At 44.4% G+C, this 60948-nt stretch overlaps 1 protein-coding gene across 1 annotated transcript; it reads left to right on the top strand.

Moving 5' to 3' along the window:
- Window positions 1–459: 459 nt before the first annotated feature.
- Window positions 460–44069, top strand: LOC311135409 (multiple C2 and transmembrane domain-containing protein 2-like). The gene is made up of 23 exons (XM_084169343.1): window positions 460–593; window positions 4264–5365; window positions 7711–7770; window positions 7868–7964; window positions 12264–12406; window positions 12640–12716; window positions 12809–12920; window positions 13027–13047; window positions 15596–15796; window positions 16510–16640; window positions 16868–17054; window positions 17231–17324; window positions 17437–17539; window positions 17639–17741; window positions 17865–17966; window positions 18125–18199; window positions 18543–18662; window positions 31880–31999; window positions 33065–33106; window positions 38029–38138; window positions 38327–38436; window positions 40904–41001; window positions 43256–44069. Exons 2-23 carry the CDS (start codon window positions 4307–4309, stop codon window positions 43313–43315), a joined length of 3225 nt encoding a protein of 1074 aa, XP_084025469.1. The 5' UTR covers window positions 460–593; window positions 4264–4306; the 3' UTR covers window positions 43316–44069.
- The last annotated feature ends 16879 nt before the right edge of the window (window positions 44070–60948 follow it).

The raw sequence follows: 60948 nt of genomic DNA, 5'->3' as shown, positions 1-60948 counted from the left end.
GGGATTGTTTGACTAATAAGATAAATATGCACATTGTTTCTTGTAATACTTATGAACAACAGCATACTTGAAAATATGACTATTCATGATAAAACAAACACAACGTAAACAAACAAACCGACAATCCAAACAAGTAAGCTTTCCCGTCTGTCAGCAGCTAGTTGGTATTTTTTGGGAGCATTATGCCAGTGACCTACTTTTTTCCTTTATTATGAAGCACCATAACTTGAGGATTTCCATGACTTTTCTAAATAATATGCTAAGAACAGGAAAGGTATACATTGTGCTATAATCCATCACTTCAACCTGCTATTGGTGGACAGAAAATATCACCATGTAATGAAACTCACCTGGTGGGACTGGTGTGGCCTGTTTCACCCTGCTGTTGCTCTCCACCCAATCATCAAGCCTGTCTAGAAGCAAGAGCATGTATTTATAAGTTCCTTTGAAAGGGACTTCCTCATTCACCATACTATTATCTGAGGGCAGTCCACTGACTAGCTCTCTGGAAGTTTCCTGAGACAACAGACTTGGAACATATTTCTCTTTCTTCTCTATAAGGTCGTGGAGCAGCGGTGTAACTGTCTAAGCAAGTATGTGGATGTTTCATCATATTTAATTATCTGAATTCCGAGGCTGTTATATTATGATCGTTTATTAACCAATCTCTATAGGATAGGCTTACAATGATCTGGGTTTTTAGTTTTCTATGTCTGATGTGGGCCCCTCATACACTACCGTTCAAAAGTTTGGGGTCACTTAGAAATGTCCTTGTTTTCGAAAGAAAAGCAATTTTTTTGTCCATTAAAATAACATAAAATTGATCAGAAAAACAGTGTAGACATTGTTAATGTTGTAAATGGCTATTGTAGCTGGAAACGGCGGTTTTATAATGGAATATCTACATAGTCGTACAGAGGCCCATTATCAGCAACCATCAGTCCTGTGTTCCAATGGCACGTTGTGTTTGCTAATCCAAGTTTATAATTTTAAAAGGCTAATTGATCATTAGAAAACCCTTTTGCAATTATGTTGTCTACACTGTATTTCTGATCAATTTGATGTTATTTTAATGGGAAAAAAAATGCTTTTCTTTCGAAAACAAGGACATTTCTAAGTGACCCCAAACTTTTGAACGGTAGTGTAGATTCTGGTGATATAGCCTAGGCCCAGGTAAAGAACATTTGTTTTTGAGAGAGTGAGAGTGGGAGAGGAGAGGGATGTGGTCAGATTATAAATGGCCTATTTGGATGTCTCTTATTGACATTGGATTTCTTTACCTTAAAGGTCCAATGCAGCTGTTTTTATCTCAATATCACATTTATGGGTAACAATTTATCTACCTTACTATGATTGTTTTCAATGAAAATGGTGAAAAAGAAACAAATAGTTTCTTAGCAAAGAGCAATTTCTCAAGCAATAAGAAACAGCTCTTACACTAAAAGGGCTTATCATAATTTTCAACATTTCACAGTATTATTCCATGTGGAAATGTATATAAAACACAGAAAAATCATGTTTTTGACTGCACTGGGCATAATATTATCTACACAAACTCATCATATAAGCTGTGTTAGCTTTCTCTCTGCCGTAACAAGATGCTACGCCTAATATTGTGGATGTATCTTTTTGGCTCTGTGGCATTCTTTACCCCATGTCATCATTAGGAGTGAGTAGTGAAACGGATACGAGTAAACGGCAGTTCCTACAGTAAATTGAATAACAAAGTTTTTGCGTACCAAAAGCAGGGCAAGTATCGTTACATCATTACAGTATCACTCAGGGCATTGTGCCAGTATAGAGTGGCACAATGCCTTGAGTGCCCTAAGTGAATGCCACTCCTATGATGAGAACCAAAACAATTGTGCAATCATGTTTGTCAGGCCTGAAGCTTTTTTTGTGTAAGAGTCCAGTAAACAGTACTACTTAACCAGATCTGACCCTTTTTTTCAATTCCCAGAATCTTTGAAATAGAAGAGAAAAGCCACAATATAATATTGCAGTTTAGGCGCAATTTAGTTTTTGGCCACTAGATGGCAGCAGTGTGTGTGCAAAGTTTCAGATTGATCCAGTGAAGCGTTGCAATACTGGACTATTTTGTATCAAGTCTGCCCAAATGTGCCGAATTGGTCAATTGATACATTTTCAAGTGCATAACTATAGAGAACATACAAAAATGATATGGTAATACAAATTGTAAGTTTACACACTCCAAGGAATGTCATACATGATGGATCATTAGCTTATACACTAACTTTCACACGTCTAGATGGACGGGCGGGGTGGGTGTGGAGCCAGAGACAGCAAGGGTTCAAACTGTAGAACCCAGTTCCTACATTTGAATATAAAAATTGATTTTATCAAACAAAATTATGCTACATTTTATCTCTGGGACCCTCAGGATGGCGAATCAGAGCAAGATTACTGAATGTAAGTACATTATTTACCTTCAGAGGTGAATGTATCAAACCAGATGCCGTGATAAGTATTTTGTTGTTGTGCACTCTCCTCAAACAACAGCATGGTATTTTTTCACTGTAGATTAACAAGAATTTAAGCTTTCTGCCCATATAAGACATGTTTATGTCCTGGAAAGTTTGCTGTTACTTACAGTGGCTTGCGAAAGTATTCACCCCCCTTGGCATTTTTCCTATTTTGTTGCCTTACAACCTGGAATTAAAATTGATTTTTTTGGGGGTTTGTATCATTTGATTTACACAACATGCCTACCACTTTGAAGATGCAAAATATCTGAAACAAACAAGAAATAAGACAAAAAAACTGAAAACTTGAGCGTGCGTAACTATCTTTATCTACCACCTTTTTCAGCAATTACAGCTGCAAGTCTCTTGGGGTATGTCTCTGTAAGCTTGGCACATCTAGCCACTGGGATTTTTGCCCATTCTTCAAGGCAAAACTGCTCCAGCTCCTTCAAGTTGGATGGGTTCCGCTTGTGTACAGCAATCTTTAAGTCATACCACAGATTCTCAATTGGATTGAGGTCTGGGCTTTGACTAGGCCATTCCAAGACATTTAAATGTTTCCCCTTAAACCACTCGAGTGTTGTATTAGCAGTATGCTTAGGGTCATTGTCCTGCTGGAAGGTGAACATCCGTCCCAGTCTCAAATCTCTGGAAGACTGAAACAGGTTTCCCTCAAGAATTTCCCCTGTATTTAGCACCATCCATCATTCCTTCAATTCTGACCAGTTTCCCAGTCCCTGCCGATGAAAAACATCCCCACAGCATGATGCTGCCACCACCATGCTTCACTGTGGAGATGGTGTTCTCGGGGTGATGAGAGGTGTTGGGTTTGCGCCAGACATAGCGTTTTCCTTGATGGCCGAAAAGCTCAATTTTAGTCTCATCTGACCAGAGTACCTTCTTCCATATGTTTGTGGAGTCTCCCACATGGCTTTTGGCGAACACCAAACGTGTTTGCTTATTTTTTTCTTTAAGCAATGGCTTTTTTCTGGCCACTCTTCCGTAAAGCCCAGCTCTGTGGAGTGTACAGCTTAAAGTGGTCCTATGGACAGATACTCCAATCTCCACTGTGGAGCTTTGCAGCCCCTTCAGGGTTATCTTTGGTCTCTTTGTTGCCTCTCTGATTAATGCCCTCCTTGCCTAGTCCGTGAGTTTTGGTGGGCAGTCCTGTCTTGGCAGGTTTGTTGTGGTGCCATATTCTTTCAATTTTTTAATAATGGATTTAATGGTGCTCCATGGGATGTTCAAAGTTTCTAATATTTTATTATAACCCAACCCTGATCTGTACTTCTCCACAACTTTGTCCCTGACCTGTTTGGAGAGCTCCTTGGTCTTCATGGTGCCGCTTGCTTAGTGGTGTTGCAGACTCTGGTGCCTTTCAGTACAGGTGTATATATACTGAGATCATGCGACACTTAGATTGCACACAGGTGGACTTTATTAATTATGTGACTTCTGAAGGTAATTGGTTGCACCAGATCTTATTTAGGGGCTTTATAGCAAAGGGGATGAATACATATGCACGCACCACTTTTCCGTTATTTATTTTTTAGAATTTTTTGAAACAAGTTATTTTTTTTCATTTCAAATCAATTTAAATTACAGGTTGTAATGCAACAAAATAGGAAAAACGCCAAGGGGGTTGAATACTTTTGCAAGGCACTGTACAACAGTCATGCTAATCACATTAGCGCACGTTAGCACAACCGTCCCGTATACGAACACCGATCCCATAGATGTTAAACAATAATGGTGATACTATTTCATCTTGTCTTTGCAGTCTCTGTGTGAAAGGGTGTGGCCTGACGCCTGCACCACTCAGCATGGACCCAAAGAAGAAGACTGTGTGGGAGAACCTGCGTGAGAAGACCAAGACCCAGTTCAACAACTTAAAGAAGAAGAAGACCCCGGGGAAACTGGACAAGAAGAAGCCCCTGCAATACAGGCGCAGTATGTCAGTGCCGGACCTGAGGTTTATTCAGGCTGAACCGTCTCCCGCAGACAGTACCTTCTCCACAGCCTCAGATGCCATCTTCTTTGGCAGCTCCTCAGGCTCCAGTGATAACGCCTCTATTAACTCAGTCCCTCTATCCACAGACAGGCTGACTGCAACTGATGCAGGCCCCTCAGGTAGAAAGACTGTGTATGATTCGGCCTTCATAGATAACATGAAGGTATCTGGATCTAGAATGAGTGCACCTGTGGAGACACAAACTCTTTATGAAGAATCAGAAGAGGAGGACATGGCGACCTTTATGGGCAGAATCCACATGCCATCAGACAAATGTAACACACCTGCAGAGAGATCTGCCTCTTCTGTTTCTTCTTCTTCAGCAGACAGAGTAAAAACAACAGTGGACAGAGGGAACCCACCTACCCAGAGATCAAATGCTCCACATATACCTATGCCCACACCAAGATTGACTTCTTCAGTGGAGAGAATTAATGTTTCTACAGAAAAATTGTTATTCTCTAAAGACAGAGTGGTCACTTTTAGGGAACGAGTGAGTGCATCTGCTGAAAGATCTGCTTCTTCTGTCTCAGACCAAACAAACCTGGTTACAGAGAGACTGGCTGCTTCCAGGGAGCGAGGGAAACAACCAGCAGAAGTGAGATGGTCTGTTCCTTCAAATCCACTGGACAGACTGAACATCCCTCCAGATAGATGGTCTCTGCCAGTGGACAGGGCAGACAGGATGGGTTCCCCGAATAGGATGGGCACCCCTGCGGACAGTGGGGACAGTTCTGTGTGTGGAACCCCGTTCGAGGAACAAGCCTACTCGTTCTGGCCCACTGACTCTGAGGACCTGGATATGAGGGAGCCCTCCCTCTCCACAAACATCAGAGACATCTTATGCAGGGAGCCCCAGGAAGACATTGAGGTCAGATACCACACTAACATTGTACTTTACAATACCCTCCACATATATACACTATCGGTCAATCTATGTAAAGGTAGGTTAAGTAATTAAATATAAACTGAAATCAAATTGCCCCATAAAAACAAAAATATAAATGCAACATGCAACAATGTCAAATATTTTACTGAGTTACAGTTGATATAATGAAATTAGTCAATTGAAATAAATTCAGTAGGCCCTAATCAATGGATTTCACATGACTGGGAATACAGTTTATGCATCTGTAGGTCACAGATACCTTTAAAAAAAAGGTAGGGGCGTGGATCAGAAAACCAGTCAGTATCTGGTCACCATTTGCCTCATGCATCGTGACACATCTCCTTCGCATAGAGTTGATCAGGCTGTTGATTGTGTCCTGTGGAATGTTGTTCTACTCCTCTTCAATGGCTGTGTGAAGTTGCTGGATATTGGCAGGAACTGGAACATGCTGTCGTACACGTCGATCCAGAGCATCCCAAACATGCTCAATGGGTGACATGTCTGGTGAGTATCCAGGCCATGGAAGAACTGGGACATTATCAGCTTCCAGGTATTGTGTACAGATCCTTGCGACATGGGGACGTGCATTATTATGCTGAAACATGAGGTGATGGCGGCGGATGAATGGCACGACAATGGGCCTCAGGATCTCGTCACAGTATCTCTGTGCATTAAAATTGCCATTGATAAAATGCAATTGTGTTTGTTGTCTGTGGCTTATACCTGCCCATACCATAACCCCACCGCCACCATGGGGCGCTCTGTTAACAACGTTGACATCAGCAAACTGCTCGCCCACATGACGCCATACACGTGGTCTGCGGTTGTGAGGCCGGTTGGATGTGCCAAATTCTATAAAACGACGTTGGAGGCGGCTTATGGTAGAGAAATTAACATTAAATTATCTGGCAACAGCTCTGGTGGACATGCCAATTGCACGCTCCCTCAAAACTTGAGACATCTGTGGCATTGTGTTGAGTGACAAAACTTCACATTTTAGTGTGGCCTTTTATTGTCCCCAGCACAAAGTGCACCTGTGTAATGATCATGCTGTTTAATCAACTTCTTGATATACCACACCTGTCAGGTGGATGGATTATCTTGGCAATGGAGATGCTCACTAACAGGGATGTAAATAAATCTGTGCACACATTTGAGAGAAATAAGCTTGGAAAGTTTATGGGATCTTTTATTTCAGCTCATGAAACATGGGACCAACACTTTACATGTTGCGTTTATATTTTTGTTCAGTGTATATTCAATCAATAAAACACATGTGCCAGTTGAGAATCATTCATCGAAACTGTAATGAGCTGTGTTACCTGCTTGCCTCTGGCGGGGTCACAGCGGCGCTTTGCAGTGGCAAAGGATGTACTGCGAGATTGTTGCTTCTTGTCCCCCTCTGAGAATGTTTCTTTGTGCATGATAAGCATATGATTTCTCGTGGATAGGGCTATGTGTTTAGGTTAATCATGTCAAATGATCTGGATTTGAACCTTTATTTTAAGCCATTTCCAGAAATAGGAATTAGACCCAAAATGAATTGTCTGATAATGGTGCTGGACCATCTGACATAAAAAGAAAATGGGACAGTTTGATGAAAAGCTTTAAATAAAGGTTAAAATCGAGGTCATGCAACATGATTAACCAAAACACAGGGCCCTACTCATGGAGCTAGTTGTGCTGTGATAGGAGAGCTTGAGCTGGCCCAACTCTCTTAACCGTTAGGCTACCTGCCACCCTGTTTTTCATTTTGACCAGAGTTAAGAAATTAATAAGACAAATAGTTTTACAGTATTATATATTTTTTAAATCTCTGGTTAAAGATCGAGTTTTGACGTCCGTTCGAGTACTCGATTAAAACACTGTATAGCATAAAAACATGGTTAGAATTATAATTTTTATATTATGGATGGTCAGTCCTTGTATCCATAGAGAGTGGTTACAAAACAGAGGCGGGTGGCCTCTTTGTTATTGTTTCAATTAAAGATTCTAGCTTTAAGACAATGCTTCAGTGGTTCTTTGTCAGAAATCTCGTTGCAGATAGCAATTCGTATACTCATATAATGTATAAGCTGAGCAGAATAAACATTATTTTAGTAGCTCTTGTGCAGACCTGAAGCCACTTCCATTGTATTAAATGTAGATCTGTCTTATTACAAGGCCAGACATTGTTGAGGCCACACACCTGCCTTACTGGTTGCCGGTACAATTATAGTACCTGAGGTCAACAGTGGTCAACAACGTGACTGAACATGATAACATCTAACTTTGTTCCATACTTTGTAGATGTCTTTTTGATAAGCTTACATTTTTTTCTCCCATAGTTACCCAATGAGCACAATGATTTCAATGCCCAGCCCTTGCAGGGTCAATCAGGCAACAATGTGAGTACTGGACTTCCAGACCTTGTCAACAATAATGGACAACACTAAGGCTGTAGACTATAAAGCATCATATTAATGTGATTCCTTTCCTTGACAGGCTATGGCAGCAGGGGGCCCACCTGGTCCTATCCAGAAGTACCTCCTCACCGTCAACCTGAAGGAGGGCAGGAACCTGGTCATCAGAGACCGCAATGGTAAGTGGATGGAAAGAACCTGCTACTTCTGGAGGTCTACATATGGATGAATGTAATGTCTGAGGCATGCTGGGTATATTGATAGATACATACTTTCAACTTGAGAAGGAGTGTCTTATGCTGTGAGTAGGATGATGACAAAGCAATTCATCATATTTACTTTGTTGATCTTTATCTTGAACATTTCATCAAGAAAGTATTTTTAGTTGAAGCACATTACAAAGGGCCCATAACTGTGTGGAATGTATCTTTGACAGTGATTCCAGTTAGACCAGACTCTGTCGCCAAAACACACCCAGGAGCCTTCCTTTAAGGAAGCAAACCCTGCCCAACTCCATATGAGCAGTTACACTACAGAAAAGCTTACATGGGGTTGGTATATCTTAGATATATTTCTGTGACTTTGAAAAATATGGATAACTCGTATAGTGCAAAAGTGTGTTTTGCCAGCCAGGCTCCACCACAGTATTCTCAGTGGTGTGCTGAATAGATTGCGATGCACTCTGGCTGTTTCTTTGTAAACAACATGTGTGGAGAAACAAATTATGTGGTGTGGTTTTCATAACCAATGCAAATTTAGAGGCTATAATTGTTTAGTCAGTTGGAGAGTTCATGCAATGTTTCACTGTTACTGTTAAATAACATTTTCCTGCCACAAATAACAAGCTGCCACCTGCTGGAGGTTTCCTAAAATACATCCTAAGAAATGTGGTATTTTCTACTGTAATTCATAGTGTTCTGAACACGTGAAAGGAAATCCCTGATCTTACATCACAATGGTTGGAAATGTTTATGTTTACTTATGTCATACTTATTATTTTGGTCTGTATAGGACAGTAGATGTTGATTTGTTGGGATGTCATATACACTGGTTATACAAAACATTAGGAACACCTGCTCTTTCCATGACATAGAGACATAGTGACCAGGTGAATCCAGGTGAAAGCTATGATCCCTTATTGATGTCACTTGTTAAATCCACTTCAATCAGTGTAGCCAACTTGAGAAGCACTGGAGTCAACATGGGCCAGCATCCCTGTGGAACGCTTTTGACACCTTGTAGAGTCCATGCCCCAACGAACTGAGGCTGTTCTGAGGGCAAAAGGGGGTGCAACTCAATATTAGGAAGGTATTTTGTACACTCAGTTTATGGCATTCCGTTATATACTGCAGATAAGATACACAGGGCTTGTGGAATACTACTGACTGTTTGGGGTCTGTATGCCCAAAATGATTGATTGTTATATTTAATATTTGCTGGATATGAATTATCTAGTCTCACCAAAATACAACTAAAATGTTTCTCAAATGCATACCTAAATTTTTCATTTCCTCAGTCATCTGCCCATTCTCATTGTGGGCTTGTAGGAATGCAATGCAATTAGTTTGGGAAGCAGTGACCTCACCTGTCCATAGACTGAATTGCTGTTTGAAAGAAACAACATGGCCTTTATGAATTTTCCTCTGCGATTGAAAACCAAACATCTCTGGAACATTTTGTTTATTTTATGAACATATCAGTTGGAGGTTTTTGGCTGAATTTCAATCAAAGATTTTTAAAACTGCAATCTTAAATTCCACCTCTTTGCCTGACTGACCGCTGCTGCCATATGTAGGCTATATTATTTTCTCTATGTAACCCTCAGCTTGTGCTAAGGTTTCTTATGTGACTGTCGCCGTGGCTTCACTAACCTTGTCGTCTCGGGCCACAGCTCCCTGCTAGTTGAGAACTTACTTTTCCTGACAGGATGTCACAATGATGATGATGCAATCCCCATACGCCCCCTGCCTCTCCACTGTTTGCCCAACAATCAACACGATGCCAGAGATCCACCAACACCATCCACTGTCATTACATATTCTGAAAGGACCCTCACCACCAGCCACCAGCCACCAGCCACCAGCCCCCACCTCTCTTTTTTGTTCTCCCCTTTTTTCGCGGTTAATTTCAATGGTCACCGTTCTGTCACACCAGAGCTTTTCTCCTCACTGGCTGCCACATTCTCCTCCTGTCAAGTTGCCTGGAGGTTTTCCTGTCAGACTGGCAGGGCGGAGCTGCTGTGGGTCCTGCCTGCTTTTGGGAGATGTTCATTTGGAGTCGGAAGCTGACAGGTCTGACAGCCCATCCCCACAGGGCCTTTGTCATGGGATTCAAGCCTCCCTGCAGGTTCTCTCAAGCACCCTTTTATTCCACCATACAAATAAAGGCATGGGACTGGCTTTCATTTTTCAGCCAATCTTCATACCATGGCTGAGACAAAGACGCCCCGTCCCCCCACGCCACCACCAGGCCGACTTTCTTAACAGGCTTGGGAGATTAACACCGGTTGCTCCTGGTTTCTGGACTTTATTTGCTGGTTGCCTCATGCTGCCGAGAGTTTCTTCTTTCACAATTAAACAGATACATCCCTCTGTTTTCTTAAATAAATGTGGGGTGTACCTCCTCCCTGCATATCTCAGTCTCTCACACAGCTCTTTGATATACAGTTGAAGTCGGAAGTTTACATACACCTTAGCCAAATACATTTAAACTCAGTTTTTCACAATTCCTGACATTTAATCCTAGTAAACATTCCCTGTCTTAAGTCAGTTAGAATCACCACTTTATTTTAAGAATGTGAAATGTCAGAATAATAGTAGAGAGAATTATTTCTTTCAGCTTTTATTTCTTTCATCACATTCCCAGTGGGTCAGAAGTTTACATACACTCAATTAGTATTTGGTAGCATTGCCTTTCAATTGTTTAACTTGGATCAAACGTTTCGGGTAGCCTTCCACAAGCTTCCCACAATAAGTTGGGTGAATGTTGGCCCATTCCTCCTGACAGGTTTGTAGGCCTCCTTGCTCAAACACGCTTTTTCAGTTCTGCCCACAAATGTTCTATAGGATTGAGGTCAGGACTTTGTGATGGCCACTCCAATACCTTGACTTTGTTGTCCTTAAGCCATTTTGCCACAACTTTGGAAGTATGCTTGGGGTCATTGTCCATTTGGAAGACACATTTGCGACCAAGCTTTAACTTCCTGACTGATGTCTTGAGATGTTGCTTCAATATATCCACATAATTTTCCTTCCTCATGATGCCATCTATTTTGTGAAGTGCACTAGTCCCTCCTGCAGCAAAGCACCCCCACAGCATGATGCTGCCACCCACGTGCTTCACGGTTGGGATGGTGTTCTTCGGCTTGCAAGCAGCCCCCTTTTTCCTCCAAACATAACGATGGTCATTATGGCCAAACAGTTCTATTTTTGTTTCATCAGACCAGAGGACATTTCTCCAAAAAGTACGATCTTTGTCCCCATGTGCAGTTGCAAACCGTAGTCTGGCATTTTTATGGCGGTTTTGGAGCAGTGGCTTCTTCCTTGCTGAGCGGCCTTTCAGGTTATGTCGATATAGGACTTGTTTTACTGTGGATATAGATACTATTGTACCTGTTTCCTCCAGCATCTTCACAAGGTCCTTTGCTGTTGTTCTGGGATTGATTTAAACTTTTCGCATCAAAGTACGCTCATCTCTAGGAGACAGAACGCGTCTCCTTCCTGAGCGGTATGACGGCTGCGTGGTCCCATGTGTTTATACTTGCGTACTATTGTTTGTACAGATGAATGTGGTACCTTCAGGCGTTTGGAAATTGCTCCCAAGGATGAACCAGACTTGTGGAGGTCTATAATAATTTTTCTGAGGTCTTTGTTAATTTGTTTGATTTTCCCATGATGTCAAGCAAAGAGGCACTGAGTTTGAAGGTAGGCCTTGAAATACATCCACAGGTACACCTCCAATTGACTCAAATTATGTCAATTAGCCTATCAGAAGCTTCTAAAGCCATGACATCATTTTCTGGAATTTTCCAAGCTGTTTAAAGGCACAGTCAATTTAGTGTATGTAAAACCACTGGAACTGTGATACAGTGAATTGTAAGTGAAATAATCTGTCTGTAAACAATTGTTGGAAAATGAACTTGTGTCATGCACAAAGTAGATGTCCTAACCGACTTGCCAAAACTATAGTTTGTTAAAAAGGAATTTGTGGAGTGGTTGAAAAACGAGTTTTAATGACTCCAACCTAAGTGTATGTAAACTTCCGACTTCAACTGTATCTAGCTGGGGAGGAAGGTGTGTGTGTCTGTGTGTTCTAAATTGTGTGGATCTGACTTGTTTCTTGTGTCATATATTTTTTTTATACAATTGTTATGACACCCATTTGCAAGTAGGATTTTGCCTAATATCATGACTGATTGTGTTGATAATCTGATAATGCTTTTATTTTCTGAACCTTCCGTTTTGTTTTTGAAACTCTAGGTAAAAGTGATCCTTATGTCAAGTTCAAACTGGAAGGGAAGACAATTTACAAAAGCAAAGTTGTGTATAAGAACCTGAATCCAAAATGGAGCGAGTCCTTCTCCTTCCCCCTGCAGGATCGAGAGCAGGTTGTTGACGTGAGGGTGAGTATCACGTTGATCTGTTTTTTTTTACTTAGGTTGTCTAAGTAACACCTACACATGAACGACAATGTACTTATATTGTCATAAAAGTGACAGATTGACACTCTGATCATGTCATAGCTATGGCCTGCATAGGATATAAAACTGGCATGCAATATTAGTTAATTGTTCCAAACCTGATTGACATACAGTAACTGTTTTTATATTGAGTATGGTGTTTATAATTGTTGCAGGTCTATGATAAGGACCTAACCACTGATGACTTCATGGGTTCCAGCACGATTGTCATCAGAAACCTTGAATTAGACAAGTGAGTAATACACATGAAGCTACTAATCACTCAGCCTGTGTATTATCTAGTAAACTGCAGTACTTCTTGTCTCTGTCTCTCTCTCTGTCCAGGACCGGTGAGATGGTGTTGAGTCTGGAGGACCCCAACAGTCTGGAGGATGACATGGGGGTCATCGTCATGGACACATGCCTCACTTTTAGAGACGCTACTATCAAAAGACGTGTAAGCCTCATTTGATTGGAGTCTCTATAGAATGTTACATCTCTAATTTTCAATGTCAATATTTTCAATATTTTAAAATGTTCCTGAATTTTTTTCTCCTTTACAGAAATGGCACCAGAAAAAGAGGGTAGGATTTTGAAATGTCTATTTTGTACTGGTCTACTTTCTACTTGCATAATTTTGTGGTGTAAATCTAATTCTAAAATGTGTTCAATGTCAGTATCTGCCAATGTCTATTGCTAGAATAGACATACAATACTAGACCTACTAACAGTATAGCCTTTACTTTAGTCAGAGAAATCCAAATATGGCTGATATTGTGCCTGATATCCAGCAGCAGGGGGCAGTAGATCACTGTATTATATATGATGATCATAACAATGAGCGAAGTATAGTCCCAGGATCTTTGTTTTTGTGCATGCATTTTCAACCTTAAATAATGTATTTCGTAAACATGGTTTCATAGTTAACTTCCTTGTCACAGTGCCAATGACAAGTTGCATTTTCTATTTGGAATTGTGTAGAGTCAAGTGTCAGACTAAACAATGCATTACAAGTGATCTAAACATGTTAACATCATATCTACATGTTGACTAAGCACAGTTTGGAGTAGAGCCCTTAATACAGCTCTCTCTTTTGAAGCATTGTGATTAAGGCTGAAATTGGATGCAGTTAGTGTTGTTGTGTTTTGGACTGGTGCTCTTCTCATTATGGTGCTTGTGGGTTTATTCTCACACCTATTCAGTCACTACATCTGCCACTGTTTAATCTCTCTCTAAATCTGAGTTTGATGTTAAATAGGTAAGAAATAAAACACAATTCACATACCCATTGTATGCTCTGCAGATGGATAAATGGACAGACAGAAAGAAAATGTGGAAATGTTCATAAAATCATGGGGCAAATTTACACTCTCATTTTGCAGAGGCAGATGACAGTGCCAATACATTTTGGTTGCCGCATGACAATGTTAATGTGATGTTTGAATTCATATTTTTGACAAATATGATTTCTCTAAAATACTGTTCCATTTGACACCTATCCTGGTGGCCGGGACTGAGCGCTAAGCTCCTAGTCATTCTTCATCTCCCAGTGCTATTCCTCACTCCTGTTCACTCTCAACACAACTACCACAGAGACAGTGAATGGCAACTGCCCCAGTAAAACTCTGTTTCTGTGCTTTGCGTGATAGTGTTTCTGTCTGGAGGAGGCCGTATGGGAGAGAGGGGGGGCTGGCTCTGCTGTTCGAGGCACATTGCCAGTGTGGGATGCCGAAGATTCGTGAGGTTGATAATTCCCAGGCATAGCGGGCAATAACCCAGATGTTAGGATGTAATATCACAGCTGTGGATGGACAGAGCCGAGGTACCAGCCAAATGGACCTAGGTTTGAGCTCATCCTGGTCGTCCCCATGCTGTCCCACCATATGGAAGCAATCGCAGACCCCTTTTAGGACCAGGAATAGACTCTCTTTAGGGGCCACTTACAGTTAAGTGGAATTGTTTTATTGGCCGCTGAGATAGAACTGTGTCCAAGATAAACACTTGGAATGACTTGGCCGGGCCCTGCTTTATGTCGCTCCTCCACTCCTCTGTGTTCCTTCCTCTGTAGCGAGGAGAGGAGGGGTATTTATTGGGCCGAGCAGCGCTGTGCCGTGGTATTCCATGTTAATGCAGGTCCCTGAGACCAATGTACAGGCTTTGATCCCCAGCGGCCTGGTCCCAGGGCTGCGGTGTGGGTGGAGACCCTGGAGAGAAGGGGAGAGGAGATGGGAGGGACGGGGTGACAGGGGAGCCGTTTGAAGCTGTGCCGGCCAGGGCAGCAGAGGGAGACAGAGTATCAAAGAGGCCAGAGCAGATTACAGCCCTGCTCTTTAATTAGTCAGCCCACACAACCTCTCTCTCTCTCTCTGCTGTTTGTTTTGAAAGAGACAGCCTATCACTGCACAGGCTCAAGGGAACTTTAACACATGGACACGTATCAAGGCCTGTTTCTCCCCCTCTGTCTCCCGCTGTGCCACGGCAGGACTGTTGGATCATTTGGGAGGGGCTGTCCTTGATGTCTCAGTGTTCTGACATCCTGGATATCTTGTTCCTTTCACACCCTAATAGCTGATTTTAGAGATTTGATTGGACAATTGAGATAAGAGATATCACTGAAGACAGTCGACATTTCGGTTTGGGATTTAGTGAAGAATAGTCCAGTGTGTATGCTGTATAAATCACTCCCAGGCTGTATGTACATCCATGCATAATTTGCTGATGAGAGGGTTGTGTGGTTGGATTGCATCATTACTCACTGCTGCCTGCTGTCTCCTGTGCAGTATGCCAAGTGTCCTGCCTCCCCCCACTCTGTCTCTGGGTCTGTGATGAGTGGGACTGTCACAGCCAGGGACATCTGGCTGCTCTGCTCTGCTCACTGACGTTCCCTCTCTTCAGGAACCTCTCCTCTCCTCGCTGGTGTGGCTCTGCTGCTGTCACTGGAGATGGGCTAATGTGCACAAACAGAGAGAGGGTCTGGAACCTAGCGGAGTCCTACAGTACTTTCATGCAGTCCATAGATGTAATGAGGTGCCAGACTTGAGGGGCAGGTGAATGGAGTGGGGTAGCCACTCAGAGAGTTTTGTCATGGAGGGTGTCCTAATGCAGCTGTGTGTCCATGTTTGAGTCTCTTAGGGAGGCCAGAACCAAAAGGGGGACCAAACCCAGCCCCAAGATAAGGCCCAGTCACAGCACTCGGCTGAGGCCACCAAGAACAGCCAGCTGTGGAGTGGAGTGTTTGGTATCACTCTGGTAGAGGGACAGGACATGCCTGAAAATGGCCAGGGGGACGTCTATGTGCGCTACAGGCTGGGAGAGCAGAGGTACAAGAGCAAGGTGAGCTTCTTTCTCTATATAGCAATTTCTCCTTGTTTTTTTTGCTTCCTCCCTTCCTTTTCTCTTCCACTACCCTTTGCACATGCTCTCCACCCTCCTTTCATCCCCCACTTTCTCTCTCTCTCTGTCTCTCCCTTTCTCCTTCTCTCCCTCCCTTTCTCCCAGCAGGTGCCTGTCAGTGGCTCACCTCCACCTTGGCTCACTGGGGCATTGCAGAGCAGCTCATTAGACTAGGTATCTCTGCCACTGTACAATCTCCCCACTACGCTCTCCTTCAGGTAGAGGGCTTCACTATGCTTCACTTGATTTGCATACCCAGCATGCCCTGCTCATCTACCTCTACTTGTTGGCCTCCCCCCTGATGATTCCGCAGTGCGCCAGTCTTGTGTTCTCATGTCATTTCTCTGTAAACCTCTCTGGTTTCGTTTCGGCTTGTTTGTTGAACAAAGCTAATTCTAATTGGATGCTGTCAGTGTTTACGATCCCAGAGAGGAGGCTGAGGTGCACTCACACAAAAAACCCTCCTCTCCTCTCCCCCGCCCCGTCCTGGTCGCACTGAATGAAGACTTAATCCACCTGTCATGTAGTCTCTGCTCACTGTGACACTGCATTAAACCTGACACTGCTCCACACCAGGCTCTGTGTGTGTTTGTGCCAGTGCCCACTCACACTACAGTACTGTATAAGCACTCTGCTCTTTCTCTCTCCCCCAGAACCTGTGCGTTCAAGCCAACCCTCAGTGGAGGGAGATGTTTGACTTCAACAAGTATGAGGACTGTCTGGAGCCACTGCAGGTGGAGGTGTTTGCTAAGAGAGGCAGGAAGAGCGAGGAATCCTGGGGAATGTGAGTATTGATTTGCTTGATTCTGATAGTTAGTGTTGTTTTTGTGGAATGACTGCTGTTCTTTCAGATAGACATCTGCATTGCTTGCTGTTCTGGGTTTTAGGCTGGGTTTCTGTATAAGCACTTTGTGACATCTGCTGATGTAAAAAGGGCTTTATAAATACATTTGATTTGATTTTGATTCTTATTAAGCAGTGATATTGAAGACTGATCCCATCTTTATCTAGGTTTGAGGTGGACCTGTCCAGGCTGCCAGTAGCCACACAGCAGCTCTACACCCACGTCCTGGATGAAGACAAGGGCAGGCTGGTGTTCCTGGCCACCCTCAACCCCTGCTGTGGGGTGTCCATCAACGAAATCAACAAACCTCCCCTGGAACAGCCAGACGAGAGGGACCAAATACTGGAGAAATATGTTAGTACTTTTAGTGACATATTACTATTTATTCATGCCACTTTTGACATTTTACATGCTAGAATTAATATAAGTGCTACTAGCAGATAAGTAAGTACATTTCAAAAGCTCTCTAGGAATACTAACTTGCATTAATACATTTAACTAAGACTGTTTGTATCATTTTACTTTTGCAGAGTTTGAGGAACTCTCACAAAAGTTTGAGGGAGGTTGGCTTCCTTCAAGTCAAGGTTGTCAGTGCCACAGATCTCACATCAACTGACCTCAATGGTGATATATCACTCCACTTTTAACCATTACCGTTTTAACTGGTTAAGATGTATGGCTAAGTTCATCTACATTTGCACACACATTTTAACACAGCTTTGTTAATTCTTTGCAGGGAAAAGTGATCCATTCTGTGTACTGGAGCTGGGGAACAGCAGGCTACAGACTCAGACCCTCTACAAAACACTCAACCCTGAGTGGAACAAAGTCTTTACATTGTAAATGTGTTTTTACTTGGTCTTATAGTGTACTTTGTATACATTGATGCAAATTAATGTATTCCTTCAAATCTGGACTAACTGGTTATCTGTTGACAGCCCAATAAAGGACATCCATGATGTTTTAGAGATGACGGTCTTTGGTGAAGACGGAGACAAAGCCCCTAACTTTCTGGGCAGAGTGGCCATTCCATTACTCACTGTAAGTTGGGGATCCTTGGATTCATAATGGGCTTATAGTTCATTCACTGACATTGACAAGTCGTAAAACATGTAATGGATCAGAGAAGGGCTATTGATTGTACTACATTTTCCAACGCTACAGGTTCAGAATGGACAGCAGGTCACCCGGGGGTTGAAGAAAGCGAACTTGGGGGGTCCGGCCAAAGGGACCATCTCACTGGTGATGGAAGTCCACTATAACCCAGTAAGAATTCACTGGCTGATTCTAGCCTAGCTAATGCTCTTTGACAGATGACCCAATCATATACCATACTCACTGTATACTGAGTTTTCCCATTGCATTGAGTTTCCTTTTGCTTTTGGATTGGATTTGTCTTTGACAATTTGTAATATCTTTCTCAGGTTAGAGCTGGCATAAGAACCTTCAAACCAAAAGAGGAAAAGTTCCTGGAGGACAACCCAAAATTTGCCAAAAAGGTTTGTTTTAGCAATGAATTTTAGGCCTATATAATCTAAAATACATAATTTATACACATAAAGCATGGTAGATACAGTTTGTTGAATGAAGGAGTGAAACGTGAATACTGGAACATGTCCCTCATATAACAGAAACAAAGCTGCCACAGGCAAGCAGCATCAAAGCTTTGATTGGTCATAGTCTAACTAATTGGCTTTATTGGCTCCAGACATCAAACTAATAAAGCCACACAGTAGCAAATAAGGCCTTGAGTAAACCTGAATAAACCTGCGTATGAATCATACACATAAAGCTTTTATCAAATCATGCTAACTGCCATTTGCCATCTGATTTTCCCATTAGGTCCTTGCCCAGAATATCTACAGAGTTCGGAAAATCACCATGGCAGTGCTGCATACGTTACAGTACATTAAAAGCTGTTTTCAGTGGGAGAGCAAGCGACAGAGTATAATAGCCTTCCTGGTAAGTCATTGCCCCATGTTAATGAACTAGCGCTAAGCCTTGGGCTGTGCAAGTGGTATCTCTGTCCTATTTCACTGCAGAACATTTTAACTCTTTCGTTTGTCTATGTGAAATAGATGATGGACATTATGGTTAGTCAGGTATACGTATCTAGATTCTTGTTACTGTTTCTCAGTCACATGCTTCCAAAGAATCGAAGCTCCTGTCTTCATCTCCATTTTGCATTTGAAAGTAAAGTAGAAGATGTGCTCTATCCTTTAATTCAAACCCCACTTGTCTTCCTTCAGTGTTCTTCTGGCACTATGGCTTTATGTGAAGGGCTTCGGTTTGGTCATCTGACTTCCTGGTAAAGCCCTCCCCCTGGGGACGGTGTTCGGAGGATCACAGACTCTGCTCTTCTGTGTGGAGGAGGATTGACAGTCGGCCTGGGAGATTTGAACCTTGTATAAATGTCTCTGTTTAGCAGTTTTAATGAGGCGTTGTGATCTATTGCACTAAGCTGAAATAATCTTTATTTCACCCCATGAATTCCCCTTAAAGCACATGTAATGTCATGATTAAGAGCATCCTCTTGCCATAAACCCCTGGCAGCGTCAAGTCAGGGTGAGGAAGCGGTCACAGACAGATCCCTGTCTTCACAGCCTTCATTCCTCTCTATGTTCTGTCTCGGGGCGACGTGCATTTCATACCTGGTGTATTCTATAAACCCTGCTCACTGATCCTCAGGTGGATATCCCCTCAGGCAATGGCCAGGCTCACCATATCAGAGCCTATGGTACAGGTATGGACACAGACAGACAGACAGGCAGGCAGGCAGGCAGGCAGGCAGGCAGGCAGGCAGGCAGGCAGACAGACAGACAGACAGACAGACAGACAGACAGACAGACAGACAGACAGACAGACAGACAGAGTATATTGTATGCAGGCGCATAGACAGATAGGCAGAGACTGGGAGGGAGAAAGGCAGGTAGTCAGCCATGCGGGCGGCCAGGCAGTCAGGAAAGCAGGAGGGAAGGCGAGCTGACAGGTGACAGGTCAGCGGGATAGGGCCGTCTCCTGGCCCCCACCTATAATTAGATGCTGTGCAGGCCACCAGAGTGTGGTGGTCTTTCATTTTCACTTATACTACACCTGCTGTTCAAGACCAGCCCACAAATAGGAGATCAGGGGAGGGAAAAACAGGGATTACTCTCTGGCATACCTCTGCCAGAAATGTGTACATTACTGTAGTATAAATAGATCTAAATATATATACTGTAAGTAGATAAATGTTTTGTTGATTTTGTATATAAGCACAGTGCTCCTGTTGAAAGTAAGGACATGTTTTCTGTGTGTTGTCTTATCTTCATTGTGAGGAAGATGGACAGTTTGGTACCCAGGCAGTTCTATTTAGAGACAGACACACTGCAATAGAGCAGTCTGGCTATCTGCAGTCCACTGAGCCCTATGGCTTCCTCTGGAATGAGGTGTGCTTCCCAAAGCGCTTGTGTCAAAGGTGTCTGCTGAGACTTGCCTGAGGAGAGAGTGAATCAGCCTGCTGATAAATAAGTAGTGTTTATCACCCACTCACCAGCAGATAGAGTTAGACCGGAGAAAAGTTCTGATTTCTAATCAGGCATCGCATCCGCAACACCTCACTGCATGATGAGCAGCAACAATTGTAGCCTGAATATGGCCTTCGGATCGACAGTCAAAGAGAACTCCTGGGCGTGAGTAAAAACACAGACAGACAAAATCCTTGCCATGTGAGACGAGAGGGCAGCTGAGGGGCCTTGACAGCCATTACAAGCCCAGTGGCGTACCACTACACATGCTTGTGCCCTGGCCCTCAGCGGGGTCAGCCACAGCACAGCCACACTAGGGCCACTCCTCCTCACAACAAGTCCTCATTTGCAATTAAGTTTGTGTTTGGAGCTGTCTGAAGCAGCATGCCACCGTGTGCCTTAATGAAAGCAGCTCCCTCTCCTATATTTATATCTTTAGGCGCTGGTAATAAGGTAACTGATTCAGACACTGACAGATGGCCTCTGCTTGCCTCTCAGATGTGCATAATTAGAAGACGGTCTGCTCTTTTCTACAGCAGCACTCTGCCTCTGCTTCTCCTGCTTCTCAGAGTATGCCGCTAGGAACGGCTGCAGTGTGGGCTCAGCCTTTAATATACATTACAATACATTATTTATCAGCCAGCTAGACCATTCCTGCTGTTTTACTCCATATGCATCCTGTAATGCATTACCGCTGATGTGGTTTCATCCCAGGACTGTGGGATCATTCGCTAGTGCCTTACCAGGAAGCCTTAGCCACCAAGCTGCTGTAAGTCCCATAGGCTAATACTCTGACCTGCTCACAACATGCAGTATACATTGCTGCTCAGATGAAGCAGTCAGTTCAGGGAATGTGGATCTTCGTGTGTGCATTATAAAATACCTTTTGGTATGTGTGAAGTATTTTTAGTTTGTATGAGAGATTTGTCTGACAAGAAGTACACTGCAATCTAATCTCCCATGAGCTGCATTGGCAATGTTTTGCCCCTTTGGGCAGCATCAGGTCTGGTCTATGTTAACAGAGGTATATAAACTATATATTAGATATATAAACTTCTCAGGCACATAACTTTTCCCTGTGGCAATCAGAAAAGTATGTGTTCTGAGTAGACTATTTAAATTGGGTATATAATGTACACTGTTTTGAAATCAAGATTGATGGCTCATCAGGCATTCTGCTGCCATAGAGTATTATAATGTGAAGAGGAAGCCTCGAATAAATGCAAACTTCTGCAGCACTGTAATGTTTTGCAAGGCTAGAGGTTACTGATTCTGATTGCGTAATCTCCTTCATAAGTGGAGTCTATACTGTTTGAAGTTATACCTTGGATTTTCCACTTGTAGGTTTGTTTTAAAATGGGTACTTTCTAATTAGGTCATGTTAAAATAATCTTTCTCACGCATTAATTTTTTTTCTCCTGCAAAGCCTCATAAACGTCCTCATCAGTGAAGGGAAATGCAAACAATAAATTTATATTTTTTTCAGTGCTTGTTTATGCTACAGTAATGAGCCTAGGAAGTGCCTTTTTCTAAAGTTTGACAATGACATGTTCCCTTCTTCTGAGAGAGAGAGCGTGACAGCTACAATCTTCATAAAATAACTCCCTTTTAAATGTGCTTCTCCCCAAGACTGAGCTAGATGAATGTGCCATACATCAGCAGCAACGGAGGAGAGAGGGGTCACCCAGAGTTCTTTCCTGCAGACATTTTCAGTGCCTGTAGATGGCGCTATAGCACTACTGAACTATGTAGTGTAGAGCCTGATGGGAGATCACTTACTGCTCCCAACTAGAATCCTTCATGGGAAAAAACTGTGAAAGTGAAATCCTCCATTCTGTTGATCCACTGGACCAACAGAACAGAAGTTTCTCAAACATGCTAAATGAGCATGTATTAGCCGGCCATATTAATCTGTTTCAGAAGTTTAAAGTTTAGAACAATTTTGATTTAGAAGAAATGAATGTAAGTATGAAAAAGAAAAGGGGGTCATTAACACTTGAAAGCTGATTTTGAGCTTTGCTGTCATTAGAGCGCTTGAAGTATTTCAGTATAATTAATATTTTAACATATGAGCTAGTCTTGTCTGTCAGGAGTTCTGACTAGAAAGAAGCCTGTGTACCTTATGTGAGTATTTGAACCGTTTTCTTTTTGACACTGCCAGGTAGCAACCGTTTTAGACATCATTTGACAGCCTGTGAAATGCTGATTGCCTCACATCACAGACTGTAAAGATGGCATTTGATGAATGTTTTATGCAGTGCAGCTGTAAACACAGTTGGCAGCTGCCAAGGCTGCTTTTTTGGGCTGATAGAATCCTTGTCTCCCAGATGAGAGCAGGACAGGGTCAGATCTGGATCCAGTGGTCCCGGGGGACCACCTGTGAGGTGCTGCTGCACCCGCCCCCCTACACGCCGGCCGGGGCCATTACCCAGAATACCAGGACGGCCAGGATCAAAGGCATAATCAGCGCTGTTATAATTATTCTAGTTAACACCGTCCCCCAAAATGACATGTTTGGTGAGCACTGATCTGCTCCATTTTGGTTTACTGCAATGCAGTAATGCAGTATGTATGACCAGAAGAGTGTGAGAGGAGTGTAAAGTCAAACTGCGTAAATGCCTGAGAAACTTCCTCTTGTTCCTTTCTCTGCATCTGTTTTCTTTCTGTTGAAAAAGTTGGAGGACTGTGTGTGGCTCGGCTGGCTGGCCTTAAAGGAGTGGGTTCTTGCAGTCTCAGGGGGGTTACACTCTTAAACTCTATGGCTGTGGGAGTTCTCACAGAGTTTGCAGTGGGAATGTGGCAGGGAGGGAGAGTGAGACAGCCCTTGATGGTGATGTGTGTGTGTGTGTGTGTGTGTGTGTGTGTGTGTGCATGATTTAGAAAATAGTCTGAGACATATTAATTTTTAAAGAATAGGATATTAGTATCTGCAAACATTGAGCGATGCCTTCCATTTTTAAATAATCAGTATTGTTGTTTGAGTCGCCACAGTGGATGGCAGTGTGTCAGTTGACAGCTCTTGGGGCTAGCTGGTAACCGTAACCTTGAGACGCTTCCTCTTATTATACAGAGAGCCTTTCTCTGGCGGACAGTTGTCCTCTCTCAATTAGAGAGCTAAAATAACACATTTCCTGCAAAATAATAAACGTTATATTCAAGTTTATTTTGATAATTCATTGGCTTGTATTGTAAAATATATTCATTTTCATTCACTTTTTGAAATATTATAAAGTGGCATGAAATTATAATTTCAGAGGATAAACAAGCCAGATGATGTTGCTATGATTAACACTGCAGCCCTCTGTGTTGGTGCATCTGCTGTGGTGCTTTGTCTGTAGCGGTTTTACAGTCAGGTCCAAAATTATTGGCATCCTTAGCAAAAAAGACTGTATAAAATAAATAATACAAAAACTGAGCTATATTGTATGCTCAAGAAAATTTGAACATTTTCTTATTTTATACTAATACAATTGCTCAGAGAGATTTTTTCTCTCAAAAAGATAGGGGTCAAAATTATTGCCACCCCTGTTTCAATACCTCACCTTGCAAGGATAACTGCACTGAGCCTTTTTCTAAAATGTTTTATGAGAACACATTGGGAGGGATCTTAGACCGTTCCTCCATATAAAATCTTTCCAGATCCTTGATATCCTTCGTCTTCGCTTATGGACTGCCCTCTTCAATTCAAACCACAGATTTTCAAAGGGGTTGAAGTCCGGAGACTCAAATCAAATCAAATTGTATTTGTCTCATGCGCAGAATACAACAGGTGTAGACCTTACCGTGAAATGCTTACTTACAAGCTCTTAACCAACAATGCAGTTTTAAGATGAATAAGTGCTCCTGAGATGGCCATTGCAAAATGTTTTGTGATCAATTAACATTTTGGGAGGGATTTTGATGTGTGCTTGGGGTTATTGTCTCCCTGGAAGATCTACTTGCGGCCAAGTTTCAGCCTCCTGGCAGAGGCAACCATATTTTTGTCAAAAATGTCCTGGTACTGGGTAAAGGTCATGATGCCGTTGACCTTAAAAAGGGCCCCAGGACCAGTGGAAGCAAACATCAAAGCTCCACCACCATATTTTACAGTAGATATGGGTTCTGCATATGCAACTTTATTTAGACGCAAAACCCACCATTGGTGTTCGTGGCCAAAGAGCTCTATTTTCATGTCATCCTACCACAGCACCAGCTGCAATCCAAGTGCCAATGCCATTTAGCAAACTCCAGGCGTTTACATTTGTTTGCCGACGACACAACAGTGGTAGGCCTGATCACCGACAATGATGAGACAGCCTATAGGGAGGAGGTCAGAGACCTGGCGGTGTGGTGCCAGGATAACAACCTCTCCCTCAACGTGATCAAGACAAAGGAGATGATTGTGGACTACAGGAAAAAAAAGAGGAGCACGCCCCCATTCTCATTGACGGGGCTATAGTGGAACAGGTTGAGAGCTTCAAGTTCATTGGTGTCCACATCACCAACAAACTATCATGGTCCAAACTCACCAAGACAGTCGTGAAGAGGGCACGACAAAGCCTATTCCCCCTCAGGAGACTGAAAATATTTGGCATGGGTCCTCAGAATGTTCTACAGCTGCACCATCGAGAGCATCCTGATTGGTTGCATCACCGCCTGGTATGGCAACTGCTCGGCCTCTGACCGCAAGGCACTACAGAGGGTAGTGCGTATGGCCCAGTACATCACTGGGGCCAAGCTTCCTGCCATCCAGGACCTCTATACCAGGCGGTGTCAGAGGAAGGCCCTAAAATTGTAAAAGACTCCAGCCACCCTAGTCATAGACTGTTCTCTCTGCTACCGCACGGCAAGCGGTACCGGAGCGACCAAGTCTAGGTCCAAAATGCTTCTCAACAGCTTCTACCCCCAAGCCATAAGACTCCTGAACAGCTAATCATGGCTACCCGGACTATTTGCACTGCCCCCCCACCCCACCCAATCCCCCTCTTTTACGCTGCGGCTACTCTATTTGTTTTTATGCATAGTCACTTTAACTCTACCCACATGTACATATTACCTCAATTACCTCAACTAGCCAGTGCCCCCGCACATTGACTCTGTACCGGTACCCCCCTGTATATAGCCTCCCTACTGTTATTTTATTTGACTGCTGCTCTTTAGTTATTTGCTTTTATTTCTTTACTTAACACTTTTTTTATTTTACTTTTTCTTTTAAAAAACTGCATTGTTGATTAAGGGCTTGTAAGTAAGCATTTCACTGTAATGTCTACACCTGTTGTATTCGGCGCATGTGGCAAATAAAATTTGATTTGATTTGTTAAATGACATGGAAATAGAGCTCTTTGGCCCTGTGGTGTGTGCTGTATCATAATGACTGCCTCTAACATGCTCACCACCTTCCCAGTCACAGAGGACACACCTCCCCAGGCGGCCACTGCAGAGCCTGCGACCTGACCGCCCCTGTGTGTGGCTGTGACTGGGCAGGACTCGGCCCCGGCGTGCTAATGTGTCTGTGAGTCGAGCTGACAGGGAGGGAAGGAAAAGAGAGTCCACGCCACTCCCTCCCTCCCTCCCCACCTCCTCTGGGGGAAAGGCTCGCATGGCGGATCTGTCACCCAGGAGGTCGCTCAGTGTTAACGCTCCCGACACGGATTAAACACTCGTGGCCAGTGCTGGAGCTTGGGGTCGGAGTGGCCACCACTGACAGGCACCACAGGGCCCCTGCTGACCACCCTGGTCCAACCCTGGTCCAGCCCCACTCCACCCTGCCTCCAGATATGCTCCAGCCTTGGCATGTGTCAGACAGACAGGGAGACAATGGCCAACACCGGGCCTGCAAGCTAATGCTAATACCCTGCCACCCTTCTCTTGTCTTCCCTTCCCTTTGATAAAGAGCACACTATCACTACTGTACTGTAGTACTGGCATCCTAACTAGCCGCAGAATTTTCTTAGCTAACATTAATTGAGTTGCGAATCTTCAATTTCCTTGTTTATTCATCATTATTTAATTACACTAAATTAGATTAATAAATATTACATTCATTTCCAGATTAGTTGTTGGAATTTGATTACAATTTATGGAGTTTAGATTGCAATTTATTGTTATATTTACTATTGTTCCATGGCATACTTAAAAGCCATTGTAGTAAGTAAAACTACTAAAAAAAAATTGATATGGCCATGGATTATCAGAAACTCTTCTATGTATACCAATGGTTTATTTGTGTGAACTGTGTATACATTCTTTTGTGGAGTCTGAGCTGCTACAGCTGATATGGTCATGCTCAAGAGGGAGGTGAGATTTCCCCTTTATCGCTCTCAGTAGAATGCAGCATCTCTCTTTCTCTCCCTCTTTTTCTCTCTCGCTCTCCCTAGTCGATAAGACTTGAGCTGAGCGTATTTGAAATATTTATTCAGCGTTAGCTCCGAGCACCATTGCTGCCCACACACTCTACCTGCCCTGCAGAGAAATCTTATCTGTGCTTCCTCTCTGCCTCCGACACCCCCTGAATGCCTGTCCCCGTATTGGCCCGAGCTCACCACAAATTACATGTCTCATTGCTCTGGGTTTACAGATGCTTTAAAGCCTGCCGCCGACTAGCGTCCCCAACATTAGCCCTCAGCCAGACTCTCTGTTCCAGCCTGGCTGAAAAAAATGCCTGCGTGAGCCGAGCTGCCAGTGGGGCCTTTGATTAATTATAAATAGGTTTTTTTGTATTTTAATTGAGGATGCAATGCAGATTACTCCCACTGCCCTTGATTTCACCCAGAAAAAGTACTAGAGTGACGATTATGCAAGGTTTTTACCCCCTTTACATTTTGGTTTTTTGTTCTGTCCCATGCGCAAGTACGCACACACACAACACACACACACACACACACACACACACTCACTCACACACTCACTCTCACACAGATACCCCTGGAGCCTGTAGTCAGCCTTGTTAAACTTATTCAGCTACGTTCATGTAATCTGGCATCCATCCACATCCCCACTGACTGACCCCCATAATGCTAGTTGGCTCTCTTCTCTCCTCTCTCTCTGCTCTGTTTTTCTCGTAGCTAGAGTAGCTTTCCAAGCACTACCACCGATAAATATGAGATAAACACAGAAGAGATAAAACATTTCCCATTAGAGCTGTTTACAGTCGTATTGTATTTGTAATTACTGTGTCCTCTTTAATGCATGCTTAATGTCCAGTTAATGAGTGATACACTATTGGTAATAATTGCTATAATTGTAGGATTAAATATAATTCTCTATATCACATTTCATTTGTTGGCACATGCAGTATATACTGTAGTATATGTTTACATGGAGCTGTGTAGACATGCAGGGTCTGGCAGACCTCCTGTCAGTCAGTAGTTTGGGGTGGTAGACTGGGCCTCTCTCCCATTAATCAATTTGCAGGATGGTAGAAACTCTTGGAGAGGGCGTCTTTGTCCTTTTGTTCCTGCTGCGGTCCCCTCTTCCCCTCCTGGGAGAGTGTGGGTGGTGTGAGCTGCCATGCTTGCTCAGCTTTAAGAGTTATTTTATTCACACTTTTAATCGCTGAGTGCTTTATTATTAGGTGCTGGATTCTGCTGGCCAGGGAATCTGCATGAGACGGCGCAGAATGCATTTACTGGAATCATATTAATGGCACTATAAAACAAATCTGTCAGCCTGTTGTTAACCCTGCTGGCAGAGTGGCGCTGCCCAGGGTCGGTCCTTCTCCAGGCGCTTACAGGTGGCTAAGGAGAGTACATCTCCATCACCTACTCCACCGCGCGCTAATAGTTTAATTAATTAATTATTTTCCCCCTAGACACCCCATGCATTATCATGCAGGCATTTTTCAGCTAAATGGTGTTTGTCAAGGGAGGTTTCCTACATGAAAGACACTCCTCTCAGACATACTAACACTTTCAATTACAAGTCGTTCATTATCCAATTCTGCTGTGTGTAAACGTACCGTTCAGATAGATCATTAATTATTAGCTCCCCTGCTTTCTGTTTGTTGCTTTGTGTACTTTTGGTGAAATAAATGACTGCTTTACCGCCCATGTAACATATTAGTGTTGTAGTGTTTTGGACTTTAAGGTTCCTGTTGTCATGTGTAATTTGTAGCAGGATAAAAATACGGTAGGACGGCTCTCAAGACTGAAATGAAATAGAGCCCAACTTTGAGGCCAATTAAAAGGTGGATTATTTTCAATATAAATTTACACTTAAGCCTGACAGGTTGCACTTTGTCCACACCGTCCTTTAATCACTCACGCTTGGCGCTAATAAAACATAAACCACTTAGCAGGGAATTAGTTCCGTCTCCATTTCACAGAAGCAGCAGAGAATGTGAGGAGACAGGAGAAAAGTATACCTCTGCTCATTAATGAGGGATATCTGACGTCTAAGAGGCAGCTCTGTGCGCCTGAGCGATGGAATCCGAGAGGCTTTCCCAGATGTTCATAGCTACATTTGTATTAGTGTTTAAAAACCGAGAGGGAGGAATTGAGGAGATATTTCTGACAGTTTTGGTTTATACCCTCATTTAGGCGCTGAGTTTATACAAAAGGCATTTTATTTCTCTATGCTTTTATCTTGTCCACCAAGCCAGAGCGCGATGAGAAGAAATTTGCATTAGTGGGCGATTATGAATACCTGTGACAGATTCTCTCTGCCGGCTCCCTGGGAGGAAATGAATTGGTTCCCTCTGTTGACTTGCACAGGAAGACAGAGACCAGGCAATTAGACTTTAGTGGTTTATGTAGCAGTTTTTGCAGGGAGGGCAAGGGGGTTCAACATTCCTGCTGGGCTCATGTCAGTTTCCAGGCACATTTTTTCCCCTTTCTTTTTCTTTTAAAGGGAATACTCTGGATATGACAGGCTACCTGTCTGCCAGCCTGCTGAATTCCTGTGGGGTGAAAAGAGTGTCGCTTTAGAATAGCCTCATGCGAATAGAGGTGACAACATATGACGTAGGTTATTCATAACCTAAAGGAGTCACTCTGAAGCTACCTCCACACATCATGCATATTCATTTTTTACCTTTAGGTTTTCCCACCAGTGTTAGCTGTGGCTGCATAATTCAACTAATTTGTTATGGAGAAATTACAGTAACATATTGTTAATATTAGGTATTCACATCTTGGTCATCCCACCGTGTTTCTGCTTGTTCCTACACTTCACATTACTCAGATATTATTGAACGAAGCCTAGGGCTGTGAGGGCCCAGTGTTTACAGCATTACTCATGGTTCACGTTTCCCTGGTGGCAGTTTGAATCCATTGAACCTAGGCCTTGTGTGGCAGTAGGTAGACTGCCCCAGAGCCAGTAGGGCTGGAAACAGGCTGATATGACAGGACCAGTCTGCTGTTTACAGGGCTCAAATGGAGGCCTGAAGGCCCCAGCAGTTCACATCCTGTCTCAGGACTAAGTTAAACATATTGTTTCTACTGTAACAAGCCCCCAGCAGTCCACACTTAGACTGCACAGCATGCTATTGTAGTGAGCTATTGTAGTGCAGGCATCCCACCTCTCATTCCATTGGGTGTTGTAAGTTAATAGGTTTGTTTTCTTTCAGCCTTTTGGTTAAGTTCCTCCTCTCATGAAAACAAAGTTTAAGAAAGAGGATTTTTTGAACCTTTCAAAGATTAAATTGTATTTTATCCCCAGGTGGTAAGGGTAGGCAACAACACAGCTTCAAGCTCCTTGGAGTCCACATCACCAACAAACTATTATGGTCCAAACACACCAAGACAGTCGTGAAGAGGGCACGACAATGCCTATTCCCCTCAGAAGACTGCAAAGTTTTGGCATGGGTCCCCATATCCTCAAAAAGTTATACAGCTGCACCATCGAGAGCATCCTGACTGGTTGCATCACCGCCTGGTATGGCAACTGCTCGGCATCCGACCGCAAGGCACTACATAGGGTAGTGCATACAGCCCAGTACATCATTGGGGCCAAGCTTCCTGCCATCCAGGACCTCTATACCAGGCGGTGTCAGAGGAAGGCCCTAAAAATTGTCAAAGATTCCAGCCACACAAGTCATATACTGTTCTCTCTGCAACCGCACAGCAAGCGGTACCGGAGTGCCAAGTCTAGGTCCAAAAGGCTGCTTAACAGCTTCTACACCCAAGCCATAAGACTGCTGAACAGCTAATCAAATGGCTACCTGGGCTATTTGCATAGACCCCCTTTTTTTACGCTGCTGCTACTCGCTGTTTATTATCTATACATAGTCACTTTACACAAACCTACTTGTAAATATTATCTCAATTACCTCGACGAACCTGTTCCCCCACACATTGACTCGGTACTGGTAACCCCTCTATATTGCCACGTTATTGTTCTTTTATTGTGTTACTTTTTTTTACTTTAGTTTATTTAGTAAATATTTTCTTAACTCTTATTTTCTTAAAACTGCATTGTTAGTTAAAGGCTTGTAAGTAAGAATTACACGATAAGGTCTACACCTGTTGTATTCGGCGCATGTGACAAATAACATTTGATTTGATTTGATTAGAGCCTTACAGTAGAGTTATAGAATGGGTAAAATGAATGTCTACACCAAGTGTTACGCAGTAATAGATTTAAAAACTTGGAGGACTTTTTTATTTCTTCACTGTCAACTTGCTAGTGCGCTCCTCCTCACACATAGTGGATAATTTCAGCTAGAGCCAGCCTCATTAGACTGTCACTAAATGGGTTTAAATGCAGCCGTCCAATTAGTGCTCTGCTGTGAAGTGCAGTGGGTGTTGTTCGCTGTTCTTAGCGCCGCTCCTTTACAGAATTATGAGGGATTACTCATTCAGTGTGATCCATCTTATTTCAACCAGGGGTCTTGGCTTTTCTCACTATCATCGCTGTGGAGGGGTAAACGTTGCAAATGCTCCTCCAGTTGCCATATGTGCCTTGTCACAGTCAGACAGCCCAAATGCTTCCCAATCTAAGAGGGTTGGATATGCTGTATAAGAGACAGCCTACCCTTGTCAGACTTTCTGTTCTGCAGAAAGGCACACTGACAGCACATGTTATCTCTGTAAATAAATTGGATTTTGGAATATTAATAAATCCTTCCCAAAGGTCTCTTACTTCCCAGTCACTAAGAGGGGGCTCTGATGCGGTATAGCAGTGATCATCAACTAAATTCAGCCGCAGGCCAATTTCTTTCTTGAGCGGATGGTCAGGGAGCCGGAACATAATAAAAATTATTTGTAGACTGCAAATTGATCACAAGAAGCCCAAACATATAATATTTGACTAAAACATAATCATTTCAAACCTTGCATACATTTGTATACGATCACATATATCTCTCTATTATGCGTGGGAATACTTTGGAACAGATTTTCTAAATTCACTTGGAGACGATTTTCTGGTGTTTTTAGTCTTTTATGTCCAAGAATGAAAAACAAATAATGCCCAGAAAAGTTGGGCCGCCAATTGGGGTACCCTGCTGTATATTGTAGTGGCGTAGCTTTGCGGTCTGCTGTGTTGCTCATGGGGCTTGGGTGGTGGGTAATCCCATTTTGTTTTGAGTGGAGAATGCTGGGATGTGGGAGCAGGACATTGTGTCCGTGACATCTGGGCTTGGATTCTGGCCCATGTTGTATGAAGGCAGTGCCACCCACCGTGCAGTATCCGTGCTGTTCATGAGTCTCACCGTCTCCCACCCTCTGCCCCACCCTGTCCTTCCTGTCCTTCCAGATCTTCGTGGTGACGGTGTGGACCTGGGAGCTCTTCATGCTGCCTCTCTTCCTGCTGCTGCTCATTGGCTGGAACTACTTCCAGATCACCACAGAGAGGATCAGCAGCAATCAGGACCTGGTGAGTGTCTCCTTTACTGTACTGTACTCCATACAGCTCTGGTCTATACTACACATGTCACAGCAGCTCTTCATGTTCCCCCTCGCCCACTCACCGGTCAGGAGCATGCAGAGCTGTGCACCAACTCCTTGTGCTAGACTCTGTCTCTCTCAGAACCCAGGACATAGACTTGCACTCCCACTAGCTGAGTTGAACTGCCCGCAATGCCCTACAATAATCAAGAGTATGCCGTTTCCATCATTTTAGCAAAATATTTGCAAAATGCTTTTTTTTTTACCATGTTGATACATATACAGTATTCTTTCAACATACAACATTGTATTGATGTTGTGTAGATACTGTTGTAGAAGTGCATTGAGTACATTCTCAAGATGGCACAGCTATCTCCTCTGTATCAAAGCCTAGGTTATGGGAATCAAGTCTCTCCTAGCCAGGTCTGTAAAGGTTAATGCTGTTCACACTTCTCAATGCCCTCCAATTTCACTGTGTTGTAAGCCATCTCGACGGCCGGGTCCTTGGCCTGCAAACATCCCCTCCCTGCAGCAACATCCCCATCCCCATCCCCAGCCCACTGATTGTGTTTGAGGCTGCTGGCAAAGATGCAGTCCCCGGGCAATGTTAAAGCCTGGATTCACCCTCATATCCAGTGTGGCGCCTCTGTCACCTCTCTGTGACCCTGTGCCCGGCAGTAACACAACCCTGTTCCCAGGCAATGTCACAGTGTGCACCATGCAGGGGTCAGGGATGACTTGATGTAAAGGGATCTAGGCAACAGCATCCAAATTAAAAGTTGTTTTCCTCTTTCTGTTTTTCTGTTGTGTTTATGTTGTGAAGAAATTAGATTGCTTTGCTGTGACAGTACTCTTGTGAGGAAGGCCCTCTTTCACCTCTCCTTTTGTGTGAGGTCACCCCTGTGATGTAGTCTCTATGGAAACAGGCCTCTCCCAATAGGGGTATATGTACTAGAGCAGAATTTCATTACTAGGTGTTTGTTAAAAATGCTCCAGTGCCCGCGTGTGTCCCTGTCCATTTGAAAACTCACTACCTCTCTCCATTCTCTTGTAGGTGAACATGAACATGACCGATGATGAGGAGGAAGATGAGAAGGTATTTTATTTCCTTTATTTCTGACTATTGTATAATATATTATGTATGCCAGTTATACAAGTTCTAGTTGCGACTTTTGCATAGTTCCACTGGAAATCATCTCTCAGAAGCTTGTCTTTACCCAAGAAGAGAACATTTTATGCATTCAAAATTAGGACAGAATGTAGGAAACAGTAATAGCATGTGAACAAACACATCTCCTTCAGCACTTTCCTTCTATTTCATTGAGTATTCAGTATCACTACAAATGTGCTCTGCCGCATTGTCCCAGCCCTTTTAAACTCAAAATCTACGTTAAACTGCATCATTAATTGAAGTTTGTCTGCCGTTGGAGATATTAGCAGCGAGTGAAGATTTTTTCACCAGACTTTTCTAAATGGGATGGTTACTATGAGATTGACCATTTCCCTACAATAACAAATGAGGCTAAGAAAATGTACTTACTATTCTATCAAGATTATCACTCACTTAAACAATTGGATCTCTATATTCATAATGATGCCAAATGTATAATTGTTAATCTGAACGTGATAATCCCAAAACAATTATTTGAATGCCTGCCCACCAGTGGAGGCTGGTGGGAGGAGCTATAGGAGGATGGACTCATTGTAATGGCTGGAATGGTATGAGTGGAACGCTATCAAACATATGGAAACCATGTTTGACTCCGTTCAATGAATTCCATTCCAGGCATTACAATGAGCCAGTCCTCCTATAGCTCCTCCCACCAGCCTCCACACCAAAAGAAGAAGTCAAAAGTGTCATGTCCTTTACTCTTTGTTCCTCTTATCTAGACATTTCCCTTCGTTTTAGTTAGGAGAGGCAAGAGTTAATGGGATGTGTATTATTGCTTTATGGTGGAGAAGTGGGGAAGTGTGGAGCTGCTGCAAAGCCTCCAAGCAATGACCCCTCTGCAGTGCGTCTTGGCCCAGGAATCATATCCATAATGTGCTCAATATATTCTGTTGTGATGACCAGGGGCTAACTTTATGGAGAGGAACACCCTCTGCTAGAAAACAGGCCCGTCCTCCATATCTTGTCTGAAAGCACAGGCTAATTCATGGATGAAACTCTCATGATATGTGTGCATACACATAATACAGCTTACGCTTAGTTGCACTGCATTTGTAATCATGGCTTAGAAAAGACAACCCAGTCCCCAAACAAATAGTAATGATATGACAATTGTGTGTTTGTATGAATACTGAATGAGGATTTGCTGCTTTTGTGGCCTTTAATAATTATACTGCTGAATAGGATCATTAGTAGCAGGTCTTCATAATTTCACTCAACCTCAATGATTTGGCTCTTTTTAAAATGTATTCCGTTTGTTTTCTCCTTTAGATTAAAAAATAGGTACGTCTAAAAAAAAGCAGGGAGTAGATTTTTCTAAATACATGTCCATGTGTTGCAGAGCTCAGTGTAATGGCTTAAACCAAATAATTCCTGTTCCTTGAAGTCCTCTCTAAAAGGTTTAATGTGAGCCCAGTAAGCCCATTCACACTCTGTGAAATATCTGCTTTCATTTACTAATTAAGCAGTTCCTGTGTTTGTTTTAAGATGTCAGCTTTAATTTAAAGTGGCTTATTTGAAAGTCGTGTTATGGTTTTGCTGTCACTTAAATGTAATATCATGCAGACAGACCAAGCAGTGTAGCTTTACACTTCATATCAAAGTGTTCTTTTAAACTATTTGGGGTTAAAGAGTGATCAGTGTTCAATTTGATGACTTCAAAGGCACTACTTTTTCTTCTAGTCCTTTCGCTAAGAACTGAATAAAGGTTATTCCCTTTGAGAAGGTTACCATTGCCACTCAAATGTTTTTTCCCTGTTTTCCCCTGGAGGAAGGAGATATGTAAACTTCCGATAGAGCAGTAGGAATGTGAAGGCATGATGTTAAAGAGAGACGAAAGGCCCGGCTACGTTACATCAGGATAATACACAACAGATCTCTCTCTCTGTGAACAAATCTGTCCTCAGGGAAAGAGACAGCTTACAAATGATGTGTGGCCAAAGTGACTTCCCTTTGGCCTTAGGTATCAATTGTGCAGACGGACAATATTTATTAGATAACATTAAAAAAAACTAGAAAAGTAAAAGAAGCCCATAGATCTCCATCACAATGAACAGAGAAGATAAAACCGGTTTTCTATGGCCCCTGGCTGGTAAGGCTGGTCTAGGGGGAAATGGGGGGAGCGTTGCTCCTCAAGCACTGCCCAGGGGAGCAGGGGGTTGGGGAGGGTGGTTGAGGGGGTGACAGACTGAGCTGAAGGGGTGCTTTCCCTTACCCCCTCAGACCCTAGTCACCACTGGGTCACCTTCAGCACACCAGCCAGACAGACTGCTGATGTCATGGTCAGTGATGTGCATTATTGGAGGTATGTACCCTCTAACACGTACTGCCTCTGGGAGCTGCTCACTGCCCACACGTTTGTTTGTGTATCCATTTGCTTGTTAGCTCGTTTTAATATCATAAAAGAATCCATGCCAAAATCACAGGTGTTTTACATTAAGATGAACGTTTCTCTCCTTTGTGTAATAAGTCACTAGAAAATATTCAGTCAAGCTTTGAATGAATATTCAAATTTGGTTCCATTTATTCAAATTAAAGCAATGTTAAATGAGCTTTTTTCAGCATTTGATTATGCCCAACATGCCTGTGAAACCACATTTTCTGTTTACCTTTGTGCAGGAGATCAAATCTGTTCCCTTTAAAGGTATAACTTTTACAATTTTATCTGAAATGAGAATATGATTTGACACAGGTTTTTCTAATCAGTACACATTTATGATTTATGTGGTCCATCCCCACCAGTATACCCATCCCTTACACTTCAGGAGAATACCTTTCATTTATTTCTGTTTACCAGCAGCACAGAACAGTTTTGTAGGGGGTTGAAAAGGGAAATGAACGAAGATAAATAATATCATCAAATGAGTGATGTAGTAAAGGACTTCCAATGCTCATCACTAAGGAGATGGAGGACTTCAAGGGTCTTAAGGGAAATTAAAGTTGATAATCATGAGAGCTTATTGATGCATACTTTATAGAACATATCATTTGGATTTCTTTTTTCAAATGAAAGCTCAATTATTATTATTATTATTTGTATTTCTATTTTTTGCCTCTTTGGCTACATCTACCTTGTGCACACAGTCCTATCTGTTTTAAATAAGAGTTCATATCTCTTATCAGATTTGAATCCTAATTCATGTTTAGGGGGCCTTAATCAATTTTAGATAGGCTCAGATTCCCTTTCATATCTCTAACTGATGAGTCTCCATATCCAGTGAGCTCTCATTTCCCCGTGCACAGCTCTCTGTCCATCAGGAGCACACAGACATGGATCTTAATGGCTTTTAGCAGGCACAAACAGTTTCCTCTGCTGTGAATCAGAGCTCAGGAGAAAGAGCTAAATTAACACCTAATGTGAAGTAAATGATATGCATTCTGCATTCACATTAGACTGAGGTTGGAGATTTTCTTTGTCTTGCTGTAGACAGTGCCGTGTCTCTTCTATAAAACAATGATACATAGGATGATAGGCTACAGTACTATCCCTCCCTCTCTATTGTATGACACTATGGGATAGTAATCTCTTCCATATGATGATAGGGTACAGTACTATCCCTCCCCTCTATTTTATCATACTATGGGATAATAATCTCTTCATGGATCTCTGAGAGAGCATATTTGAGATATTTCCAGCGGCCTGGTGGGAATTGCTCTCTTCCTGTGGTTGTTGTGGAGGAGACTGAGGACTGACAGTGGGGAGTCTCGTTGCTCTGTGCTGCCTGGCAGACAGCGTGTTTTCCCAGGGGCTGCCTCATGAGACTCTGATAAAAACATTCTGTCTGGACACTGTCTCTGAAGCCAGGCTGGGGCTGGAACTGCCTTCTAACACAAACATATAGACATCGTCAAGCCTCCTGTTAGACTCCATCAGATACCTCCCTCTCTCTCTCCCTCGCTCTTCTCTGTCATCATTCCTGTCATTATGTCCTCCTTTTGATGTGAGTCTTCTCAGCCCTCTTTAGCTTGCATTACTGGTGTTATCATCTCCAGCCTCTCCTTCTGGAAAGCTTCCCAGCGCTGCTTCTTCTCTGCTGTTAGCAGCACTCATCTGATCATGTCTAGTTCAACTCAAGACAAGCCAGAGAAGATCTATTATTTCCCCCACACTGATATTGACAGACACCTTCCCATAACATGTCCATCTGGTCTATATAAGATGTCTGTATCATATCACAGCTTTTGCACCATATACACCATGATATTTATATATCAATACAAAATTAGCACTATAACACTATATATACACTTTGTTGGTGATGAAGGTGGACATAGCCATAGCCCATTCACATGATATGAGAGTTATATATGAGTGAGAATACATCCAATGATTACAACCCTGTGTTCTAGGGTGGCTGAGCCACTGCCCCCTCACACACACACAGAGGTGTGAGGACAGACAGACAGAATGAGTATAGAGGTAGGTGGGATAGCACTGGCAGAACAAGTCCAAACCCACCCTATGGAGACTTGTGGGATTCGACTCCCTTACAACATACATCCTCTGTCTGCTCTTCCTGTCTGGGTCATCTGGGCTGCTGCCTGATTGCTGATGGCCATTTTATGTCTGTCTCATCCTCCAGTTAATCTGTGATTTTGATGTAGAGCACTTCCATTGTTTGTGGCGGACAAAAGTGGAAATCTCACAGCCATCCTCATGACAGCTTTTCAACGTTGAATCTGCCTCATTTTCAAAAGCATAGTCTGAAGAGACATAGTTTGCTCATTATAGGCAATTCAATAGATGAATTACTCATGATAGCGCAGCAGAGATAAACTGGGCTTTGTCTGCTTCTTCAAACAATTGACATACAGTACAGTAGACCTCATCAGTGCCTGTGTATTTATAGGAATCAGGGAAAAAGGGACTGATGGACAAAATCCATATGGTCCAAGAGATCGTCATCATTGTCCAAAACATTTTGGATGAAATTGCATGCATCGGGGAAAGAGTCAAGAAGTAAGTTTTACATTTTAAGTTTTGGAAATGTTTCATAACCCATTACAGTAAACTGGAGTTCAATATTCTCTGTAACAGTGGGTGTATACGGCTTTGGCTTGCAACTACATTATTGATTGTGCAGTATCTTGTATCCTCTTAGTCATAATGATATTCTGACTTTATTTGATGTAATATTTAATCCACAGCACGTTCAACTGGTCTGTGCCCTTCCTGTCCTGGCTGGCCTGCTTGGTTCTCTTTGTGGCAACAGCAGCATTATACTACATCCCACTGCGCTACATTATCTTGATATGGGGTAAGTCAAATATACACCATTATTTGAATAATAAATACTGTTTTGGAATGGATAGCTTCCCCTTCTGCAAAACATTGTTGTAAAAAGACAATTACAGTGAATAGCACTTATATCCATTATCATTATAACATGTTCTTCATTGAAGTCATTTGAACATTCATCCATCCTCACACCAGAGCTCAGGCTGCTAGCTCCAGAGGCTCAGTGTGCTCAGAGCTCTGCTCAGTGGGGGATGTAAGCAGACCAGTCTGAGGCTAGGCTCAGGGTCTGTGAGAAAACAAAGCCGAGCGACGAGGCAGAGAGCATCATGCTGTATATAAAACAGGATGTCCTTGGGCAGTGTAGGCTCCTGGTGGAAACCCTCATTATCTGCTCCAGTCCAACAGAGGAAGGCAGTCGTCTCAGCGGTCAGAGGGAAACAGACACTCCTCCTCCAGCTGTTAGCCCACAACTAACTGTACTTCTACACTGCCTCCAACACAATCAATACCAAAATCATATCAAACAAAAGCACTGATAGACTCTCCTCACTCCCCAGTTAACCCCCATCTCTGGTTGTGATGCAAGCTTTTCATGTAGTCTGCACACATTTAGGTCCTTAGGTTCTTTGTGTACATGTCGAGGTAAGCGCTGTAACTAGCAGTGAATATATGGTCTCATTAGAACAAGACCCCAGAGGTATCTGTTTCCTTTCTAGAAATAGTGTGGAATGGGGGGAAATAACACTATTGAAAATTAGAGAAATAATAAAGTTATTTGAAAGGAAACCTAAGAAATGTTTTGGTTGTTTGAATGATATGGAAAGGTAGTTGGGGGTGGAGTGGTGATAGGGCGAGGGGAGGTTGGTAATCTCTGCTCCGGGCTTTAGTACTGTATGTGTACTCAGAGGACCTGAGTCGCCCTTGGACACGGACTGAAATGTATGTTCTGCAGTCAGCCACCAGGCTCTGTTCAAAAGCTCTCATGGATGTTTGTGTTACTGTGCACCTGCTGCCTACATTACAGCATTCTCTGTACTGTTGAGCTGCCAACATATACACTATATATACAAAAGTATGTGGACAACCTTTCAAGTTAGTTGATTTGGCTATTTCAGCCACTTCCGTTGCTGACAGCCATGCAATCTCCATAGACAAACATTGGCAGTAGAATGACCTCACTGAAGCGCTCAGTAACTTTCATCTTGGCACCGTCATAGGATGCCACCTTTCCAACAAGTCAGTTCGTCAAATTTCTGCCCTGCTAGAGCTGCCCTGCTCAACTGTAAGTGCTGTTATTGTGAAGTGGAAATGTCTAGGAGCAACAACAGCTCAGCCGCGAAGTGGTAGGCCACACAAACTCACAGAACGGGACTGCCGAGTGCTGAAGCGCGTACCGTGTAAATATCATCTGTCCTCGGTTGCAACACTCACTACCGAGTTCCAAACTGCCTCTGGAAGCAACGTCAGTGCAAGAACTGTTCATCGGGAGCTTCATGAAATGGGTTTCCATGGCCGAGCAGCCGCACACAAGCCTAAGATCACCATGCGCAATGACAAGCGTCGGCTGGAGTGGTGTAACGCTTGCCACCATTGAACTCTGGAGCAGTGGAAAAGCATTCTCTGGAGTAATGAATCACGCTTCACCATTTGGCAGTCCAACCGACAAATCTGGGTTTGGCGGATGCCAGAAGAACGCTACCTGCCCGAATGCATAGTGCCAACTGTAATGTTTGGTGGAGGAGGAATAATGGTCTGGGGCTGTTTTTTATGGTTCGGGCTTGGCCCCTTAATTCCAGTGAAGGGAAATCGTAACGCTACAGCATACAATGACATTCTAGACAATTCTGTGCTTCCAACTATGTGGCAACAGTTTGGGGAAGGCCCTTTCCTGTTTCATCATGACAATGCCCCCATGAACAAAGCGAGGTCCATACAGAAATGGTTTGTCCAGATCAGTGTGGAAGAACTTGACTGGGCTGCACAGAGCCCTGACTTCTACCCCATCTTTGGGATGAATTGGAACAGCGACTGCGTGCCAGGCCTAATGGCCCAACATCAGTACCCAACCTCACTAATGCTGTTGTAACTGAATGGAAGCAAGTCCCCGCAGCAATGTTCCAACATCTAGTGGAAAGCCTTCCCAGAAGAGTGTAGGCTGTTACAGCAGCAAAGGGGGGACCAACTCCATTTTAATGCCCATGATTTTGGAATTAGATGTTCGACGAGCAGGTCCCCACATACCTTTGGTTATGTAGTGTATATTTATGATGATACATATCAATGCACTGTCCATACAACCTCACCATCTTATTGATATACAGATTCAATTTAGTTCCTGTGGATCAATTCAAAATAGCGTCACAAGGTGCAATTTCTCATACAGCGGTGAAAGAGCTAGGGATTGGGTCGCAAGATTGTTTTCTCCTTGTAAAAATATGCAGGTCTCGATGACACCTTTATTTATTAAAGTGTCCTTGTTTTCACAGGCGTTAACAAATTTACCAAGAAGCTACGCAACCCGTATGCCATTGACAATAATGAAATACTGGATTTCCTCAAGAGGGTGCCTTCTGATGTTCAAAAGGTAAGGGTCCAATTTTCCATACAGACAGAGGGAGGGAATTCCCTGAAGATATCTGCATTATTTGCTCTAACAGAATTCCCAAGTGTTGGGGAAATATATCCTCTGGCTTTGTTTGATTATTAATGGCCTTTAAAGCATCCCTGGCCCAATTATTTCTGGCGGTAGTTTGATGCAGTCGTCCCGTTGCCTGGATGGGGTCTACTCTGATCTGTCCTCCGCCATATCGCTCCAGCCTTGTCCCTGATTAGCAGTTTTGTCTCTGTGATAAAAGCACTGTGGCGTCGGAGCCTGTGATTGGCCAGGGGCCGGCGGAGGGCCCCTGACGTCTGTGGTTGTCTGTGGCTGGTGTGCCCAGCTCTATGTCAGCTTAGACACTCTGACGTGGTCCCCATCACATCAGGGTGGGGGAGTCAATTAATGTAGTCGTGAGACCCGGCACATCCTGCTGGCTGCCATATGTGATCATATATTAGCCATGGCTGACATGTCATTTGCGGTTACATCACAGGGCTGGTAGCAGATAGCTGCCAGGGCAGGGTGCTGTACTGTACGTGATACTGGGTGTGCATCCTGTTTTCTCTCTGTTCTGTTCTGTGACAGAGAGGCTGAGCGTGGGCAGGAAACGGAGCAGCAAATAGTGTCTTCCTCTCCCAGGTACAGTACTCCACAGACAGTATTCAGCTAGGATACGTGACTGTCTGGATCTGGAAAGACACTGAACCCCAGTCTCTTTCTCCACTGCCCCCTTGATGTTGTCACTCTGAGAGTTATTGCCAAATGTTCAGTGATGTTGGAGAGAAGCCTATGTGATTTTTTGGCTGAGTAAGTTGGCAAAACAACAAGATGAATACATTTAGTTTTGCCATATTTTATGTCTCACATATTTTATGTGACACGTTATTAAAGTTTTGAAAATGACTCCATGGGGACAATACTTTTTAGTCTAGTTTACAGATTAACTATGTCATGGATGATGGCTACATAACAAAACAAAACATTCATAATGACTCATCAGTAGATAAAGTTCTGTGAATAATAATGTTGCTGAACAAGACAAACACATGAACCATAACAATAGACCACAGATTCCTGTTATTGCCTTAGAACTCCAACCCTTAGATAGGCCTAGGTATGGACACAGTCAAGCCATATTACAAAGGCTGGAAACAGGCTCCTGTCTGACAGCAAAATGACTTGGCAATTAGTGCCTGTGCAAATCTACAAAGCCCCCCCAAACCGGGACTTCTGACAGGAGCGTGTCTGTCCTGAAATAAGAAGCATCTGTCAGTTCTGAGAACAGTTTCATGTTCTGATGCAGACGGCAGTCACTTTGTTCCCTCATTCATTCCATCTCCCATTCTAATAATCAGGGTTTGGTAATTAGTATGGATTCTCTACCTTGATTCAACAGAGCCATGTTATTGTTGTAGCAACAACAAAAAATGGTTTTGAAAGCAATTTTTCTTCAAACTTAATTTTGTCGAGTTTCTAAATATTTTTCCAACTATCAATCGGTTTCACATTATGGTTCTTTTGATTCATATTTTTGGGGGCCTGTTACTTTCACTAGAGACAAAGATATTTTAGATACTTACAGTTTTTCAACCATTTGCCATAGTAAGTTCCAATTTGGAAGTTTAATTCTAGACTTTCAGCATACATTTCTGTTACAAATATGTTTGGACATGTAGGAAATTGTGTAAACTTGAGACAATCTTTGATGTTGAGCCTCATAATTCTGCAAACATAACTGAAAGGAAACTGTGGTTTAAGTTCAAATGTCAAAGTGGCAGGTCTCTTTTCTCGGATGAAATCAAAGTCAACTTTTAGTTCCCTTTGAAGCATGTAAAAGTCGACATCCCATTGATGCCAGTTGCTACTCTAGTTAAGAAACCCCTGGCTGAGGCTATTCTTGGCTTCGTACAAAGTTTTCTCAGAAAGGACACAACTTGCAATGAGCGATTATGCAGTTTTACAACTCCCTCACTGGCAGGTCTTCTCAACAGTTGATGTCTGCTTCTAATATTGCGATTGTGGCGGAGGAGGGGGGAGTGCGCTGGTACGGAACCCTTGACTTCTCAAATCCTTCCTCCCTGTGATTAATCCCCTCTGCTCCTGTGTTTAAAAAATGATTCATTACAGGCGAGCCCGCCTCGCTTTCCCCTGCACCAGCTCTCCTCGGGGGAGCCATTACCGTGTGCTCCACTGAGCTCAGATTACCTGCCTCCGACCAAACTCCTGTTTGTTTTTACAGGTGCAGTACAGCGAGCTGAGAGTGCCCAGCGTCCAGAGCCCGCCACGGAGGAGAAGGTAAGCCCCTCGGACATGCTGGATGAAAGGCCCAGGCTCCTTTTGAAAATGGCACGGCCCAGTCCGCTACGATGGCAACGCTCCAGTGCCAGCAGAACCTGCGACCCCTCACCGCCTGCTCCCCCCTCTCCTGTGCCCCCTGCTGCGGGGTGCAGTCAGCCGCTCTCCCGCTTGTGTGTCTGCCACCCCCCTGACAGGGGCTGTGCACTGCACCGGCTAGGAGGGCAGCACATGGAGCTGTCAATCACAGAGCCAGAGACACCGTCTGCCCGCCCCGGCCCAGCCTGCATCCATTCATGCATTTTAGAAAAAGAATGAGAGCTAGAGAGTTTGGTTTAACTCCGACCTCTGCTGTTTTGCTTTTATTGGTTTGAGTAGTAAAACTGAACCACTGCAATGCTTTGAATCATGTACATTTTATTTTCATATAAGGACAAATGGCTAAATGTAATACTGTATGTGTGCTAAATCCTGTTATTACTTTGTACTTACATTCCTACCAATTTAATTTGATCTCTCAAATATCGACTTTAGGTAAAGTATTACAGGAATTACAATTGTATTTTTATAGCTATCAATGACCAAAATATTTTGTATTATGAAGAATAAATTTTCTGGACAAAGGAAAGTTAGATACGTGTAACTTTGAGACTCTAGTGTGCTGTGCAACTTCTCAGGTTTCCTGTTTTGGTGTCTCTTATTTGTAAATTCTCAAATAAAAATGTGATGAATTGTAAAACCTAGAAAAATCCCATCTCAAACTGTAGTTGTTCCAAACTGATTTTCTTCCTAACTGTGCTGCACTGGGAATGGATTACACCACTTCTCTCCCTGAATACACAGTAAATACATCTGATTACACAACACACCCATTGGAACAGAGCTCATGCATCGGCCACCGCTGTGCCTTGGTTACTGAGCTCACATCAAAGCCCTGTATATCGGTCCGGCGCAGTGGCTAATGCAGTGCTTTTGTTGCCTTCTCACAATAATAGGGTCCACATGAGCGAGCGCTCATCTCTCACAGAGAGTACTCTCCATCTTCAGCACTTACTGCTTCACGTTTCCACTAAAATCACCTCCACTGCCTAATGTTGGCCACACACACACACACACACACACACACACACACACACACACACACACACACACACACACACACACACACACACACACACACACACACACACACACACACACAGGTCCATGATAGTCTTTCTCTCTGTCACGGTTCAGACAGACGACCAGAGGACCACAATTGCGTCACACCAGAAAGTTTATTAAACTTAAGGGAAAAGGGAAGTAGGGAGTGAATGAAGGCTCCAGGGGTAACAGGGATCCCGTCCAATGCGCTGGGTCTGTGCCCCCCCCAGTGGCAGCGATGCGTCCTAGGAAGCCGGTGGTGGGTGGTCCAGAAGTCCTGGGGGGGGGAGACACAGACACAACAGGGCGGAATGAAACCAGGCAGCAGTACAGTTCAAGGGAAATCCAAAATACGTAGTAGCAAGGCAGAAGGCTGGTCAGAGTTACCGGGATTGAAGAGTAGTCAGGAGTCGTAATGGCAGAAGCAGGTCTGGATCTCCTGAGGCAGAAGAGTATCCAAAAAACAGGCAGGTCCGGGGTCACAAAACCAGGGTGAGCCAGAAGCGCGAGCAAACAGGTTCCGGGTGTGAGCTTTGCAGACGATCTGACACCGGAGAGCTGAAAGACAGGGCCTTAAATACTGGGAGAGGTAGTGGGTAATGCAGCGCAGCTGGCAGAGTAATTAGAGCAGAGCAGAGCAGGGACAGGTGGAGCTAGTTAGGCTGAGTAGAGAGAGTGGTGAGCAGAGTGGAAGAAAATTAAGGTGGTAACCCGGTGGAGTGAGAGGCCCATGACAGAACCCCCCCCCCAAGGGACGGCCCCAGAAGTCCCAAGAGCAACACCACGCCGGGCGGGAGGAGGGGAGCCGGAGGAGGGCTAGAACTCCTCCGAACGGTCCGAGTGAACGTCCTCATCCTCGGAGGAAGCCGGAGGGCCGTGGTCGGGAGATGGGACAGGTCCCGAGACAGGATCAGGCACAGGACAGGAAGCCGAGCGGGCCGGACGGTTAGGGACCCCTCTGGGGCGGCCCCTACGGATTGCAGGTTGATCAGGATGCCGTTGGTGGAAAGCGGTGATGAGAGTCCTATCCACAATCCGACTAGCTGGCACCCAGGTCCTCTCCTCAGGTCCATAGCCCTCCCAGTCAATGAGGTACTGGAGACCCCTACCCCTCCGTCTGGACCGAAGCAGGCGGCGGACGGTGTAAACCAGACCACCATCGATGAGCCGTGGAGGAGGAGGACCAGGCGCAGCAGGGACCAGCGGACTCTCATGGATGGGCTTAATCTTAGACACATGGAAAGTGGGGTGCACCCTCAGGGAATTAGGCAGTTGGAGCCGGACAGCAGTTGGGCTAATCACTCTTATGATAGGGAATGGGCCAATGAACCGAGGTGCCAGCTTCTGCGACTCCACCCTGAGTGGCAGGTTCTTCGATGACAACCACACCCTTTGACCAACATGGTAGGTGGGAGCAGGAATTCTCCGACGGTTGGCCCCGGTAGTGTAGCTGGCAACGGATCTGAGGAGTGTGGCTCGGGCTTGTGACCAGGTGCGGCGACATCGACGGGCAAAAGCAAGTGCAGATGGGCAAGTAACCTCCTCTTCCTGGCTGGCAAATAGAGGAGGCTGGTATCCATAAACACATTGGAAAGGGGACATACCGATGGCAGAGCAGGTCAGAGAATTGTGTGCGTACTCCACCCATGTCAATTGCTGCGACCAGGAGTGGGGGTTGCGTGAAGTCATGCATCGCAGTGCCTTCTCGAGCTCCTGATTAGCCCGCTCTGACTGCCCATTGGATTGGGGATGGAATCCGGAAGTCAGACTGACTGTGGCTCCCAGCAGGTGACAGAACTCCTTCCAAAAAGCGGAGGAGAATTGTGGACCACGGTCAGAAACTACATCCTTTGGCAGTCCGTGGATCCGGAAGACGTGTTCCAGGACCACCTGGGCGGTCTCCTTGGCGGTTGGGAGCTTGGGGAGGGGAATGAAGTGTGCCATCTTGCTGAAACGGTCAACGATGGTGAGAATGACGGTCATGCCACTTGAAGGGGGCAGCCCCGTGACAAAGTCAAGGGCGATGTGAGACCAGGGACGTCTGGGCACAGGCAGGGGCTGCAGCAATCCGGCTGGGGGCTGGCAGGACGACTTGTGTTGGTTGCAGATGGGGCAGGCTTGGACGAATTCCCGTACATCCTTCCTCAGAGAGGGCCACCAGAACCTCTGGGCGAGCAGGTTGTAAGTGCGGGTGGAGCCAGGGTGACAAGCTAGGCGGGAGTCATGTCCCCACTGAACGACCTGGGACCTCAGGTCTTCGGGGACAAAAAGGCGGTCAGCTGGGCAAGTGCTGGGACCTGGCTGGTTACGGAGAGCCTCCAGCACCTGTTCCTCAACAGCCCAGGTCAGAGCTGCAACGATGCAGGGACTTGGCAGAATCGACACAGGGTCCTTGGAGGGGGTGTCATCCTTCTGGAATTGACGGGAGAGGGCGTCTGGCTTGGTGTTGCGTGATCCAGGCCGGTATGACAGAGTGAAATTAAACCTGGTGAAGAACAGGGCCCAGCGGGACTGCCTGGAGTTCAACCGTTTGGCCGTGCGGATGTACTCCAAGTTCTTATGATCGGTCCAAACGAGAAATGGAATGGTGGACCCCTCCAGCCAGTGACGCCACTCCTCCAAGGCAAGCTTCACAGCCAGCAGCTCACGGTTCCCTATGTCGTAATTGCACTCAGAGGGGGACAACCGACGTGAGAAAAAGGCACAGGGATGGAGCTTCCTATCCTCCGCAGCCCACTGAGAAATCACAGCACCAACTCCCACATCCGAGGCGTCCACCTCCACAATGAATTGCCGGTCCACATCAGGCATCTGGAGGATGGGAGCGGAGGTGAACCTCACCTTGAGGGTACTGAAGGCTTTGTCGGCTGCTGGGGTCCAGGTGAAGGGTTGCTTGGTGCTGGTTAGAGCAGTGAGAGGGGCAGCAACGGTACTGTAGTTCCGGATAAACTTCCTATAGAAGTTAGCAAACCCCAGAAACTGTTGCAGCTTCTTTCTGTTCTCCGGAACAGGCCATGAAGTGACTGCTGATACTTTGGCAGGATCCATTTGGATACTTCCCTCTGCCACTATGTACCCCAGGAAGGCCACTGTCTTGACGTGAAACTCACATTTCTCTGCCTTGGCGTAGAGGGAATTCTCCAGAAGACGATGAAGGACTTGCTGGACATGGCGGGTGTGTTCAGACAGGTTTCTGGAGTAGATTAAGATGTCATCCAGGTAAACGAAGACAAACTTGTTTAACATGTCCCGCAGTACATCATTCACTAGAGCCTGGAACACAGCAGGAGCATTGGTGAGGCCAAAAGGCATAACCAGATACTCGTAGTGGCCTGTTGGTGTATTGAATGCGGTTTTCCATTCATCTCCCTCCCGGATCCGCACTAGGTGGTAAGCGTTTCTGAGATCCAACTTGGTAAAAACAGTGGCTCCCTGGAGCAACTCAAAAGCAGAGGTGAGCAGAGGCAGAGGGTAACGGTTTTTCACTGTGATGTCGTTGAGTCCCCTGTAGTCGATGCAGGGGCGAAGAGATCCGTCCTTCTTCCCCACAAAGAAGAAGCCAGCACCAGCAGGAGATGAAGATGAACGGATTAATCCTGCGGACAGCGAGCCATTGATGTAGTCCTCCATGGACTTTCTTTCAGGAGCAGACAACGAATAAAGACGACCCTTTGGAGGAGCTGTTCCAGGGAGGAGGTCGATGGCACAGTCGTACGGTCGGTGAGGGGGCAGAGATGTGGCTCTTGCTTTGTTAAACACCTCTCTGAGACCATGGTAGCATTCTGGGACATTGGAGAGGTCAGGAGCGGAGTTAGTAGGTACTGGCCGAGGGGGTAGTGCGGCAGCAAGCAGGCAGGTTCGGTGGCAGTCCTCTCCCCACTCCCTGATCACCCCGGTCACCCAGTCGAGCTGAGGGTTGTGCCGGCGGAGCCATGGGTAACCCAGGATGAGGGGTTGGCCTGGAGAGGGGAGCAGGTGAAACTGGATAGTTTCTTGATGGTTTCCGGACAGACCCATCGAGACCGGGGCCGTGACATGAGTGACCGATCCGAGTAAGTGTCCGTCCAGTGCCCGGGCAGGAATAGGAGGTGTCAAACGGAGGTTCTCCAGTCCCAGTTGGCGTGCCAGCTTGATGTCCATTATGTTGGCTTCGGCGCCAGAATCCACCAGAGCAGCCAGGGTGTGAGTTGAGTCAGAGAGGCGGAGGTGAACTTGCAGCAGGGGTTTGCGGTCGGAGGACTGGATGGTCATTGAACTCAACCGGACTCCCCCTATGCCCGGTGAGCTTCGGCCCTTTAAAGGGCAGGTTACCACACGATGTCCCTCACCTCCACAATAGAGGCAGAGGTTTGAGGTGAAGCGGCGCTGGCGCTCTGCAGGAGTGAGGGAGGCTCGCCCAATCTCCATAGGCTCAGACTGATCAAGCTGACCTGGGTGAGTGGCAGTAGATGACAGGAGCCCAGTCGGATCTCTCCGAATGCCGGTAGTAGGTGGACCTTGGCGCCCCCTCTCACGACGACGGGTCTGTATCCTTCTGTCGATCCTGACAGTCAGTGCGATGGCTTCATCAAGAGTGGAAGGCAGTTCATGGGAGACCAACTCGTCCTTGATATAGTCAGCCAAACTATGGAAGAACGCGTCCACCAACGATGGTGTGTTCCAAGAACTTCGTCTAGCCAGGGTTCGGAAGTCGATGGAATGGTCTGCGACTGTACGTCTGCCTTGTCGAATACTGAACAGTTCACGAGACGCCTCTGCGGTGGGTGAATCCAGGTCAAACACCTTCAGCATCTCCTCAGCAAACAGGTCGAAGGTTGCACATGCGGGGGTTTGACGTTCGAACTCTGCTGTTCCCCAGAGTCGAGCTCGGCCCGTCAGGTGAGTGATGGCATACCCAACTTTAGCCCCCTCCGTGGCGAAGGTCCTTGGCTGCAAGGAGAACTGAAGTCGGCAGCTAGTCAGGAATGGCCGGACCTGGGTTGAATCGCCGTTGAACCGCTCGGGGTTTCCAATCTTGGGTTCCGGAGCAGCGGCTGCAATGACCGGGGCAGGTAACTCGGGGGCTGGGCTGGTGGGCAGACTGGCTGGGGTAAGGTTGGTGAGGAGTTGAATGATCATGGCGAGTTGTTGTTGCTGCTGCTGGAACTGCTGCTCATGCTCATCGGTTTCCATGTCGGGGAAAGTGTGCGCTGAGTCCATAAGGGTCAGATCGTACTGTCACGGTTCAGACAGACGACCAGAGGACCACAATTGCGTCACACCAGAAAGTTTATTAAACTTAAGGGAAAAGGGAAGTAGGGAGTGAATGAAGGCTCCAGGGGTAACAGGGATCCCGTCCAATGCGCTGGGTCTGTGCCCCCCCCAGTGGCAGCGATGCGTCCTAGGAAGCCGGTGGTGGGTGGTCCAGAAGTCCTGGGGGGGGGAGACACAGACACAACAGGGCGGAATGAAACCAGGCAGCAGTACAGTTCAAGGGAAATCCAAAATACGTAGTAGCAAGGCAGAAGGCTGGTCAGAGTTACCGGGATTGAAGAGTAGTCAGGAGTCGTAATGGCAGAAGCAGGTCTGGATCTCCTGAGGCAGAAGAGTATCCAAAAAACAGGCAGGTCCGGGGTCACAAAACCAGGGTGAGCCAGAAGCGCGAGCAAACAGGTTCCGGGTGTGAGCTTTGCAGACGATCTGACACCGGAGAGCTGAAAGACAGGGCCTTAAATACTGGGAGAGGTAGTGGGTAATGCAGCGCAGCTGGCAGAGTAATTAGAGCAGAGCAGAGCAGGGACAGGTGGAGCTAGTTAGGCTGAGTAGAGAGAGTGGTGAGCAGAGTGGAAGAAAATTAAGGTGGTAACCCGGTGGAGTGAGAGGCCCATGACACTCTCCATGATGGAGTTCCTGGAAGACTAACATATGCTTCCTACTCCATCAGACATAATCCTCAGAGGGTCTTTCACGGTTTGCTTTGAGACATCTTCAAGTTATTCACAACGATTAGCCTCAAACATTGATGTGATGTTACTTAGAGATGATTATTGGTGTGTTTAGAAGATTGTTTTAGATCTTATATGTATTAGATTTGAATGTGATGATTTTCAAACAGTTTTATCCTTGATGGGCCTACATTAACTGGCTCTTTCATTGCCTTTGACAAATTACTATCTCTTTTTAATGGGAAATCAATTCCTCATGACATTTCCAGACTAAGCACATATTGGATCAAATCCTAATGGAATACTTCTCACTTATATACCAGTGGAACTTTAATCATATAACATGTTATCAGAGTTCTTAGAGAGTGTCCTTTTTATCGTTGGATCTCCACACAGTAGGCCTTTGAAATAACTTTTTGTTAAGTTGGTGTGTTTTCTCAGTTCAGCTCCTTCAAAGAAAGAGTAAATAAACAAGTAACACTTAAAAATAGCCCTAGTTTGAGCAGAGTTTGGGCTGAGGCGAGCCCTGGACCCCAGCACTGGGAGTTTGTTCTAACTGATTGGTGTGCTGAGCATCCCAGTCGGGCGAAAGGACGGGTGCTCTCCTTCCACTGCAGTTGCACGCTGGTGAAAGAGCATCTATCTGTGCTTTGTGAAGAGTTTGATTGGCTCAGGGGGACCTAGTGGAGCCCCGGGCTATCTCTTTTGACAGGCTGATAGAGACATCACTGGGCTCTCCCAGGAGCTGCCACCAGGGGTCCATTTCAAAGTGAGGGGGAGTGGAGGTGACCCTGAGCTTCTGACGAGCTAAATCCCACACACAAGCTGAAACCCTTTTGCATTCTGGGCTCCACTGGGGGTGGGGTGGGGGTGGCATGGAGGAGGAGGGGGTGGGGTGCCCACAGACCACTGAGAAGAACCAATGAGGTGTCCACGAGAGGTGAAACCAATTAAGCATCACTCCCAGGGTACTGTTAATCATCATATTTTAACACACTCCAATACTGCTACAACAGGACATCTGTATCTCACACATACAGTGATGTGCTCTGCAATATGTTTGATCCTAGAGACTCTTTGGATTCAAAACTTCTGAAAATACAAGACAGAACTTTCCAAACAGAAATATAACTGCAGCTGGTTACTGATGATGCATTGTTTCTGAAAGAGAGGACCAAATAATTATCAAGTGACATTTTGTCTTGAAGTTACAACCACTACATGTGCCATAATGTTTGATATGAGCATCGTTGGCCAATATTGATTAATTGAGCCTGGCTCTGGGGACCCCTGGGAACTAAGAGTTTGGAGCTGTCATCAGTGGAGATACTATCAAGGCAGATGACGTCATTGGCATTAAGAGAGGTCATGGTGAATAGGCTGTCTGCTTCCCAGCTGTCAAGTCACTAGCTCTGAGCTTTTGGGCTTGGACGCCCTCTGTGTTAATGTTGAGTCATTCAGTCAATGAGTTAAAGAGAGGATATAGACAGGGTTAGGACTGCCATAGAAATTTCACTAAGCATTATGTCTCTTTCTTCTTCATAGAGAGTTAATCATATTTAAGAAATAATTTATAAATGTATTCCCTCCAGGGAAAAGCCCAAATCTCAGCAGATGAAGTCACCATGCAATCTGGTCCCTGAATGCATTAGAAACTACCAGGATGTTTTACAAGCTCGCTAATGAACATTTGAGCCACACAGCAGTTAATATTGCCTGAATCATATTTTTTTTCACTAGTTGTTGTTGTTGTTGTGCACTGCGTGGCAGTGATGTCTTCATCAGTCTGTCAAAATGGAAGTGCCTGCAGCTGTGGTGGATCCCCCCAGAGCCTGTCACACTCCTTGTTTCCATGGTAGTCCTTCAGGCAGCACCACAGGCAGGCTGTGCGCAAGGACCCCTACAACCTGTTTTTTCAGCAGTCGCTCCTGTGATGTGCAGCCCTGAAGCGGGCGTCAAACTAGCAAGCGCAAACACAGAGAACACTGATCTGATCCCTTCTCTCCTTCGCAGGTGTACCACCCTGCCTTTCAGATGATGCCAGCAAAGGCTTCATTTTATTATGCCACTACACACCACACCTCTTTTTAGTAATTGTTACATTAGTGATTTCATGATGGTTCTCTGACCTCCCATCATGGAGACACTATATTACCACAGTGCAGCATAGTGACAGAGGCACTACTCTTGGTTATACTTACAGGTGTCAAATCTCTTTGGTTCTAGTTATTTGTTCTAGTGGTACCAATTTTGAAACAGGCCAATGAGATTATCACTAGTGCCCTGAGTCTGGGCTTCCATGAATTAAAACGGTAGAGGTCAGGGTTCTAAGAGGACCTTGACACCAATAAAGTGGAAGGCTTACCTGGAATCAACTCAGTAACGACATCCAAATGACAGGCCAGGTTGTGTTGCTACAGTCCCAGATTGATCTCCCTCCATAAGCATGTACCTGAGGAGACAGCATTGGGAGCTTTTGAAAAGACGTCCAGGCCTATATTCAGGTGCCAGTTTGCTTTGTAGGAGTCGGTTTATCCTCAAAGTCAACTACAAAAAAGCCATGCAAATAGATTTTATACTGACAGTGTCGTTCTTTATTCAAGAACCAACTCTAATGACAGGAATACTAGAAAACGCAAGAACAGGGACTGATATGGTCTCCAGGATAAGGGGGGGGGGGGGGGGGGGAGGGGGGGGGGGGGGGGGGGGGGGGGGGTGACTGCTAATGGTGGCTGTTTCCAGAAGTCATGGTTTGGTAATAATTTGTACAGTGGCCCACTGTACTCTGTGGTGTAAAGACATGGCAAAAGCCATAATTATTTGTAACATATCAAAAATAGAGGGTTTAAGAGCTTAAATTAAATCATTGGCCTTTAAAAGCATCTCTCCGAGGGGCAGCCTGCATTAATAAATTCAACTGATTCTGCTTTAATATTATTCAGAGTGCATAAAAATGAAGCGAACAGCTGGGATCACGGCTGGTCTCTGGAGCATTGCCTGGGCCGTGAGTGGTGGTTGAATGCAAAGCATGTCTGAGGCAGTGCGGTGGCCCAGCACGGCCCTACGTGCTGGATGCAGGGCCACAAGGTCTCTGTGTTACAGGAGCAGGCCTGACAGGCACTGCTCTAGGATCAGGGGGTCCTGGGTACTGACATGGGCCTCAGGATAGCTACTGTACTGCCTACCTTGGAACAATGTCACATGTGAACAGAAACCAGGGCCTCACAGCCAATCAGGACAGACCAAATTGTTACTGTTGCTGAGAGAACCTTCAATGGTCAGTAATTCAAAATGTTATTTGTATTGCAAGCTAGGACATTGTCATCAAGATGCCTCTACACTGGTTTCAACTTTTTTTCTTATTCTTCAAAATAGTTTCCCAAGACTCCCTGAAAAACAGTGCCAATTGCTATTGAGTTTATCCTGGATAAACAAATACAATTGAACTAAAGCTCTATATCCTTGACAAAGAAACTTGAACATATTTGCAGGAAAAACAGAGTTCAGGTCTGACTTTAAAAAAAGAAAAGCAATAGAACTATAAAGCCTTTGTTAACTTCTTGTGTTACCTCGATGCTCTGTACTTAGTGTGAGCGTCAGGCAACAATGCACAGAATAATCTAACTGCATATTTCATTTGAATTAACACTGATATAATGCAATGTGAGTCTGAGCCTCCTGAGGAATGAGCCCAATATTTGGTTTGAGAAATCTGCTAAAGCCACTGATAGTCTCACCGTTGCAAACGCTGGGAGAATCAGGTATCACTAGAGATAAGTACAGATCACCTTTGGTTTCACTGAAAGAGAGGGAGGGAAAAAACACATTTCCATGGTGGCTGGCACATGGGTGACTGCAAAAGTGTTCAACATTAATAGCCTTTCATCAAGGACACAATTAGGACACCTCTGACACATTTTATAGCATCAGAATGAATATGTATAGTTGAAGTCGGAAGTTTACATACACTTCGGTTGAAGTCATTAAAACTTGTTTTTCAACCACTCCACAAATTTCTTGTTAACAAACTATCATTTTGGCAAGTCAGTTAGGACATCTACTTTGTGCATGACACAAGTCATTTTTCCAACAATTGTTTACAGACCGATTATTTCACTTATAATTCACTGTATCACAATTCCAGTGTGTCAGAAGTTTACACTAAGTTGACTGTGCCTTTAAACAGCTTGGAAAATTCCAGAAAACTCAGTGCCTCTTTGCTTGACATCATGGGAAAATCAAAAGAAATCAGCCAAGACCTCAGACCTGTAGACCTCCACAAGTCTCGTTCATCCTTGGGAGTAATTTCCAAACGCCTGAAGGTACCACGTTCATCTGTACAAACAATAGTACACAAGTATAAACACCATGGGACCACACAGCCGTCATACCGCTCAGGAAGGAGACACGTTCTGTCTCCTAGAGATGAACGTACGTTGGTGCGAAAAGTGCAAATCAATCCCAGAACAACAGCAAAGGACCTTGTGAAGATGCTGGAGGAAACAGGTACAAAAGTATCTATAGTAAAACAAGTCCTATATCAACATAACCTGAAAGGCCGCTCAGCAAGGAAGAAGCCACTGCTCCAAAACCGCCATAAAAAAAGCCAGACTACGGTTTGCAACTGCACATGGGGACAAAGATCGTACTTTTTGGAGAAATGTCCTCTGGTCTGATGAAACAAAAATAGAATTGTTTGGCCATAATGACCATCGTTATGTTTGGAGGAAAAAGGGGGTAGCTTGCAAGCCGAAGAACACCATCCCAGCCGTGAAGCACGGGGGTGGCAGCATCATGCTGTGGGGGTGCTTTGCTGCAGGAGGTACTGGTGCACTTCACAAAATAGATGGCATCATGAGGAAGGACAATTATGTGGATATATTGAAGCAACATCTCAAGACATCAGTCAGGAAGTTAAATCTTGGTCGCAAATGGGTCTTCCAAATGGACAATGACCACAAGCATACTTCCAAAGTTGTGGCAAAAAGGCTTAAGGACAACAAAGTCAAGGTATTGGAGTGGCCATCACAACGCCCTGACCTCAATCCTATAGAAAATGTGTGGGCAGAACTGAAAAAGCATGTGCGAGCAAGGAGGCCTACATACCTGACTCAGTTACACCAGCTCTGTCAGGAGGAATGGGCCATAATTCACCCAACTTATTGTGGGAAGCTTTTGGAAGGCTACCCGAAACATTTAACCCAAGTTAAACAATTTAAAGGCAATGCTACCAAATACTAATTGAAACTTCTGACCCACTGGGAATGTGATAAAAGAAATAAAAGCTGAAATAAATCATTCTCTCTACTATTATTCTGACATTTCACATTCTTAAAATAAAGTGGTGATCCTAACTGACCTAAAACAGGGAATTTTGACTAGGATTAAATGTCAGGAATTGTGAATAATGTATGAGTTTAAATGTATTTGGCTAAGGTGTATGTAAACTTCCGACTTCAACTGTATATGCAGTCCTTAGGAAAGAGACATAGCAGAATTACAAAGTGAAATGACGGTGGGCAAACCTAGTAGGATAAAGAAGCCCCCAACAAGACAATCAGGAGCTGATATATTTTGATCTGCTGTGAATTTAAAAGACGCAAAAAACTAAAAGTTTGAAATGAGCCATATTCATAATTCACAGCCCAGGGCAAGTATATTTATGCAAATTAGCATACACTACACATTTGAAATATCAACAGCCACACAATAACACATTCACACAAACATAATTTGGCCATACTACTTTCATCTTATAGAGTAACCAACGGTATTTCAGGCTGGGCCACCGCACTGCCACTGCTACTTGTGTGTTTCACGCCTCTCCGTCTTCCCCAGCACAATGCATACTGCATTTGGCCTTGTATATTTTCAGTTGGTATATACTCTTGCTTATTCATTTTATGCTTGAGCCAAAGTGGGGAATCCTAATAAACATAGCTTTATAGATGTAGTGTATCACTCTTCTAAAACTGACCGACAGTGAAATGACTCTGCAATTAGGCCATACATGACCGTGAAGGTTCTGTGGCACAATCCTTTGTTGTTGAGTTTGAACTATGAGTGAAGTGGAGTTTAAGCCTGGGCATTGTGTGTTTGTGTGGCTGGGCAGTCCAATAAAGAGAATACCCCCATAGAGTTCACCTCCACCACAACAGCAGCCTTCTCCCCATGCAGTAGTACTGTCAGAGTGACACTAGACCAGTGTACTAAACAGCAGCAGATACCGTGAGGCCCAGGCCTGCTAATTACAGTCCCCTACCAGGTCCTCCAGCACTGAGGAAATGTATGCTCTCATTTCTGATTCAAAAACATAAATGCATATGGAAAAAATTATAAATTAAAAGTAATTAGATGTGGTCTTTCATTGGAAGCATTTGCTCTGTGATGAAGGTTTAGAGTCCAGTGGCAGAGACACTAAAACTGTGTTTGTTTTATTTACGACGCTGCCGTGTCACCCACCGGGGCCCAATTAGGCTGCGACTGATCCCTCTGAAAGCTCCTCACTGCTCCTCTTTGACAGGAAATGAAAGCTCCACTTGCTCACGTCCTTCCACTGACCCGCAGGTTCCAGGCTCTGGCTTCAACCTGTTCACTGCAGTCTGGGCTGGCGGGGAGCAATGCCTGTAACACGCTGCCACCAGGACAGCCTTTAGTTCCTTTAGTCGTCTCTGACTCCGGCCTTTTGCCGAGCATTTCACATCACTGATCTGTGTCAACAGATCAGAAAGTCGCGATGATGTGAATGTCTTAAGAAAACAATTCTTCAGGGCAAGTTCATAAGACACAAGCAGTCTTACTGTCTAGATGTACTATCATGCCTGGGTACCTACTGTACTGTTTCTTAGATAGTGATGTTAAGCTACTGTACAGTGTTGCAACATACTGTGTGAGCACGGTGTCTTACCTACATGAGGGAGCTGTGTGGCTGAACCATAAGGGATGGTTCTGATTGCCATGCTGGCTTGCGTTCTTATATCAGCTTCAGACGGTTTGTCAGAGTAATTTTCTTAATTAACTGAGATGTGCACTGATTAAACTGATATTTACCAATTTACATCCTGCCAGGCAGCTTTAAATTGCCTTCCATAGACTCCAGGCATGTGTGTTATAGCCAGGAGATACAAATAGAGCGTAAAATGATCTATTCATGCTCCCACATCCCATTAAGTTGTGTGTTATTTTGCATGCACATATAGATGTAGAATATTGTTATATTCACACATACACATGGTCTTTTTTTAGACAAATTAATTACTTCAATACCCATCTTTAACACATGCCACTGTGCACTATGCAACCGATAACAATATATGATACGTTTATGTAATTCTTGAATTACCATACACACAAGTACATAAGTCATTTATTAGTTTCAATAGACATAAAACCCCTAGAAATAAGCCTATGGATCTTTAAGCAAGCAGCAAGAGACCAATTAGCAAGTATCTATTTTCTATTCCTCCCTATCTGCAGTAAGTGAGTGTGAGAGAGAGAGGTGTGGGGGGAGGAGTTTGAGTGGCACAGACAGGCAGAGAGAGGGAAAACAAAGCCATCATCTCCCAGTGCTTGCCCTCCTCTCCCCTCTCCTCTGCAGCTCCAATTACTGCCTCCTTTCCCTGCCATCAGTATGCAGCAGGGCTGCTCCTCTCCACCACTCGCCCCAGGCCATTGAATACGTTACCTCCGCTATGGGGCTAGCGGCTCGGGGGCGCCGCGCCCCCTAACCCGCCGGATAATTTGGGATTCCTGCTCCTGCCTTGGAGAGCCGAAAACAATAAAAGACCCAGATAAATAAAGAAATAAGGTTGCCTCTCAAATATCCAGAGATCTACTGATTTATTGATTTGTTCATTCTTTACTTTATTGTTATTTGTAAATCATTACTGCGCTGCAACCACCCGGCCCTGCAGCATCACCCAATGAGTATGGGTACACTGCTGTATAATACATTGCAAAAGTTCAGTGAACTCCCAAGGACGGGCCAGGAAGTTTGTGGTTGAGGAATTTTGTGGTGGGGCAAAATAAATAATCTACAATTTTACATGTTCATAGGACAGGTTATTGGGGAAATTATGCATAATGCTACATAATTAAATATTGTTATGATACTGTATATTTTTATATCGGTAATGAGCCATCCTTACGGACTGATTATTGCATACTAAACTGATCCAATAGTATTGCACAGACCATTACTAGATAATTGTAATTCTTCTGTCCTGTTAAACCACAAGGGTGCACAATGTACTCGAGGCAAGCCTATAAAGCTGTTTAAATGCTGTTGGCTCAGATTCCAGCTCTGTGTCTTTGGGCTAGGTTTAGGGTAGCTCAGTGAGCTGTGGAGACCATACAGTTCTTATTAAGACACTTAAGATGACTTACAGGATAACAAAGTCATATTTGTGTTTCAATGTCTCCCTGAAGCTACCGCATAACTACCTGGTCTAACTATGTTGTGCAACAACAACAAAAATAGCATTCTAGTAAAGTGGAGGGGAATATACTGTAATAAAGTGTACAACAACAATGGAAGCGTATTGATAGTGACCCACATCCTCTCGAAACCTTGAATAACAAAGCTGTGTTTTCCAGTTCCACACTGTAGCCAGTAAAAGTGTGTTATAGCAGTATCTTTGCCTTTCATCTCCTACTCTGTGGTACTCACACTGTCTTTGTCCACAGCTGCTCTTCCCACTCCCCCGTGAGAGCAGATGCAAGCTCACTTTCTGGGTAACCTCACCACAGAATTGTTTTGTAGATGTGATAACAATAATGGGGAATTCGATTAAATGGGATGGAAATGGTAGCGTGAAAAAGAGACCTTCCACTTCACTGTGCTGCTCGGGTAAGTTACCGACTGAGCAGGGGCTCAGAGCGCTCCCAGTCAGATACAGCTCACATTGCAACCAAACCATTTTATTCCACCAATAGTGACATTAATGCCTCTTTTAATATGCTTCTGTTTTCCCCAAGAAATTGTTTGAGTAATTGATTACTGCATTACTTAATGTAGCGATGAATCAATTCTCCAAAATGTCAGTCCCTGCTATGGTAGCAGGGGGAGAGAAGCCATGTGAGACATTGAATATGATAGAGCCATAGGGGGAATTATGAGACAATTAGGAGACGCTTTTGTTACTCTTGGCTTCACAGAGGATTTTTTCACTAGATGTATCTCCCTGTTAATAGTTGGTAGTGGGCGGTCAGGGGATGTTAATCAGCTGGCCAAGGGGTTTTATATTGTGATATCTTAAAATTAGAGGATGAGGTAATGTGAGGTGAGGTAATCCACTTACTATGATTAAATGGGACACAGGACTCTGCTTTGCCCCCACAGTGCACTGGTAAAATTCTGGTTCAACATTCACCACAGCCATTGTTGTCTTCAAAGTGATATAGCGCATCTGATAAAATATGTACAATATGAGAAATACTGAACAAGATCTAGTACAACTAAAGTAAAACCTAAAATATATTCTGCGTAGATATCCTATGATAATGCTAGATTAATGACAGTCCATCCAGTTAAGCAGCGGTGCATATGAGACTGTGGTAGAAGAGGCACCTGCTCCTCAAAGACCAGCTATAATCACTCTGATCTGGGCCCCCCGGTGACACACTAACCTGGTGTTACTTAGGAAAGGAGATCTACCTCCGAGATCCTCAAACAGTTTTCAGGGCCCGCCGTATTACCTTCCTAATTCAGGCCAGATGTGACGTCCCTGCTCCGACACCCTGTTCCCCCCCCTCTCCTCCATCTTATTCCCACCTGCTAGCTGACCTGGGGACCCAGTGCTCCAGGCTTTCATTTGGTCTGCCTCTCCTGAAGTAAAGACCTGTTCTTTGGCTCACCACAATCCTTCTTTCTCTAGCATGCCACTGCCTGGAGGGTCTGCTCTGCAAAGTTAATGTAGAAAAGCACTGGCATCTTCCCTCTGTCACAGCCCCCATCTTCTTTGTTACGTCCATCAACGTCTTAATCAGAATCCCCATGTCCATGACCCTGAGTGACGTACCTCACATGTAGAAGACTGAGAACAAGAGCTTCTAATATACAGGCTACATACAGGCTTTTACAGGATCCTTTCTTTACCAGCCACTCACAGCCATACTGAACCTTTTGCATACAACCTTCATGAATACTGTATTCATACTTAACCTTGGATAAACATAATGTAATCATGTGTTTTAGTGTATTGTAAGGGATTCTTTATCAATGAAAACTATTGCTGTTCTTGCATAGCTTTGCAACTCACCATGTAGTCTTGGACTGAATAGAACCCTTTTGTCTTGAGAACACATTGGATTTAAATGAAAAACCAAAGGAATGTCATTGTTGGATGATGAACATCGTTGGCTAGCGCTGACCGGCTGAAAGATCTGAGATTGAATTGGATTGGTTGGCCATCCCATGCTGACGGACATGTCCGTCTCCCAGGAGCGCCCAGCGTCTGTCTCCACTGGACGGGCCCCAGTAAATAATCTCTCTACCCTAAACGCTTTACTGTTAATTGTGTTTCTTTTTTTCTGGTGATAATTAAGACAACGCCTTTGCGCCTTGCTTTGG

This window comes from Coregonus lavaretus (genome assembly GCF_964263955.1).
Source record: "Coregonus lavaretus genome assembly, chromosome: 9".
Lineage (NCBI taxonomy): Eukaryota > Metazoa > Chordata > Actinopteri > Salmoniformes > Salmonidae > Coregonus > Coregonus lavaretus.
Note: the sequence above shows the minus strand (reverse complement) of the source record. Positions and strands in the feature narration are given on the sequence as shown.

Bases quoted from the DNA above. Each gene is read 5' to 3' on its own strand.
- LOC311135409 (XM_084169343.1), top strand. From the start codon at position 4,307: ATGGACCCAAAGAAGAAGACTGTGTGGGAGAACCTGCGTGAGAAGACC. The intron at 7,771-7,867 runs GTGAGTACTGGA...TTTCCTTGACAG, and splicing joins AGGGTCAATCAGGCAACAAT to GCTATGGCAGCAGGGGGCCC. The intron at 13,048-15,595 runs GTAGGATTTTGA...TGAGTCTCTTAG, and splicing joins AATGGCACCAGAAAAAGAGG to GGAGGCCAGAACCAAAAGGG.